The following is a 72,089-nucleotide window of genomic DNA, read 5'->3' as shown; positions in this document are numbered from 1 at the left end:
TCCCTTGTTTCCATTGTCCCGTTCTGTCAGCGTCTCTCTTATGGCTTTATTATTCTTATCCTGGGCAATATGAAATTATCACATGTCACTACTTAGTGATATTCTTGTATTGCTTATTTGTACTGTGGTCAAATAAGAATCGTACTTGGTGCCTTGATCACAGGTCTCAAAACATTAATACAGGCCCTGTGCAAATATCCCAAGATGATTCCTACTCCAAGGAATGTAAAAGTGTAAGAAAAGAGACAACATCAGAAAGTAGGACAAAGAGGGAAGGAAAGAAGGAAGAAGGGAAAGAGGGAAGGAGGGAAGAAAGAATGAACGAGAGCACAAGAACTGTAGTGCCATATTGCTTTATTCACTTTCACTGTCTCTCCATATTAAAGGATTGCTAGCATCTTAAATAATGGAATCTGAGTTCCTTAATTTTCCTACATAACTTTTTGCTTGTAGTGTCTCACAACTTCTGAAAATCCCAAACTACAGCAATCAACTTTAACATGTTACTTTCTTCAAAAAGCCAAACGATGATCAGATTGTCCCTATATAAAATTTGTGGCCAAATTCTTATGCTTCCAGCATGCTAAAACTAAAGATAGTGTAATTCATATAATTACTCTTTGTTACATACTCCAAACATCACCTGAGAATAGACATGATATCTCTGAAATCTCACATATCCTTACTTAAAATAATTTTCCCTGTAGAAACATGTCCACTTTCAGAGTATGAATTATTCCTAACACCTAAAAACTTATAAGAAAACTACTGAAAGTTTTCCTGCAGTTTTGGCTGAGAAATTTGGTTTTCATAAATGTGGACATGGCAAATAGGAATTCCAGAGATTTCTGACAACAAAATTTGAGATTTGAATGAGAGATGGTTTGTGCATTAATGCAAAGACGTGGGCTGAACTGAGCAGCATGTATACTTTTTTGATTAAACTGGAATATCAACAGCTGTAGGATACATTCCTGGGTTTGCTTTGGGAAAAGAAGGTTATCTTCTTCTTTTAATTAGCAGTGACAGCATGTAGAGAGCACTGAAGAGATTTGCTCTGTGCCAAAAATCTTTATAGGGCACGTGGGGTCTGCACTGTGAGAAATTTGAACAGAAATGGATAGCATTAGTTTACTAAAGGAACAAGACTATAGATTCATGAGATGGTTGCTACAGCTGCAAAACCAGCATGGGAAGTTCCCACCCCTCATGTACTGCCTTTGGTCGTTAATTCCTCTCCTGTGCTATGTCCTCAGTTGTAGAGTTACAACTGGCCATAATGTTAAGCTGTCAAATATCACACTGAAACTGCCTCAAATAGATTTTCAGAAAAGACAATACGTTTTTAGTCTTCACTCTGATTACATCAGTGGTCTCCGGGGTGCAGAGAAGTGAATGCAGGGGACGTTCACACTGGTTTTCCTGTCGTGGGCAGCACCCTATTTGACTATATATATAAAAAGTGCAGCAGGCAACATGCGAAGTTGCTTAGGTACCTCAAAATGTGCTTTGTGAAAAGCACAAATTTTACTTTTGCACAAATTTTACTTCTGCATATAGTTTTGAAAGACTTTAGAAGGTTTTTGTCTTGGCATTTTTTCTTCTACCCTACTGCTTACAAAGATAATTTGAAGTGCATTTTAAAATGTAATTATTTAAATATCATTAAATAGTGTAAACAGTGTGCCTGGATACCTGTGGCTATGTAGTCACACAGCTGCATAAGGGGGAAAAAAGAAACCATGGTAACAATGTTATTGAGAAATAACACAGATTGGAATAATCTGTTTAGGATGGAAGAATATTGCAGAAATTATACAATTTATAGATAGGCTAGTATACTATCTACCAGCAGGCAGCTATGGGCCGTTACTATCTTGATGACTAGTAAAACTCTGACAAGAAGCATTAAAAGAAGAAAAGAAAAAGTCTAGTATTTTATTAATTACAGTAAGAATAATGTCCTCATATTTGCTTCACTTAATCTTTATACAAAAATTCATTTTTGGATACTTGGAAATAAATTTCAAAATTCTCTTCTGATAGAAAGGCAGTACAACTAGACTGAACGTTTTTTTCAGACATTGGCATTTTAAAGCAATATTTGAAGACTAAACTGGTGATTTGAGAGAACTGTTTGTGATAGAATATGTTAAGAAAATAATCAAAGAAGTTAGTAAACACAAGAAGACTGAATACTCTTGAGTTAACTAATGCCCCACTCCTTCAATCCATTTAGCAAGAATGACACTTCTAGCTGACAGGGGAGCAAATGGTACTTGGTTGTATAATAAATTGTAAATTAATTAAAAATACAATAAATAAATTAATAATGAATATGTGACTGTCTGCCTGTTTGTGAATCTTGTCCTCATTTTCTCTCCTCTGTTTTTATCAGTTCTCATACACTCCCCAGCACTATTGTTTGGAAACTTTTTAATGTGATTTTAAAGACAGAATAAAGATTCCTGACACTGAAATGCAACATTCTTCACATGACAAATGTTCTTCAAGCACATCTCTGGTAATTGTTTTCATACTGATATGTGTGAAAAAGGGCAGTAGGTATGATTCCTCTTATGTTCCTGGATTGTCAATGATCTATTTCTATGTCACTGATTTGCTTCTTTCTGGCACCAATATCCTTTCTTACATAGACCAAGGGCTTTAATATAGTGAAATTCTGGCCTGAGAAGGATAAATTTTGCTAGTTTGAGACCGAGGAAATAGGAATTCCTCAGTTATCAGTTTCTGCCTTTATACCAATTTTTTTTCTTATTCTCTTTTCATATGGTATCCTTACCTTTATTTTTCAATGGTTTTCCATCAAAAACCTCCTTCTTTTTCAGAACTTGCAGTTCAGCAACTGTATATAAGCAAACAGTAGATGAGAGGGAGTTACTAAAAACAGCAGTAAACACCTCCCTCTTTGTCTTCAGTATAAAAAACCCTGCAAACTCATCTGTCTTTTATGATAGTGCAGCATCTGAACCACAGTACTATTTAGCTTTTTAAGAGCTGAAATGCTGTGTAAGTAGTGAGAACAGTATATTTTCCATTTGGCTTCGGATAATACCAGGTTTACAAAGAACTTGTACCTATGCTGCTCTCTTTACTGGACTTTCTGCCTTCATGTCTACTGACTGGCTTGAGATCTGACTACTAATACGCAGGAATCAGCTGAAGGTTTCATTTGAAACAACCTTTTTGTCTAAAGATATCATGTTACTCCTTAGAGAGTGTTTTCCCATATGCTCATCAAATTACAGCTGCTTAGACAATCCTCCGACATCTAAGTCATCCAAAACAATGAATATTGTACTCATGCTATTGAGGCACAAAATGTCTTTATACTTCATCAGGAAATATTTTAAACCAATAAACAGACAGGCAGAACATTCATAATTAAGTCTGCCAATTTTTCCTCAGTTCACATATTTTTTAAACAAAATATTATGTTGTTTTTCTGAAAAAAAAAAGAAAAGGCTTTGCAATTAGATGTGAAGCCTGAGATAGCTGCAAAGGAAACTGAAGCCGACTGTCTTCTGGAATGGCAGGTTAGGGGGCTTATACACCGGTTATCACTGCTTCTGGCATTCCCATCCTCCCACAGACTCAGAAATGCCCGTGGCCTTACTCTGAAAGAAGCAATTTTTCTGTCACAAAAGCTTTTTTAATAACTTTTGTTTTGTGCCACAGGAATGAAACTTCAGTCTCCTTTCGAGCAGCAAACTCAAGTCTCTCAGGTTTGGGTAGCAGTGCTCTTATCTTGACTGCTCTTGATAAGGAATAAATTAAACCTCTGATCATTATACTTGCATGGAACATAGCACCAACCCAAGAACCGTTTCACTACATTAACTGTTAATGCTCTTCCTCACCTGACATAAAGAAAAGAAAATTGGCCTTAAAGGAGCAGTATTTATTTGAAGTCTACTCAACTTCAAGAAGTCAAGGAAAGTTTCAGTCCTCTTCCATTTTTGTTAGCTTTGCAATTTTTAATTTCTTGTTTGTCTTTTCTTATAGTTGAAAAATGGCATTATCCCATTTTCCATAGCAACACAAAACAGTGGAAAGCTGCATACATTGGAAAAGGTGAAATTATAAAATTTTTCGTTTAGTGACAGAGAACTCTGAATCACTAATCAGTATCAAAAGTGTTTGGCACAAATGACGAAATAGGTCACTTCGTGTGGCACCAGGCCTAAGAATGACAAAATGGGGCAGAGTCTTACACCCATGGAGAGGCCAAGGTCCCCTGCTGATATCTGCATATGCAAAACAACCCCCCACTGGAAAAGAGGACAATGGAACATTTCCATACTTCTGGCTTCAATTTAAATTCAGGGTTTTTTTCTTTTTGTACAAGTTGAACTATAATTTCCTGACTGCAGTTATATTTATACTTATACTCTTATTGCATTATTCTGCTAAATATTTAAGCAACTATCACAGCACTAGTCATGTTTTATGACTCTCAATAATAGAGGGAAGTAAAAGTGCCTTTCATTTGCCCTCTGTTAATAGTTACAATTTTTTTGGCTTTATTTTTAGCTTTGTCAGTGGTCTGTTCTCTAATTATTTTTAAGGGAGCATACAGCATGCTAATATAATTTTAGTTAGTAAAACCAAACACTGTTTAATAAACTAAAAAATTTTCCTTTCGTGTCTATTTACAAATGATGTTCATGCAGGTTCATAAGGATTAGCAGCAAAACATTGCCAAAGGAAGTTTATAAAGCATATTTGCAGTGCTAAAGGTGCTAAGCCAGGTATCTTACTGTCTGCAAGATTTATCAGCAGAATTTATGTAGGCATATAATATATCTCAGGAAATCATGACTGGTTTGCAGCTTTGCATTTGGCTTTCCACATTCTTCCGATTTTAATTTTTCGGATGGCCTATGGAAGTAGGCTATGATTCTGAAATAGCTGTAAAAAAGCAGCTGGCACCTAATAAAAATGAATACAAAAACTTCCAAATTGCTTGTTTCTAACTGCCCAGAAAGTGTGAATTAGGCTCTAATCCTCTGGGTACTTATCTTGCACTTTACTGCACAGGCGAGGGGATGGAAGAGAGTGCCCGATGGCGGCTCAGGCCCCCGGCTGTGCCCTGTGCCACAAGTGACCACCCGCCATCACAGCCGCGGGTGCAGCAGCCTCACGTTTTCCGCCATTTGCAGATGCAGCCTTGGTTCAGGCAGCCCCAGGCAGCCTCACGTGCCCTGCGGGTGACTGCACCCCGGCACGCGCTGCCGCGGGGTGCCCCGGCATAGGGCATCGGCGCTGCTCCCAGGAGCAGCCCCCAGCTGCTCTGGCCTTGGGCCAGACTTCTCAGTTTTGGGCCCCTCACTACAAGAAGGACGTGGAGTTGGCTGGAGTGTGTCCAGAGGAGAGCAACGAAGCTGGTGAGGGGTCTGGAGCACAAGTCTTATGAGGAGCGGCTGAGGGAACTGGGGTTGTTTAGTCTGGAGAAGAGGAGGCTGAGACCTTATCGCTCTCTACAACTACCTGAAAGGGGGTTGTGGTGAGGTGGGTGTTGATCTCTTCTCCCAAGTAACTAGTGATAGGACAAGAGGAAATGGCCTCAAGTTGCGCCAGGGGAGGTTTAGACTGGATATTAGGAAAAATTTCTTTACTGAGAGAGTACAGGAACAGGCTGCCCAGGGAGGTAGTGGAGTCACCATCACTGGAAGTATTGGAAAAACACGTGGATGTGCCACTTCACGACATGGTTTAGTGGGCATGGTGGTGTTGTGTTGATGGTTGGACTTGATGATCTTAAAGGTCTTTTCCAACCTTAATGATTCTGTGATTCTTCACTCATTCATTTTCACAGCCAGGAAATCCCATCTTTTGGGAGACCCCTGGCTCTTACATGTTCAACTTTCATCATTTTACCAAGACTTTGAAACAAACTGGGGGAAAAAATCGTGACTGGCCAAAATTTGTCAAAAATAAAATGCCTGTAGGAGTAAGATATAACTTGACAGTTCATATCTGTACCAGCAGTACACAGCTGGAATATTTATATATTAAAGACCTGGATGTAAATTCAATTCATTACTCAAAGCACCTTTTTTAAACAAACAGTCATGTGCTCACAGTATTCTGAAGAACAATTCACTATATTTTAGGTGAAATAAAGGCAAACCATCTATTTAATGGTCTACTCAACTGTTAGGAAATCATCAGAAAAATTCCCTAATTATCATATTCAAACAGGTTTCCATTGTGTGAAATAGTCCAGACTTACACAGGACTAACAACAGCACAAACACAAGGTAGAGGGCACATGGCTCAATACTAATTCTGCAGAAAATAATCGTGGCATGAGTCAGCTATGTCATGCAATAGGAGAAAAGGCGAAAAAAAAAAAAAGACAAGTCTGTGATATGTATATATGTATACATGACACATATATATGATACAGGAATATTGCCTGTGAGATATACAAAATAATTTTTATAACCTACAGATATAGTCAGCATTGGGAGAGCATCAATAGGAGTCCAGTTTTGGGTTCTACATTTTAGTAAAGATGTGGACCCATGGAAGAAGCCAGAAGACAATGCTGAGAAAGATCAGAGGACAAGAAAGCATGGTATGTGAGGAAACACTGCCAGAACTGAGGGATAGAAAAGAAAGAAATGCACAGATAAAGACCTACAAACTACTGAGATTACCAAATGGAATATCTTGCCTCGTTTTCAGTGGTGGTAGAAGAGGACATGACGGACTTTGCTGCAGCAAGAAAGCTTCAGGGTGGACTGTGGGAAAAATCCTTTCCAGCTGCTGGGAAAGGTCACCCCACTGCTGCTGGTGGCACCTGCCTGGAGAGCTGTAGGACCTCTGTCCCTGAGTGCCCTGGGCTGGGCGAGGCCGTCTCAGGAAGGACGTGGCTGCAGCTCACCCTGTCCTCCAGCTCCAGGTTGGGAATGGGTGTCTGCATCCCTCCCAGATGCAGGTCTCTTCATAAAAGAAGAAATTGCAGTTCTTACCCATAAGCCAAGAATCATTGCACAAAAGACAATAGAAGGTTAGCAAGTGATGATGCTTATATGTTTAGAAAATAACATCAAACAGCCAAGTATAAAGAAGATTTTCCTATTTTTTTTTTATAATTGGAAGTTCTGGGATATGTTTTGATGCCTGAAACAGAAAGCTTTTATAAGGTTGTTACAGGCCCCTCCTCATTGTTTTCTGTTGGCTATTGTGCTCAAGAAGCAGACTTCAAGAGTTTGGTCCAACGGGTTTGTTTAGTAATGAGCAAAACAGTACTGAGTTCAGACAATAAATCTAATAAAAGGTGTTTTATGTCTTTATATCTTCTATTGGAGAAGAAAATTATTCCCTGATAACAATTTCAATCCCATATTACATCCACACTTCTTGGATATATCTACAACATATCAAGAAATATGAATGTGTATGTCGAGACTAGTATGTTACCCAATATTTACAGTTAGTGGGTTGACTAGTATTTATGACCATGTTAAAAGGTATCATTTTAACCCAGAATAATGCAAGCAATAATTTATCTGTAGGATCCTAGAGATTACTTGTCTCCATGAATCATATCCAAAATCTCAAACAGCTGTAAGAATATTTAGAAAATGTAAAGTTGTTCCTAAGAGTCAGCACCTTGTCTATAGAAATCTCTGTATGAAAATGTGTGAGTTGGAAATTTCACACACTTACTGTAAGTAAAAATTATTTAAACTAGATTGAGCTTGGAGTTATCACCACACTTGGGGGGTATGAGGGTAAAATATTTTCAAATATTTATGTTAAAAAGTTGTAAATTATTTTCCTCTTGGTTTCTGTATTTGTTTTTATTAATTTATGTACATGTGGCTGTTTGTTTAAATGAATATCTGAATGTTATCCCCAATAATTTCACAGCCCTTTGCTCAGCAGATATTACAACAAACTTCAATATATTTTAAAATCACTGACATTGAACAATTCAAAGGCAGAAATGATCTCTTTTTGAAAGACAAATTATTTGCCAAGAATAACTTATTCAAGCTCAGTAATTTTTGTTGTTTTCTAGTTGCTGCTTTTGTCAACATCCCTGTACTTCCATGAGTGCTGCAAAGTGCAAACTAATGGCATATTTCAAAAAGATCATGTGGATGTAACATAAAAATCAGTCTTTCAAATGTCACTTAAATAATATCATTTTAATATTCAGATTTCTACCATAGCTCCTAGAGACCTGAAATGACAGATAAGACTTATTTTCTAGTTACTAGATAAATACCTGATAAGAAACACTTCTAAGTCAAATAAGCAAAAGCTTTGCAACCTCAAACTTCCTGTTGTTTCAACTTTTCAGGTGGCAGAAATACATTTTCTGACATATAAACCTATTCTACTTGATATTTAGAAGTACCCCTAGTACACTACAAAACAATAAGTGATATTACCAGCAAAGAGGAATGTTGCCAAGAAGCATGTGCATTCTGTCTAATACACTGAATGTTAATTCACTGGCAGTGCCTGGTACTCTGCCTACTCTGATACTCTGCATGTATGGTAATAAAATAAAACAAAACTCAGCAGCAACTAACACACAGCCGTACATTCCATGCTATTTCCCAAATATTCTCTACATGAAGAATGTCAGACCAATTCCATGCCAAGGAAAGATAAAGTATTAGATACTGGAGTCGGGAAATGCTAAATGGTTTCTTACCATTTTCTTACCATGGAAAAATGCAGTCTAGAGAAAGTCTATGTTAGTGAAATTAGTGGTCCTTTTAAATGTGTTCTGCAGGAATAAAGATTTCAGCAGCCCAGCTGAAATACTCAGAAGCACTTCCTTCTCCTTTAGAGTGCACATCACTTTTTAACTGGACAAGATGACAATACACACTTAAACATTTGAAAGTGAAATTTGGTGAAAAAAAAAAGAAGGTAAAACACTTTTTCAGTACGTGAAATCTGTAGTTACTCCTCCCATCATGTTTTATTCATACATGATTTCACATTAACTTAAATTTTCTAATACAGTTCCCAAAATACATACTTGAATCCAGATATGTGGTCTCATTTTAGAAGTGCTGGATTCCCACATCTCCCACTGAGCAAACACAACTAGGTTGATGCATAAAATTCATCTATTTATTTATGGTCATATCCAACATCCTCTGAATTAAGTAAAAAAAATAATTCCCTTGTGTGCAGTAAGATGAAGGAGTTTGCTAAGTCCTTTAACTTTAGGCACCCACTCAAACTAAAGTTTGTCAAAAGAGTCTTTAAAATGCAAAGAGCAGAATTTGGTAAAAAAGTTTGGTTTTGGAGGAAAATATTTATTTCTGATCATTGACACTTACTTTGGAAAATGTGTTTCTAAGTCTTTTCTACTGTAATGGTTGTTGATAACAGTTACAAAACAAACTATATATTAAAATGTTTCTTATTCAGAATATCACACAGAATTTTCCTTCCAATCTATTTGGGAGAAAAAAAAATCTTGTTTTTCAACATTCTACCATAAGGCAAAAGAGGTGTATCTGGAGAATAATGAAAATACCCTTGAGTAGATGCACTATAATAATACTATTCAAACTATTTTCGTATCTCAGCCTATTAGTGCAGGCAGTTTTCTCACGGCCTCTCATATAATCTATTTAAACTATGTCTGTCTGAACAATATGTGACTGAGAATGGTATTTATTTTACTTTTACATCGTACTGGGAAACGTTCATTGCCCTCTTTTAAGTAAGCATTTAGAACTTCCTGCTTCATGTGAAAAAAAGATTTCTTTTAAATTATGTGCAAAGTTGAATGAATTTGGAGGAAAAAACTTCACTTGTTGGATATCTTGCTCCAAAAAGCAGCATTATTTTTTAAATAAAGCAAATAAAAATTTGTTAAATAAAGCAAATAAATATGAGTAACAAACCCTATGAAAAAAACCGTGCAGTACTTATCTAGTAAACAGATTTGCCTGCTAATTTAGGAATGCCTTGTGCTTCCCTCTGGGCCCACCCTAGATAAGCTACATAAGCCTTCCAAAATGCCTGTGACAACCTTTACTCTTCTGCCCTTACCGTACTCTGCACAACCCTAGAACTACACCAGCGCAGCCCAGCTGAAATACTCGGGTAAAGCCCCGTCTGGCAGCAGGCAGTGAGCAGAACTGAAAGGCTCCCAGTGGCCTCTGTTCAACATAGAAGCTTGAAAGGGGTCTGGTGCTAATGATATTATCCCAGTGTTCCATCCACTCTACCTGTCATTTAGAAATTTTTAAAAAGCCCAACTTTTAAGTTAAGAAACTTTGTACATAAGATTTGCCTTGTAACAGTACAGGTTCTTTTTTTCTAGAAGTGACTGAAGAAATTTCTCAGCATGAGAGAAGGTAGAAAGTGTAACCCTGTGGGAGTGTTCAAGCGTACATATTTCTTAAGTCTCGTTGGTGAATAATGGGAAAAAATGTCAGAAAAATATATGTGCTAGGGGAGGAAAACCTTAAGTGATTCAGTCTGGTGAGCAATAGGCGTAGCTTGAATTTTAATCTTTCTCCATCTAGCACTTTCTTTCCCCCTTTTTCTCTCTTATTTTTTTGTTTTTCCTCTTTGATTTATTTAATACTTCTATTTATTCACATTCAATCTTATATGAAGGGTGTACTTTTTTCACAGGAGATGGTCATTCACAGATACCACTCATTATTTATAGCACTATGTGCTAGAGCATAAACTTTTCAGATATTCAAGGGATACACATTTTTGCATACTGGAATGTCTTACATTTAGTGGCATTTAATACAAAATATAATGAATACAACTACTTTCCCTTTTCCATATCCACCTCCAAGAGTGGCTTTCACAAGAAAATATCTGGATTGCGAACAATCTCTTCAGTGCCAGAAAAAACTCTGCTGTCTCTGTATGACTCTACAGTCCTGTTGAACTGCAATTTTAGAGTTGCCTGGCTATTCTTTCATGTCTACAAGTCACATCATTGTATGTCACAGTGTTAGTATGTTCTCTCAGTAACTGATTCATGTGAAATAGGTTGCTGTAAAATTTGCATCCACATTTTTATTGTGCCAGTGAAGGAGAAAACCCAGTCTCAATGGCATTGCAAATTTACTCCATGATTTCTTACCTCAGACACATATGAAAAGATAGGAATCTTTTTTTTGGCCCAAATTAAAAAAACCACAAGTTTTCTCTGAAATAATATGTACTTCCCAAGAAGTAGTTGCAAATTATCTCTGCAAGGATAAAAAGAACTGAATCAGTCCAATTTAAATGATTGCTGTAAACCCTGTTATAATAGGTTGAACATAGCCTTATATTAAATTTTAATCTGCAATATTTACACCAGACAAACTGAAGAAATCCAACTCTGAAATCCATCAAGGAAAACAGTAATTTTTGTTCACAACTTTTTTTTACGCAGTCTCAGAAAGATCTGCTACTCCAGACATTTGACGTCGATGTCCCGTTTCATTCATTTTCTATTAAATGCAGAACAGTGTTTGGAAATAATGTCCTGATTATACATATGTTTTGTTGCTGATCTCTTACTCTGCCTCCAAGACACAATGGAGTTTGGCTTCAGTCTGGTCAGAGCTGCTTTTGCTTGCGTTGATTGATGTGCCCACACAAGCAGTACACAAAAACAGACGAAAGCAACTGAAATGAAATGTTACTACCTCTAGTTTTAGGATAGTTTTCAGAGCTTTGGCATTGGTATTCACTGTCAACCCTGAAGAGGGTATTTAGACATTAACCATTCACAGCTGAACTCGTTTGCTGGTTCAGCTAATCCTGAAGCCTACAGAAAAGCCAGGAGATCAGGATGGTCACATTTTACACTGTTTTAACCAGAAGATGATGTGTCAACTCTCCCTTCTGTAATCATCTTTGTTTTTAGAAAAGCTGTTCTTTTTGATTTGTGAACTATTTTGTTGGATTTTGAAGTAGAAAAATTATTCACTGGATGTAGATCTTGTTTGTTTACTCTTATGTCAGGTAGTTAAAGACTGTGAGGGAAGGCCTGGCATTCAAAAAATACACCTCACAACTCTTTAAAATGTGATTATAATGCCACCAAGGTGTAGAAATCCTTAGCAAGCTCAAGAATACTTTTCATAGAAAGTCAGTCTCATCATTCTTCCACAAAAGGGGAAACCAAGCTACAAGACATGATAAAGTCATCCGAGATAATTTGTAATTTTCACATGGTAGGTGGAATGGTGCCTTTGTATTGGATGTAAAGGTGGAGGTTTGATCTTTTTTATATATTTTGAAGACACATAAGAGAACATAACACAGAGATAAAGATCCATTGAAAAAAAGGGTTGTTTGTCCAAAACCAGGTTTTCCTTTCAATTTGTTAAGGCTAAAAATAAGAGATTTAATCACTGACAAGGAAAAGGTAACTAGACCTAGAGTCAATCCTTTTGAAAATTCTTTACTCTCAATAAATATCTCCACAGAGATAAAAGCACAAGACTTTCTAGTGTAGCAGACAAGGCACAGAAGATGACTACTTCACTCTTCTAGGCTCTGGTGTACCTCATATAAATTGTTAGATACACCATTTTAAGATTAAATTAAGAGAATCTTTTGGAGAATCAGAGATTCATCAGAGGATTGAGGAAAAGAGTAACTTAAGAGAAATGGTTAAAAGGATCAGCAGTTGTTTAGAGCAGTCTTAGGAAGGAAATGTTGACACTCTTCAAGCGTGCAAAAGGTTGCTATGAAGACGACTGTGATGAGCTGTCCCACAAGAAGTAGAACAAAGGGTAATTGGCTTAACTTGCAGCAGAGACTCAGGTTTGATATTGGCAAAGCTTTGATAACCATCAGTAGAGCTGAGTAACAGGACACAGTGCTGGGGAGTGGAGCCCTCCTGGATCTGCTCTGACAGAGGGAACGGGAACAGCCAGGAGGGAGAATCGGCATCTTGGAGAGGTGTTTTTCTTGATGCTGTCTCACAGCAGGAAGATGGACTAAATGGTCTCCTTTGTTTTCTCTCCTACATCGCTATTATTAGTGTAATTTTCATGCTGCACTTTGTCACAAGTTTGCAGTAGAATACCACGACTGAGGAAATCTGTGCTGGAGCTTCTGCTTCACAGATGTAACATGCCGTTTATATACTATAAAGTGCTGCTGGGTTATCAGATCAAAAGCGTATTTTGAGCTGACAAACACTCAAAAGAGTGTTTGTCACACTTGTGTCTACAGGTTTTACAGACCCACAGTCCATGATACTTGTGTCAAATTAATTGTGTTAGCTTACCTTAGATAGAATATACTTTTTTAATGGAAATTAATGAAGGAAACCACTCCATTATGCTTGGCAACCCTGTAAACGTCATGTCATGTAGCTGGTTAATCATTAATGTACATTAAAATAAAAAAAGATGTGGGATGCCATCTTACAGGCACTCTTATTGAAAAATCTTATTGAGTTGAATAGGAATAAAATAAATGTACTTTTATAGAAATGACTCAAACCCCAAGAGAACCAAATAATGAATGAGATTCTTTCAACAGAATTTTCACATGGAACAGGATGTAGAACAGAGCTCTATAGAAAGAATATAATTTTCCATTAATTTTTCCATTTGATTGTTTGGCTGTTTTAAAAATACTGTACAAACCCAATTTTGTTTCCTCTTAAATACTTTTTGGACTTTTTCATACACACAATGCAGACAATCAGATTTCCTATCTGATGATTTTGGGTTTTTTTCCCTTCAGAGAACTGGTTTATTATAAAGACAATATATTCTGATAAAATTATTTAATTCTTAAACTTCTAAATAAAGATACATGTGGATATAAAGCCATTGCTCATAGTGATAGAGAATATCCTTGAGTCCACTTACTGCCTGTATTGAGTACACTGTTCTCCAAAAGCAAAGAGACTGGAAGGATTATGAAACTGATGCAGTTTTCTGTGCCTTATGTAAACATGAGTTGATGGGTCTTGGACTACATCTTGGACTTCAGAAAAACTAACACAGAAATCCCAAATTCAGTGAGCAGTAGATAAAGACAAAGTAAAAATAGTAAAGATAAAGTAATAAACCAAAATCAAGCTTTTACACTAAGATAAACCTGGGAAGTCTTTACACAAACAAAATGAAACTAGGAAAAAGAGAAGGTAAAGTAGTCTGGATATCTAGAAATGTCATACTTAATTAAGTCAAATTTTGCACTGATTTGCTGTATAATTGCTAGCTGCCCTGACTCTAGAGTTGATAGTCACAGGAATCATCACAATATTTTTTATAGTGCCACTTAGCACCCAGCACAAGGCTTACCTCTACTCAGTATCAAACAGGCACTTCCTTCTCCTTTAGAGTGGACATCACTTTTTAACTGGACAAGATAACAATACACACTTAAACATTTGTTTTGGTGAAAAACGGGAATATAAAAAAGACAAAATTCATATTTTTTTTCAGAACAGGTCAAGCAATTCTCAGACTGGTAAGGAAATTAATTCAAGATACAATAAATATTGTACAAACTTTCATTTAAAAACAGTAATTTGACTCTGTTTTTCCTTGATGAAAGATATCTGACATTATTTTTAAAAGCTTCAGACCTGAAATACAAGAATGTGAATTTTCATCTTCTACAGCCACCGATCTTTTATTATAAACAGAAGGTCATATTATGATTTCATTTTTAAAAAATAAAATATCCTGAGGTATAATCTTGTAAAAGAAGCCATAAAAAAATAATAATTTCAGACAGGTTGAACCTTCTTTCAAGATTCAAAGAATACTTTAAAAAACTACAAAAAACATTTTGCTGTCTCCAGGATATTTGGCAGTTACATTTCATACATTTTGTACTTTTTTAGTGCCACCAATTTTGTTCTCCTTTAATCTGAAACATACTGTAATAAATTATCAATTCACTATTTGAAAAAGAAACTATATGACGAAGCTCGTTGCTTTGGAAAATAGCACTAAACTTTCTCAATGAACACAAAATCTGAGAGGTCGTGGAGAGACTTGCAGGAAAGGAGGTGGAATTTCAGTAGATGGTGGTTGCTCCGTAACTCTGTACTAAATTCATGTAAAATGGCTGGCCAGTATTATTTGTAGAGTGGAGTCAGAACATACTGAGAAATCAACCTACATAAAGTGTAGTCAAGGGATGAAATAGAGATTTGTTGTTGTGTTTTGTTGTCATTATAGTTGAATACTTGAGCTCATCAGAGTGGTCAGATCATTGAGCCTCTCAGCCTGGCAATGCCATCTCCTGCGTGTCCTGGTAATGCTTATAATGAAGCGTATAAGAGATTGCAGTGACTTCAGCTGACTTCAAGTTTAACACTTCAAGGACATGGAACAAAGTAAAAATGTACTAAAGTAATCTTAACTCTAAGTAACCCTAATATGCCCCTGCAAGCCTGCTGTAATCCGTAATCTAGAGGTTTATTCTGCTGGAGCTGAGGAAATGCAGTATCTTTGGGACCTGGAAGGAGAAGTGAGTTGCAAAATGGACTCTTTGTAAACCATATAGGTTTCCGTCCTGGTTGTGTACTTGACAAATAGATTATTATTCTTATTAGACAGACACTTCAGACTAAATAGCAGATATCCCTTAGGCTAAAATAGAACGTAAATTATAGCCATAGTTGGATAGGTGAAAAAACAACAATAAAGCCACACAAGTAAGGTTTTTCTGAGGCCTGAAAGATTCTACAAAGTCCCCTAAATTATTAGGATTTTCTTGGATATATTTTTAAAACATCTTTTACTGTCTTCTATCCTATAATTTAGAAAATAATTGTTTATTTTTGTGACTTAATTCCATTCCTTCTATTGCCAAATGTTTCCCATTTTTGATTGACATAAAAATGGCATTGCAGGCTGTGAACAGGTTACATACAGCATGAACTCCTTCTCGGAGAGCTGAATTTTCTAATTGTGACTGAAAAATAGGGAAGTCCTCTTGTGGAGCTGATTTAAACAATTTGGAGGAGACACAGGGTGCAGGAACACAGTTGAAGACCATTAACAACATGACAAATGACTGTTCCAACCTGTCCAAGTCTCAAGATCCAATCTGCAGTGGTTTTGGTTTTATAAATGAAGAATAGATTTTTGCTTACAAGCATATGTGTGGCTTCTTCATAGGCAAGCTTTCCATCTTGTTATAAAAAGCTGGTACATTCATTTTGAAACACCCTATTTAATATTTACTTGTAAGGCAAAGGAACTCTATCCATAAATTTAGTTGGTAGATTCAAACTGGTTCAATACACTGAGATTTTCGAAAGTGATGAGTTGATGTGGCGTGGTTGTTTTCTGTGTCCATCTTGCAGTGCGTTATGCAACACCCGGTTTTCAAAAACTGCTCTTTGAAAGTCTCTTTGAAAATCAGACTTATTAGAGATATTTTGGAAAACTGTTAGTCCCTTTTCCAAATCTTGACACACAATGGACATATGTGTTATCCTCTAAATTAAAATGTAGCTGGTCTTTTTGGAACAGAAGGTTGCTCCAGGAACATGGTATGTAACGAAGAAATAACTGAGAAACATGTTATAAAGAAGGAAATAAAACAATGAATAATGTAGAAAAAGGATAGCCTTCTTTTTTTCTGATTACCAGTAGAGTAAACATTCCATTGTAATTCCATAGGTTGAAGGAATTGCCATCACATTAAGAGTTTTTTGGTGTAGAATTAAACAGTTTTGTTTAGAAAACCTCACTATGTTTTATCCAGGTTGACTACAGAAAATTACCATTGAGGAACATCCGTACAATTACTTGATCAGAGCAATCCTTTGAAGAGCTTGTTTATGAGAATAATAGTAGGATATGCTTTAAATTATAGTCAAAAGAAAGCCCATATCTGGTTAATAGTAAGTTAAAGTGAATGACTCTTCAAATGCTTAATGAAATGCAATGTTCCCTGAACAATACTGTAACCTGGAAGATTTATTGGCTGATGACCCTAACTTCAAGTGATCTTGGAAGTGGAAAAAATCTGATTCTGTATCGATAGAAAAAGGTTTTTAAAATATTCAAGACTTTTTTTTTTTTTAATTCTAAGCCATGATAGTGTAAAAGTGGTTTTAAAAACTTCCCACGGCCATTTTTTATGAAATATCATTTCACCCTTCTTGAAGAGGCTTGTATTCTACTTTTCCATGTCTTCAAATCAGGAAAAATTTGGATAAAGTGTATAGTGTTCTCATGATCACTTTTCCATCCTGAATGCTAGATATCGTCTGCACTATTTGGACTGGGCTCCCACATCATTATTTTTCTTTATTATGCTTTTAAATTATCTCAAAGGCAATGAGTTACTTCAAAGGTTCAAGAGTTATGAAAAGCACGTCCTTTTCATTTGAACCTCACAGGGCACACCCTGTTTAAACAGGGTTGGTTCTCATGTAAGTCGTCACCATCCACCTTAAGATTGGTAACAGTTCCTCTCTGTAGTTAGGTCACACAGTCCAAACAAAATTCGTAAGTTTTGTGATGTCGTTTTTTATATCTTCAAAGTCACCATTTGTAGGTTTAGCTGAAGTTAGAAATTATTTATTTCCTCATCAGATTGCCAACATCCAAAAATGAGCATTTTAATACAGAGACACAGACACAAACCCTGTTATAAAGGGCCTTTTTTCTATTCCACTCCTGTTTTCAGGACTTTCCTCAGTAATACAGTCACTAGCTCCCTCTGAAAAAGTGTACTCTCCGTGATGACTAAACTGGAAATCAAGGATGACCTGGCTATTCACATGTTTTTCATAATGTGGGAATAGGCTGTTCAGAGCTGCACAGGATGTGTCTCATTTTGAACGCTGGTTCATAACCCCTGACTAACAGAGGACATGCAAGGAGTATAGTTCCAACATTTTCATGAATTACTGTCATCCTTTTCTAGGGCATTGTGTAATCCAGCTGGGATGATGAGGCTTGTCCAGAGCATGATCTAAGGGCCATCAAAATGAGAATTAAGGTTTGGATTTTTCATCTGAACCTTGAAAATGGTTGGACTCCAACTCGAGATACTGCAAAATACAAAGAAAGGCCAAAATCTGATGAAACAGCTGCTCACTTGAAATTTCGTCTCCTCTTACCAAAACTAATCCTTTCTCCTCTCGTCATCACTCCCTCTTTCATGACCCACTCTCCCAGGGTGACACTCTTTCCTGGGAAGGTCTCTTCCACATGGAGTTGTAGCCTCCTGATACCTTTGCTAAGGGGCATCTGCCAGCACACTCTTTCATTCCTGTAAGAGATTTTCTGGAGGGCAGGAGACCTGCTGACACTCGCACAGAAGCCAGGCAGGGACAAAATGTAATGCTGTCTATCATTGAAACACAGCAAATCAAGCACCTGAGTACTAATGCAGAGGTATGTCAGTGTATATGATAGCAAATGTTTTTGCAAATATTTTCTTCACTATTAATTAAAGGTGAAGAGGTAAAGTCAAAATGAGGTTCTAGAGTCTTTGGTCCACAATCGCGTTTACTTTTCTCTCACTCTCTGTTTCTAGGATGGCTAGGAACTGGGAGGACTCATAAAGTCTAGTTTTACCTATTTGCTGCATTTTTGAGGGAGAGAGGTAACAATGATCTCCAAAAGTACGTCTACACCACAAAAGACTGAGGAATAGTTAGGACAGGCTTCCTCTTCAAGGGTAGAAGTTACGTTCAGAGCATTTGAAATCATAGTGCGTAGTAAGGCTACATTGGTATGTGGTTAGCTCCTGCAGCTGCTGGATACACCTGGACAAAATTATTTGATCCAGGAGAGAATAGAAATGTCAGGAGAAAGAAAAGCCAGTGTCGAGTACAGACTGGTCTTTCCAAAAAAAAGGGCCCAAAGTCAAGGACATGATCACACGTTGGATACTTTAGCTGAGAACAATTTGAATTTGTTTCCTTGAGTGACCTGTAGATCCCACAGACTCCCTTCAGAGGAGATTAGGGAGATGACCGTGAGGGGAACGCAGTATATGCTCTTGCAGAATGGGAAAGGGAGAGACGGGAAGACAGACAGTGACAGAAGAGACTATTCCTCCAAAGAGAGGGCCCTCTCTTTGGAACTTTGGTTGCATTTTGTTCAAACAGTTATACAAGAAGTTCTTTCACAGCCACAGGAAAATAATGCTACGGGTAGCACACATCCAAAATCTGATACATTGGTCCTTTTGATCTGTAGAAATGTCAAGAAGTTCAGGACTGTAATTTCTAAGGTCACAGAGCACTGAAGGAAACTTTGATACTCAGAATATCCAAAAATTACATTTCTGTCTCTTTAGCTACCTTGTCAGGCCGTGCCTGGGTCAATGTTTACTTGGATCAATGTTTACTAAGCTTGGGTCAATATTTACTCTCATTTTTACCATTGCTATGGTAAAGAACAGTTTACTACAGGTGATTGGAAGAAATTATTATGCGTAGTGTAGAAAGGAGAGGAAGGACAGGCAGTAGCATGTTAGAGAACGTGGAGGATGCCATGCTAGGGAGCTAGTAAAGCCCAGTCTTGAGATACAGAGGAGGAGGAGAGGGCCCCTGAGAGGCAGCCAAACAGGGAATCTGGTTTCATCCTTTCCTGATGGGAACTGGCACTTGCCTAGCTAGTCCATGAAGACTTTGAGGCAGATTTGCCTGCCCCTCTTCCTTACGACAACAACCACAACAACGCTAAGCAGTCTTTGATCATCAAAGCTGAGATCTATTAGAAGGCAGCCCAAGAAAAATGCCTTTTTCTGTAGTGGAAACTTAGAATGAGGAAGAACCTGAATCTCTGGGCCACCGTGTTCCTGCAGGACAGATCCTGTCCTTCTGCTTTGGTTTTATTCCAGTAACATTCTGGGCTGCAATAAATACTACCCTTTTTTTCCAGGCTACCTAAAAAAAAGCCTTTCTTTCCACCCCAGGGGCAGATTATGTCAGCTCCCCATTCTTCTGAGGCATCTGCAACCTGTGCTGGCAGCACTGGGTGCCTGTTGGATGTGATTCTCTCCCAGCCCAGCTCCATGCTCCAGGAGCTCTTCCCCCAGGGTATGTTTGCTCCTTACAGGGCACCTGCTCATCTCCTTCCTGCAGAGACTTCCACCGGACCCAGGCAGAGCAGGCAACAGCAGGCAAGCAGGCTTCCTGTCTTCTCTTCCACCACTGCCCTTTGAAAGGTCCACAAAATAAGCTGTGAGCAAATGAAGCAGATGCTATCCATCAAAATTTAATAAAAAGACTGTTATATAAATAACATTAACATGCAGTTGCCTGTAACTTTCTGGGAATCAGTATTTGGAGCAGCATGTAGACCTATAAATTTGTTAAATTGGAGTAATAAAATTGTATAGAAACCAAGATTGTTCTAATCAGGGTTTTTTTATATTGACTAAGCTGTAATCAAAGTAGGTCAGACTGGGAAGGATAGCTTATTGATGCTAGGCCCTGTGTATGGTCATGGGCCTTAAAATTGCATAATGACTTAATATTGTCATTGGGTTGTTTTTTTAAAAAGTTGTTTATCTTCTGAGTGACATAGCAGGGGGCAAAGAGTGGGGTTAAAGGAATACTTGTCTCAGAAAGGATCCATTCTCTCCCATTCACTTGCTCTGTCCCCCACATACTCCACTTTGCATTTCAGGAGGTCTTGAACACCTAACGCATACCCCTTCTACCTCTGGGTATCAACAGACAGCATAAGTGTTTTCAGAATTCCTAAAGGTGGTAACAACTTTTCCCCTCTGAGCTTCTTGGGATGGATTTTACAGAAAAAGTAGTCAAGTTCTCCCTCTACACGCAGTAGGTGCTCTGCAGGCAGACTGGGACCCCCAGCCCACCCGGCAGGCGCCCTGTGCCCCGCCTGTTCCCACCTTGATCTTCATGTTTTTGACTCTCCCTAATGCCCAAGACAAAAAAGAAGGAGAGGTGGCTGCCCATCTCCTCCTGTGATTCCAAAGACATGACTAAGTCATTAAAGTATAAAACCTTTCAACCCCATAACAGATATCAGAACAAATGTATTACAATTTACTGGGAAAGGATATGAATGGGTTTTGTGAAGCAAACTGACAACAAGTTTACCCTGACCTGTTCCTCATCAAAATCTTGCTTTGAAATGTTTCTAAACACCAGATGCAGCTGGTGACCAAGGTTCAAATAACTGACATTACTAAGATGCAGCCAAGATTTCAGCAAGCCTCATGGCAACACTTCTGGACAAAGATAAGGCTTTGTTGTAAGCATGAAAGCTTGGAACACCACTAATCACATGTAGAAAAATGTCACAACAAAAATCATTAGCAATCTTGAATCCAGTGGAGAGACAGGGGACAGAAGTTAGCTCAAGGACTAGGGGTGAATAAATGATCTTTAACTTTTAGAGTGAACTGTATAAAGAAGCTGTAATGTAAAATGACTGATTACACCTTTGCGCTACACCGACCCAAACCAGCAGTGAATTATTCTACCATGTTTTCTTCCATGAAAGGAGAACAATTATAAGGGCTGTTTTAATGGCTCTTCTTGAAATTACACAAAGAGAATAGGTAAAATTTCCAGTGTTTATTGTGTTTCTAAAAATTCAGACTTCTTTTAAACATCATTTCACTTTACAGGCTTTAATTTCAGATTTGCACCTGGTCTTAGCCTAGGGGCAGAAATAAAAGGATACAAGTCAAAACACAGAGACACAAGCTTCCAGTATTTAGACAGGACAGCTAACAGCACAGGAAAGACACACATGTTCACAATGTGTTTGGATTACTAAATAAATAGTAATTATTGTATTTGCTCTCCTTTCAGTTTGCTAGGCTTTCAAAATTGTGCAGGAATAGAGAAACTGCATTTTAGCTTCTATTGATATTTGTATCAAAACAGAACTTACTAAAATAAAATGTAAATCTGAACAATGAGTCAGATACATTTTTCCTTTCATGCTTTAAAAAACTCCACTGTCTTTTAAAAAAAAAACAACAACAAAAAAACCAAACCCACCCCCAAACCCTAATTTCCCCTCTGCTTTGCTGTCCTGGTGAGAAAACAGTAAAAAAAAGCCAAGTTTATATAAAGCAGTTCTAACCACGAATGTTAGAATCATTCTACTAATGAAAACATGATTTTCATATATATCAAAAACATGCTGTAGTTTGAAGAAAAACATAAAAACTCTGTTATTAGACAGGATAATAGTATATTACACCATATACTACTTGGTTTGACAATGATTATAGCATAAGAAAAGGCAGGTTGATATCTGTTTAAATAGTTTTACCTAAAGCTACCCCTTTTTCTGATATTAATCTCCACTTTGACTAACTCTAAAATTAATTTTACATCATTTCCTTGAATTACAAATACCATAAACAAGAGGAACAGCCAAACGTTTTTCTCAGTAACGAGTCAGAAAAAAAAACATAGTTAAAACCAAGAAAACTTTCCTAAATATATGTTTCAGGGACATAAATAAAATAAGTAAAGTGAATTAGAACTAAGCATCTGTCTTATAGCGTAGTCTGGGATTCTAAACAGACGAAAAAGAAATAAAACAAAGGAAAAAGAAAAAGGAGGAAAAGAAAGCAAAAGAGCTGATAAAGTTTCTGGCTACAATACAGGAGACATATCATTACCATATGATCTAATGTGGGTGTCAGCCTGGATTGTGTTCATTGAGAGAAACCTTATTTTTTAACTGTGCTATGGAATAGAAGCAGGAGGGTTTTCCACCAAGTGACAGTCACTGAGCTGAACTTACCCCCTCCTCCTTTCCACACCTGCAAAGCCTTTTGCCTGGGTTGAATATTTAGTTTAATTACATCTCAGCTTTGAGAGCTCCTGTTGCAAATCCCTGGATTAAAAGGTATGGTTTTCAGTAATTCTCCTGAACTATGCTGCACTAATAAAACTTCAGGCAAGTCTACGGCAAGAACTAGTTGAATTTTAAGAGAAGCAAGGAAAAAATCCTACTAAATGTTTAGCAATGTTAAGTTTTGTATCCAGCACTTTTGTTTCTTGGGAACATGAGAATGCGTTCTCAAGGACCGTGCAGATTTCCTACTGTTTATTTGACTGTTCTGTCTCTTGTTTTGATTTGTATAAGCCCTGCTATAGTCCTTTCTTTTTCCTTACTGTAAACTTTTGCAGCAGTATATTCTCTGTTTGCAATCCAGTGTTTAGAATCGGTGATGTAGTGAGTGTAAAAAAATGTGTGAGTTCTTACATTTCGGTTTTAAACTGCACTCTGTGATTTCTTTTTCATTTAGATTTCTTCATATATATTCCAAACATTAATGAATATAATTGCAATTTCAGAGGAAAAAATATGTAGTAGTTAGTTAAATGGGCTCAGTGTATGCCTTTGTAACGTTAGAAAGTGCTATGTTACAGTGTACAAACAAGGGACTCACATTTAAAGAAGGTTCCTATGAATGAAATAGTAGAAAAGAAAATTCCTGGAGTTGAAACTCCTGTTAACAGAGTTTTAATCTCTTTAAAACTTCCAACTCCTATGTTTGCACATCTAGACTTTATTACACAAAATGGGTAAAACAGATATCGTAGAGGATTTTTTTTTTAAACTGCACATACTGTTTAACTTGTCTTCTGTGGCATTTTGAGAGATTTCTGACAGTAAGTGAACTAATATTTAAAACTTAATATTAAGGTAAATTGACCAGAAGACCACCAATACAGTGGTGACGTGAACTGATGAAGCACATTTCCAGTGGTATTTTAAACTGAAATGTGGCCAAGTCCACGGTATAGTTTCCTCTGTTTGTGGAAAAGTCTTCCTCATTGTAAACACATAATTAAAGCAAAGTTAAACAGTTATGTCCTGCAGACATAAATATTGTGTCACAGACCTTTAAGAATTCAGATTTTTTCTCCCTCTCTCTTTTTTTTGTAAGTCAAATGTAAACATTTCTTACTAGTACAGTTTTGTATATATTTTTTCTCAGTTTATGTTCATTTACACATGCAAACAATAAGAACAGATACATGTGCCTGCCGTGTGAATATATACAAATAAAGATATGCAGACACACATCTATTCCTGTTTCCTGACTAATATGTAGCTTGTGTCTGCTATTTTCTCTGCTGTGTCCTCAGATTATGTCCTTGGTATCCTTTGTTGTCCTACAGCCCTTACTGATTTTATTATAGTTTTGATAAAACAGGGACCAAAGGGAAAGGCCTACTACAGGATTTAACTGAGATAAGTGAAGTTGTCAATATTAATGTGAACAAGAAGTAAAGTGTGAAGACAATTCCAAAGTGCTTCTGCATTGTTTTGGTTTGGTTTTTTTTTAGGGGTAGTAATTTAACCCCAGGATAAGATCCTGATTGTGCATTCTTGGGATGGACGGTGCTTCAGCAGTGACCCTGGGAGGGAATACGAGTAGTTTTAAATATTTAAAAATATTTAAAAAATACACAAATATGTAAAAAAGAGCTGGGGAAAACAGTAGTGACTGCCAGTGCCATGCCAGGGTTGGTGTGCAGCATTCCTAATGTTTATTGATGTTAATGTGCGTTCTGAAAAAGAATTTGTACTGGGATAATGTTTTATTGATCTTTTTCACAAGGCCATTTATTAGGGTCAGTGGTGATGATTTAGCAAATTTGTCTTCCTGTTTCAGACTGTTAGTAAATTGCATTGTGATTTTACAATAATTCATACGTAATAATGATTATTTCAAAAAACTTAGTTTAGATTAAACCGTGGTAAGAACTCACCACCACGTATTAACACCGCTTTGCTGTGACATACTCACTCGTCCACGTGTGCTCTGCGTGCACCACGGGGGTGTTGCTGGGGAAGTGACACAGCCCCAGGGCAGGAGGATGGCCCGCGCGGGGACACCGCCTGCCCCTGCTCCGTGCCACGAGTTTGCACAGCGCTGAGTTGGGCTAACGGGACGTGCTAAAGTGCTTTGACCCCCCAGCTGGCACTGGGGTCTGCGAAACCCCTCAGTGCATGCAGTAGGGAATGTACCTGCTCCAGGAATAGAACGTACTTTCAGGTCCTACTAGGAAACCAACTGTGTCACTTAAAGAGGCAACAGAAATGGTGTTTTACTCCACGTGAAGTCACTTTGAAGTCTTTGCGACATCTGAAGACCTTAGATACCTGTCTTCCTGTTAGGTAGGTGACAGCAAAGTAAGCTATGATTTTAAAACACTAGCGTATTTTATGAGGTAACCTTGTCACCCTCTCAAGGCTGAGCCCTAAATGTTTCTGCAGGATTGCGTTATTGGCTTCTGTAGATAGATAGAAATTCATAAAGGAAATTGAACTCAGGCACAATATAGATTGTACCTAATTCCAGGCCTGTGGTTTTTATTTCTTTAGCTTTTTTAATTCTAAGCACTCCTGTTAGAGTACCTGCATGCATATTCTAGAAAGAGAGGCCTCAGTATACCACTCTGGCTTAACATCAGCTGCCTACGTTAGTCATCTACCTGCTAGGTTCCATATCTCAATGTAGAGAGGGAGACAGTCCTCCTCTGCTTCTCCCCCAGTCTTTTTATCTTTCCATTAGTCCATATGGAGCTGAGAAACGCTATACCACGCCTCTAACTGTTAAATAACTGCTGCTAGACAAAAATTAATCCAGGCTGGCATCCAGACAAGGCATTTTGGAAGCTATTGACTTGAAGAAGCAAGTGGACATTTTTGCTTTCATTAGAAAAAGCATCAGCAGTGTTCAGGACTATGCCATCCATTTTAAGAAAAAGCTCCTAAAGAAATGACAGGTTTGCCTTTCTGTCACTTGGCAACTTGAAGGCAAGTTTCTTCTTTTTTTCTTCTTTTTGTGGGTTGTTTTTAGACCCATTAAGGTTAGCAAAAGATAAGATTCCTTATATAAAATAACTAGTAAAAGAAAATTAGCTGATCTATACAGCCAATTAGCTGATCTATACAGCTTTGATACAAAACCTGCAAACAACTGTTTTGTAATTTCTCCTTAGCACACAGGAACCCAGGTAGCACAACATACAGTGTGTTGAAATGCATTTAGGCCTAGGTCCTGAGAACATGTATTTGAGCAGTTTTCCTTGGTAATACCTATGTAATACACACTTGCATAAAGTTGCTCCTGAGCATGAAAGTCTGCAGAATGAGGCCCTGAAGTCCTATTAGAAACTGTGCTGACAATGCTACAAGCATCAATTCAAATGCTTATGCAGTGCAAACCAGAGGATTTTCACGGTGCATTGTTTGTATCATAAAATCCCCTAGCCAAAAATTTAGAAAGAAAGCCAAGAATATCCAATATAACACAACATAGTATTCCATTTTATTGTGCTGTTTAAAATGGGAAAGAACTATCGCTCATTTAAAAAAGTAGAGATCTTCCCCTCTATCTCCACCCCATCACTAGATCCTACTTTTTCTCAGTCATTTTTACTAGATTATAATTTAAAACACACAGCAACCTGGCACTTAGAAAAATATTTCTCAAGACGTGAAATACTGCATTACAGTGAGTTTGGGAACCTCAGGTTCATTCCCAGGGGACAAAATTATTGCTATGAAACAAATGTTAATGAAATCAAATAGACTGTTACGTTGGCAGAACACAGACACATGGAAAATGTGGCTTATTGTTTTGACTGTTTTGCATAACAAAGTTGACAGCGCTGCCTGTTCCTAATAAATATTACTCTAAATATGCAAACAGATGTGTTTACAGTTGCCTTTAAACTGCTCTGCAAAAAAAAAAGTCTATTGACAAGCAGTTACCAGACTCCTATCACATAACTGCCCTATTTTCATAATTCAGTTTTCATTTAGTGAAAGGAACAGTTATGCAATTGGTGGATATGCTGGACCTCCTTCAGCAGGAACTGTGCAGCTATGGGAAACCGCTACTTTTGTTGTAAATCTCCCACTTTGATCCCTAGGTTCTGCCCGGAGTCGATGAACTAAGCCATGAGGCTGGCTCTTCTCTTCGTCCTACTGCTGCCAGCATGCTTGGCCAAGCCGTTCCACCAGCAGGGCCTCTTTGACTTTATGCTGGAGGATGAAGGGTCGGCCGATATGCCTCCAACGGAGGATCACGTCATGTCTGGATTTGGACCAGTGTGCCCCTTCCGCTGCCAGTGCCATCTTCGCGTGGTGCAGTGCTCTGACCTAGGTAAGCCCAAGGGTAACTTCATAGGGTATGTACTGACGTTCTAGCCACAGGTTTGCAGCTGAGGCAGTTGGGCTGCTGCACACTGCCACCCCGTAACTGTGTTTTTGCTAAAGAAATGTGCTACAGATACTGTTAACCAGAAGGTACTATAAGAAGTAGGCCATAAAGCTCTGACAAGACGGGCGTTTGTTGTGACCACGAAGCATGTCTGATTTTTTTAATGCATATTTTGTGTATGTACATTTAATTTGTTCTTTGGAAGACCACCGATTTCTGTTGCAGAGAAAATAACTTTGCAAGGCTATTCCTTCAAATGCATATGAAATAAATTCAGTGAGGTCAGATGTGAGGATGGAAACATTTTAAAAGGTTCTAAATTGCATGGCCCAAGCTCCAACACCCTTAATCATACTGTCTAGTACCTCAACATAGAAGTCATCCCATTTCCCTTGGAATACATGAGCATGGAATAACCAACCCTGAATCATATATGCTGGAACCAGATCTTTGGAGGGAAGAGCTTGGAAAGACTCCAAAACAATGAGCACATTTTGTAGCTCCTTATTAAATAACCTTCTTAGACACTTTTGAAGCTGAAACCATGAGAACCTTTCTCACAAGTTCCCCTTACTCGCTCACGTACAAGGGCTTGTCTGCACAGTCCGACCATCAGGATGTGAAGCCATGCCTGCCGTCGCTGTATTTGACTTCCCCATGCAGAAATATTAAGTAATGAAGTTGACTTCAGTGAGACTTCTCTCGGTTTAAGCCAGTATTATTCAGTCTAAGTCAGTGTGCAGTGCAGAAAATCAATTAAAGCTGGTTGTGCTCACAAGGAAATTAGGCAATTTATTAAGTGAACAGACAAATAACTTCTTTTATGATTTTATAGAGTTTATTTTTTTAGAAGTCTTCTCTCAGCTGTTGAAATGTGTAGCTGAGTGTTTCTATTTTGCTATTTTATAGAATTTGCTTTGATAGTTACTGTAAATCATGGCACAAATCCACCAGTTAGGACCTGGGTCTCATTGTAGTGGGTGTCGTATAATTATAGAAAGGAGGGGGAAACATTAGTTACATCCCTAGAAACTTCTGTGAATTTATTAAAGCAAGCCACATAATTACGCAACAGATACGTTTGGCAAAGACCCAGCGAACAATGCAAGCGAAGTTGCACAAATGAGCACGGAGTAACCTAGCCATGCATTCATAAAGCTTCCACAGCACTGTCCCTGTTGAAAGATATTTTATTTTTTTACCATTTAGGTGTCAGATAGTAGCAAACACAAGGTGGGGAGTGGGGAGGAGAATGCCCCACATGCCATGAAGGGCTTAGGTTTTATTTTTGTTACACTGGCTAATGCTGATGGAATTTAAGTTATTTTGGGAACTTGTCCCCGTCTGCTTCAATTCTGCAGAACGTAAGGAGCTTTCACTTGGTAAAAAAGTAGAGATATTCACACAGGCACCTTTTGTTGCTGTGCTTGCTCCCATGTTCATTCAGTTTTCCTTCACACACACATGGTTTCCAAAGGGTTGCACTACAGTCCACTGCCTACAGATGCTTCTGGGTTCATAAAGCCTCATAGTGACAAGCAGACTCAGAAATACAGCAATTAAAGCCCCAGGTCTGTGTTTCCCAGATAATTTCGAGAGGGTTGATAAGAAAGAGATATATTTTGAGCTTGTTTTAAACCCACATGCTGCAGATACTGAAACTAAAAGATTGTGCTTTTGAAGCAGCTGGGCTGATAACATCCAGCCTCTGGGCATGAAAGAAGAGAGATCTCCCTGGGCTTAGAATATGCAGCTCTGAAAAATAAATAATATTTCCCTGGCAGAGCTCAGTGAAGTAAGAATCATTCAGAGTTCCCCAGCCTTGGCATTAAGTTTCATCCATCCTTGTCACGTGTGGCTACAACAGCTCCTAATGGGTCATGGCCCAAGTGGGAGGCTCACCAGGTCGCAGGTCCGATGGCTGCCCCTGCGAGCAGGGAGAAGACAGCTATGTGTGCTGCCTGCTCGCAGGCAAATCTGCCCTCCGCTTTCCTCTCTTCTGGCCTTGAATCCGTTTCTGTGTGACTCGGTCTCAGACAAGGTCAGATTTACCTACTGACTTGAGGAAAGATGGGAGCTGGTCCCAGGAGCTCAAAATTTCATTGCAAACTGCGGAGGTTCTGCCAGGACGACTAGCATGCTCTTGGGCTGTGGGATGAAGGATGCTTGAGGCGCAGCGATCAGGAAAGCCAATGTGCACGAGAGCCATGAAACCAGCAATGACAGTTCCACCTCCCTGCTAACCACCACTCCTGGCCTGCCTCTCCCTTCAGCTCAAGGCGTTTCCGACCCAACCAAATTAGCTACCTCCCTCCCCCAAAATTATCAAATTTAGTCATCTAGTCCCATGGGCACTAATTGAAGAAAAACTGCAGGCAATAACAAGACTCCTCCTAGGGATATATTAAGAGCTTACTAAATTAAGTCCCACAAAGGAAAGTTGGAATCTGGATTAGGATCCTTTCTTCCATGCACTCTCTGACGTGGAAGGAGGGATCTTTGCAGCCACAAGCCCTTGGGTGCAGAGGGCATGTCAGAGCAAAGCAGCTGGAGGACCCTAATGTGGGATACTTAGGGAGAGGTCCCCTCTTCCTCAGCATGCTGCTTTGTGTGCCCAAAGGGGCATTTGCTATTTGTAAACTCTTGCTTCACAAGGAAAAAGCCAAGTATCTGACACAGAGCTATGTGAATAAACCGCAGGAAAACTATCACACCCAGGGTCCAGAGATCAGGTTTGCCCCTTGCCTCATGAGCACTGGATGGGAATAATAATAATAATAAAAAATAATCCAAATTCAATAAAAACAGTGAAAAAAATGCCCAGTGGTCCAATTACACTATTGTCAGCTGAATTTTTGCATTCCTGTATTTTTAAGCTTCAGTCACATCTTTCTAAACACATACCTCTGAATTAATTTATTTTGCCTCCAAGCCAAGAGCTGAGTTAGCAGGAAGGAGAACGCTGTCTTCTCACACTCCAAAGAATTCTCTCTGATCTGTGCTTACTGACAGATCGAGAACAGAGCCACAGGTGCCTACCTTATATGAGAGGTATTGCCTTTGTGGAACAGGCTTCATCAATGAAGGCCACCACGGTATCTTTATAAAAGAGCTGCCTTTTCTGAATCTAACCCCTGTGGCTAAAAGTGAGACACAAATTCACTTTTTAATCATGCCTCAGCATAAAGCATTACTATGCTATATCCAGACTTTCCATAGGAATCACAAACATCTTTCTTATTAGCACACACTATAGGTGGGGAGTAGTTGATATAACTGGTTGGAGGCAGATCTTCATGTTTTAAAATAATAAATACAAGGAAGGTGTGCAGCCAGTTGGCCAGGCAAACATGCCTCGTAAAAGTCCTAGCAAGGATTAACTGTTCCATTTAAAGTCTCATCCTCCCAAAGGGAGTCTCATGAAAAGGTTCCTCCCAGAGCACCCTGGTAGGCAGGAGGACACGTGTGACTACCCAGCCCTGCAGTGGATGCAGAATGCTCTATAACTGTGTCTGGAGGTGGTGGTCAGAGCTTTATTTCACCTACAGATAAGTCTGGCAGCCCCTTACGAAGTGAGCAGTGTCTATGTTCTGCAGGATGCAATGAGATCGTCTTCCTTGGAGACTTCACAGGATGGAGAGGGGTCCCTCCAGCCCTCTGGCCATAAGCATCCATGGAGGTTTTGTGGTCTCCAAAAGGTGTGCGAGAGATGGATGTCAGTAATCAAAGTTCAAGCAGTATCACAGCTTAAATTGGAATTTTAGTCACAGCTCAGAATGCAGGACTTCTCCAGCTGTAAAGTAAAGAAGGATATATTAAAGCTCAGCATGAGTGCTGGAGTGTGTGTTTGAAAAGCACTTTGAGATCAGTGGGTGAAAAGCTCACAGATATTCCAGGGATCCAGTAACATAAGGCAGTTTATCTGAACACATACAGTGTCTAAACTGTATTAACTGATGGCTTTCAACACCTTTTTCAACAATGTTTGAGAACATTTACCATTAAAATAAGGATAAACTTTAGGATGGCTTAGAGATTTTCTCCTAACAGATGCGCTGTTATCCCTCATTTCAAACACTTATGATGTTATATGGGGATCTAGCGTTCATTGTTTTGGAAAGAAGAGTATGTGCATTAGATATTGTAGAAAGTTTAAAATGAAATGAAAACTCTCATGGTAATGTGACCACAGCTAATTTATTTGTTGACAAAAGATGATTTATGTCATTGTACAAAAACTTACAGAAAAATCTGAACACCCATTTTCTGATCATGACTCCATTTGGGAACCTCATCTCTCATTATAAATTAAATTATCTCCTTTGGGATATACCTTGGTTTGAACTTGTGTTGTTGACATAAAATCTTTTAAAAGGAAAATAATAGGTACCTATTGGTGATCAGTCTCAGTCATTTTATGAGTCCAAGAGAAGAAATGGGATTGGTTACTATTATGTACTTAGCTTTAGAATCCCTGCCATTATTTGAATTTTTACCAACCTTTCAAAAACATAAATTTAAAGCTAAATGTTTAGCTCAAAATCTTACAGATGTCTAAAGATGTAATAAGAGAAAGCATGGTTCCTTAAATGGCCAGACATTATAAATATAATTATTAAATAAAAAAAGTTTTTGTTAATTTCCATTGGAATTGATGACCCTTCAGGACAATTTATTCCATGTTTTATGCATTTTTTCCTTCTAACAATAAGGACTACAGACTTATTCCTTTTACGTTTAATAGAAGCTGAGATTCTCATGAAATCCCTTGACTTCATGGAACTGGATCATTTAACAAAAATATTATCAATAAAAATGGAACCATGAAATCTGGGAAAGTACATTGTCATTTCTACTGAGAGTAGCCTCTGCATCACAATACCAAAGCCTTAAAACTGAAAACTAAATGCTTTTTTGGACAATGTTCTTTAACCAAACATAACTTATGCTGTCATCAAACACAAGTCATCAGGATTTCCACATGCTAACTGGGTGAACTGTAGTACTCTAACGTGTTGGAGACCAGACTGGAGGATCTGTATGAAGCATTAGAGGTATTATCTGTAATATAGGAGTGACCTCATGTGACGTTAGCTATCTAAGAGTCACCTGGGCTCCTTTCACAGCCATGGGGAGAGTTAGGCAGCTGCCCCATGGGGCAGTTCATCCTGTCTAAGGATACATCACTCTTGGAGAATTAAACTGCCAACACAGGACTTCAATGACCATTCGAGGTTATACAACTTACTTTCAGATTAATGAAGTTATGTGTGATAAAATTAAAGTATGGAAGAAATAAACTCAGTCACCAGCATTATTTTGTAATAAATTTGCCATGGATTATTGTCATTTTTGTATATATTCTGCTTAGATATAATTTTTTGGGGATGCCTTGGAAGTTAAAGAAAACATGAATTAAAGCCCTGTACTCAGTACATCCTGAAAAATTATTAATTCAAGAACCCAATAATTAGAAAACACTCTTGAAAAGCTGTCAAGAAAACAAATATATATATTGGCCTGGATGTAGACTGCTTTATATTAACAAAAAGTCATTATCTTTTGCCAGTGTAACAGTAAAAGACAGGCCTTGTTGCATTGCAGCCTGAATAGCTGATGTTCCAATTCCAGTTGATAAACATGATTCTAGGTGAAAATTCATCTACTCTAAATACATCCCTTCTTTATTAGCTACTTACTCCAAGGTAACAGTTACCAACTCTGTGTGTTCTCTTTTTTTTCTTTCTTTCTTTTTTTTTTTAATTTGTTTGCTTCCTTCAGACTAGGAAATGCCAGTTCAGAAACCTTAGTGGCAGGAATGGAAATTCTGACTGCTAAGTCCAAGTGATACAAGAAGTGACTGTTTTCTGGTTTGCACTGTTACAAGGGTTCATTTCTAAAATTTCCCAACGCACAAATAAATAGCTAATAGATAGCTAGTAAAATGTGAGTCAATTATTATAATTCATAGCAGGTGATTACAGTGCATAAAACATACTAAATAGTGACTGCTGACACCTACCAGTGTTATGGGACATCTATAGTATGTGTATTATGTTCTTAACACATTTATAGGGTGCATTACTTGATAAGACATGTAGCTATTTAAAAATTATCCATGTTTTCACAACATAAAGCCTGTGCTATTCAAAAGCAAAAGGTTCCCAGAGAAGTCTTAGGACGAGCTAAAGAGTCCAAACGCTCCTTCTCAATGTTCACTGAGAACCCACTGCCAACTGGGAGGAAACCTAGGAATTTGGATCCTATGTGAAGCCACCAATGATAACAGCAAAGAACTGCCAATGCTAGCCTCCAGCTACTCAGCAAAACTCTGCTCACAGAGTCCGGTTACCATGGTATTTAGAAAAGATTCTACTTTTAATCAGATTTTTAAAATACTGCTTTCTTTGAGAGTGCCTGCTCCTCATCAACTTTGGACTCACTTTGGTCTGTATTTTGCTTTACCCATATCCTGGATCTGTCATGTGGTTAAAAGGAAGTGGGACAAAAGAAAAAAATCAGGTTACAGAATGGAAGAGTATTTTTCTGAATAAACTTTTATTTTTTCCTAAAGTTCAAATCTAAGAATATACTCTTCAAAGTACATTGTAATTTTTTAAAACCTATTTCTCCTGTTTTACATGCCTGCCCTGACAAACAATATTGACAAATACCGGAGTTCTAGGTCTCTTTGGTTGTGTTATATTACAGGCTCATTCACTCAGAGCATTATTGTCCTTTACACTATGAAAGCAAAGTAGATAGATGGAGTAGAACTTGCTCATTGCCTTCTCTGCAAGGAAAGCGATGGAAATAATGAACACAGACACGAAGGGACTTTAGGACCAAGGACTACACCTGTATGATTTTTTTTTTTTGAGGGATAGTGGGGTTGAGTTGCAGTTTTCAACTTATAGGGCCAATTATGGGACTCAAATATCTCTGTACAAAGGACCTTGTTGTTAGCAGGGTTACGTTTGCTATATAGGCAACCCTACTGCAAACTTCTTAAGCAGTCAGTAGGGAATGAAAAAGATGAAAAGCAGTATTTAAAGAATTTGTGTGCTTTCTGCATGCATGCTCTTAAGTGAGAGGGCATCCCATACTAGATTTGTGTTTGTTTCCTGGGATCTGTTTGGAGTGCTTTGAGTTGCTATAAAAATCTGTTACAGAGACGAAGCTTGCAGTTTTAATTTCAAAAAGAAAAGGAATGCAATAAATATTTATTTATTTAAATATTTTAAAAAACAGTAAAAACAAGAAACCTTTTCTCTCACATAATTTCATGGCAACTTTAGGGATTTAATGGCAAAACAATGAAAGGACAGATTATTTATAGAAATGCTACAGCATTTAAAACATGTGCAAGTGTAAACGGGGCAGCAGTCTGGTTCTGTAACACACCACCACCACAGCAGAAATGTGCAAAAGGTCATCCCAGAACCAGTTTCTGCCCTGCATCTCCTGAACCATTTAAAATGTGGTTCATAAAAGACGAGGACAACCTCAGTTTCCGTGCTGGAGTTTTCCTTTCTACTGCTCCAGTGTGGGCCTCAGAAACTAAAGAGGCTTTCAATGAATTCCTGTTTTACGGGGACATGGAAGAAGAGTGTTTGTAGTGGTGCAATAATCAAACTCTTTGCTAGCTCTACCTAAGAGGTGTAGGAGCAAAGGCATAAGCAAGTTAGCCAAAGAGCACTAAAAAGCTATGTTGTCATTCAGCTCTGATGCCACTTCTTTCCATAGGTTCAATTAGGTCTTCAGCTTTCACTTCCACACATCCAGAACTGATCCTTTAGCACTGGGAAGTAAGAATGGGAAAGGAAAGGCAAACAGTGCTAATAAAGTTTGTATAGTAGCAGCAGCCCAGAAAAGAAAAAGGAAAGAAGGGATAGTATAAACATGAAAGGGAAGATCTTGCTTTTTCAAGGGAAGCTATAATGGAAATGACAAAAAAAGGAAATGTATAGAAAGTTTCAGATTCAGGCAAGGAAAAAGGAAGAAGGAACTTAAGAATTGAGTGAGAATCTTACTTTTTCAGGGCTAAGGGGCAAAATTAATTTTCTTTTCTTTATTCTTTCACTCTATGGCAGAGAGTTTATATCCTCTGCTGGAGATGATACAGTTACAGTGATAGTTGACTTGGGGAAGGTCTATTACTAAATGACTAACAAAATAAATAAGTAACAGAGCAAAAATATCTAAGAGTTACAAGGTTATATGCAATATCATCTAGTAAACAGAGGGAACTAGCAGGTCTGCAGGCTCCCCGATTCAGTCAGGAAATTCTCTCCCAATATTTATTTAAATGTTATTCAGTATGTCCAGACATAGTCACAGCAGCCCCTTCCATTGTTTGCTTTCATGAAAGTAGGTTGAAAACAATCCTACAACATTTATGAAAATGGCCATGTTATGTTTAGAAGTACCCAAAATAACCAGGAACATATCTCTGCCCTCAGGTCAAAATAAAACCAGGGCTGTGCAATGACCATGTGGTCAGAACAGGAAGGGGTAAGTTTACTTGAAACCGGAGAAGATCCCCCTGCCAAATGACTCTTTCTGGCTACTCTATTATGTTAGTGCTAATTCTGGTAAATCCCAACGTAAAAATTGAGGGAGCTATCCTTAAACTGTCATCTGTTGCCTGCTGCTTAAACTGTGAACCAGGCAAACATCAAATTATATTACTCCAAAGGATCATTCAAAATGTAATTTGTTAGATAATGCTCACTTTTCTGAGTCACTGAAATGCTCTCTTCTGACTACTGTAAAATACATGCAAGAAATAAATGTTTCAACTTAATGCATGAGTACTCTTAGATAATACATCTGTATTGCATCCACTTTGACTAAAGCCATTATGCACATGGTACTGGCAGATTGCATGAATCGCACAGGACAGTTGCTGTTCTCTGATGGGATGTTTTATGTCTGTAACCATGACAGTGGGAAATGTAAAGCTGGCAATTCTAGGAGTTCAGAAAACTCATAATATTTGAGGTTTTTTACTTAATGTCTTAATCCCTGAAGTTTCATGATTATTTCAGAATATTTTTCTGCCTTTCTAAAATACTTCAGTGCTTCTTGAGAACGCACATACCTTCCAGACCTCTGAAATTTAAAGTCAGTTAGAAAGAACACAGAAATAGAAGTTGCTTGACTTTTAGTTTCACGAACATATCGTTACTCTTAGGTATTAGCTTTTGGAGCCAGGAGGTTCAATTTATCTGTACCAAGAATGTGTCTAGCACTGGAAAATAATTCATAACATCTGTAGCTTGCAATATCCGTTATACTTTGAAATATGTGTTCACTACAGAGTGGGTGGAAATGGAAAATAGTTAAAGCAATGCATTCATTTTTAAACCTTTTCTAGGGCCTTTATAATTATTACTACCATAATAACAGAGAATTGTGCATTTGATCATGATGCGTGAATTTGTTTCTATTTTTCTGTGTTCCTCATGCTCTTCTGGGAAGCAATGTTGTAAATGTTTGGAAAAAAAATGGACTAGTAACATATCAGTAGGTCTACCTTTGTGAGAGGCCTCCTTAGCAGGGGATGGAGTTAAATTTCTTGTTCTTTCCTATGGGAAGGATCAGAGGTATACAAAAATAATAATCTGTGATAAAAATAAGTCCAAAGTGGATCTTAATGGCAGATGAGTCTTATAGGTTGAAGAGCAAAAAAAAGTCTGAAAAATGGTTGTGAATTACCTTTAAGAAGATGTATTTTAAGTCTCATGCATTCCAATGGACACTGCTTTTTTATATCTCTTAGAAAAAAAATATTACTGCTGACTTCATAGAAAGTGAGGGGAAGGTGGAGAACAAACTTTTCCTTTGAAAGTGGGAGAGAGGAGGAGGCTGCAGATACTTCTCTGTAGAGAAAGAAAATAGTTTCTTCTTTTATGAATGGTAGGATGCCAATAACAGTATTACTCCTATTTGCAAACCCCACACAACAGAGAACGAATTTCCAGTGAATACTGAAACACATAGACTGGGAAAACATCAGTGGACTTTTCCAAGTCGAATCATTCAAAGCTGCGTTAAGCTCCTCGCCACCCTTCCAGGAAGCACTCCTCGAGTCCTGTTACCCTCCGTGACTAAGTTACTAAGGGCGTTCGCCCCGGGAGGGCTGCTGCCCGCCCGCGGGATGCTGCGGAGCTGGGCTTGGGCAGGGACGTCCCCCGGCAGCGGGCGCGGGCAGCGCAGGCAGCTGCTGGCGAGGCCGCCTCCGCCGGCAGAGCAGCCGCTGATGGTGGCGGTTGGGAATTACACGTAGCTCAGCCCAGATTCCTCAGCTGGCAGCAGCTGTTTGTGGAAACTGAAGGAGTCTTAAAAAGAGCCCCATTTTATGGCCCCTGTGATAATAGTGTTGCAACGTAATAACACATGTATCTGAACTTCAGCGTTCAGATGTCTCTCTGCCTTTTGACCCCTTCTCTCTGGCTGGGAGAGGGAAAGTTTATTCAGAGGAATAAGCCCCACCCCTGCTTGTTGTAAAATGGATAGGTAGAGGGGAAAAAAACCCCACAAAATACCCCAAACAAACAAACAAAAAAATCAAACCACAAACTCTCTTGCGTTCTTAAAGTTGTTTATAATTGGCACTGTTCACATATTGGTTATTTTGACTATGTGTTGCAAGGATGCAATTCTCAGGGAAATGTCCTCATCTCTGGGCTACGGACTCAGACTTCCATTTGCTTAGTCTCCCTTGCTGGCCCCATAAATCTTGCATTCCTTTTCTGCATAGTCGTATGGCTTCAGCAGAAACGTGGCTCCATGCCAAATTGCAGACTAACTTGTGGCTCTCACTTCTTAGAAACTGGAGCAGTGGACTGAAATCCCTTCGTAGCGAGGAGGGTTCAAGTCACCCTTCTGCTTTTGTGGGTCAGACAATTCCACCTGATCACAGCTCCTGTAGCTCAGCAAGTTATTCCCTCAGCTGTAAAAGTAAAAAAGCCTGTCGTGTATACCCAGCCCCTAACCTCCCTTAGTCCTCACACTATTCCCAAATCCTTGCTGTATCTCCTACACCTGTTTGGCTGGCTAAATGGCGGCATATGCTAGTTGGACTGGTGCAGTGCTACACAGGAGATGGCTAGCCACTGATTGCTGCTCTCTCAGGGACTGGATAAGGGCTGAATTATACCAGCCTTGGCTCTTCTCTGCCTAATTTCTGGTCTCATAAAATCTCCAGACTCATCAGCCTTCTGTCCTCTCCAGGAGGTGAGGCAATCACTTAAGAAATCATGAGAAAAAGTGACACCCTACACAGAGAAGATCCCATGGAGACAAGCCTGATTTCTGCAGTCGTCTCCTTCTCCATCTTCCCACTAAGGAAGGATTCCTAGTCCTGTTAACCTCTCCCTGCCAAACATCTTCTAGGTGACTGTAGATGAGCTTTTCAGTGCTTCCAAAAGTGAGCGTGGGCCCTTGTTGTCTGCATGAAAGAAATCTGTTGATGATCCAGCTCTGCTGGATTTTGATGAATGCATTTTGATTGTGTTTGTTATTCCAAAAATCTGTGGCGTAGCGACTAATATAAGAAAAAGTTAGGAAAACTTCTGCCAGGTATAATAAAAGTTCAGCTGATCCTGACCAACAAAAGGAAATATTTCAAGCTTACTTACAGACTTTTTTTTTTTCCCCCCACTTTGTAGTTCTATGGAATATTCTGTTCTTTATGTGTTTTTATATGCATGCATTTTTACACAGATGCATTTACATGTACACTGGTGGGAATGGTTGTGTGCTACAGGTTAATAAGGTAGAACAGAAGAAAATTTCTACTCATAGAAATCTGCAGAGAATAATACAGATCTGACCTGTGCTACAGGAACTGATGGCAGTTCAGCTTCTATAAGTCATGATTTCTCCCAAAGAAGTATTTTAGTGCAAATCGAAATGGTCTTTATGACTAAGGGTAACTGGTTTATTAAATCCTGTATATTTCCAGAATCTTTAGGCTCTTAATTTCAGTGGGAAGGAAATCCTTCAAGGATTTTGAAGGGTGGAGCTATACCATTTCTACTCATTTGTGAGTAAGTATAATTTTTTTAAAATGTATTTATCAACTTAAATAATAACTGACTTAGTTTTATTCAACCAAAATAACTAAAGACATATGTATTTTCAATTTAACATACAGTGGGAAAAGTAGAAGAACATAAATCTTTAATTAGTTATAAGTTAATCTTAGTAACCAGAGGCCTGAAATATTTCCAAGGAACTGAATACCAAACTGTGTAGCAGTGATTATTCACATAGAAAGTCAGACTGCTATGAGAGATTTTCATATGGCTTTTTAAGAAGCAAGTTTTAATGTATAAAAAATCACAGCCAAAAGCTGGGATACTTGTGTAAACTGTTCTTAAAGTGATTGAGAGGTGACTCAATTGACATTTTCCAACACCAGTTCCCCTTTCAGCTGGTATTACATAAATTTCACTGGAGGGTATTTGTGGGTGGACATGCAGTCGTACTGTACAACATGGATTCAGAAGTATATCGGCATCACTTGAGTTTCTCAGAAATGAGTAGCAAAGACAGCCTACAGCTCCCCTCTAAACTGCTCAGTCTCCCAGACACAGGAATAAAAAAAATCCTCCTGGGAAATGGTAATTCTATCCCAGGAGCCATTTCAGCTTCTAGTGGCATTACAATTTTCTTGATTCAGTTCAAATTCTGTCATGCTGTCGTGTTAATCCAGGCTTCCCCATTCATCTGAACTGGCTGTCTATTAACCTGTCCTGACCAGAAAGGTTTGAAGGTTTGCTCTCCAGGCAGGGAATTTCCAGCACAGGGACTAGTTTGCACTACACCGATGCTCCTCCTACATGTATCTGTGTGGAGATACATCTACCTATATACAGACCTGGACCTGCAAGCTGAGGCACAGCTCATGAAGCCATTGTAGATGTGACAAGTGGTGAAGCCCTTGGACGGAGTCCACACCTCAAACACAGTTTAGTCCTGAATTATTTATCTGCTGATTTTACAAGGCAGTGTCCAGATCGACCCATTGATAGACTCAATCTCCACTGGAGAGCTCTAGTTGATGGAAGCTCCAGCTTCAGGATGTACTAAACTTCTTAATGATAATGCAATGTCTCTCCAGCACTCAGGGTGCATCCTGTACTCCTCTATGCTTTGTTCTTCAAAACTCAAATGAATCAAGACAAAAATCAAATATAATTTATATAGCTGTTTTCTGAAACATTTTTTAAAAAGCTTCAGGAAATGCATAACAGAATATACATGAGATACAGGTAATAAAATATGTTTAACACTTTAAGGGATGACAATTATATTCTTTGCATGCAAAGCTAATCATTGTATTTTACATCCTCCTAGTTTCTAGTACAAGATAGGAAGCCTTTATAAATCACTTTTCACAAATGGATAACTGATTATTAGGTTTGTCTTATTGTTGTAATAGGAAACATTTAAAGTTTAACTTCACTGCTCTGAGAAATTGTCATTTCTACCTTATTCATGGATAACACTTGGGCTTTTAGAAGCTGACATGTGAAGCTTGAAATGTACAGGTGGAAATTTAATTTAAAGTTTAGTCTCTGGCAAATTATCCCTTCAGTAGCAATGCAAGTGTTCTTACAAAATATGTTCCAAGGCCATCACATAAAGGACAGCTATATAGCTCTCATGTCCCCTAGTTTCTGCCATAAGCACTTATTTACAGATACCAGTCTACTAATAGAAATATACTGACAACCAGAACATAGTCATATTATTCTGAATACAAATAATTAACCTTTTTTTTTGTGAAAAATTCTATAAAAGTTGCTAGAGTGTAATATCTTCTTATAACAAAATTATGATCTTGAAAAAGTAGTGTTTTTTGGGAAAGAATTTTTAGTTGCTGACATCATTCCTGTCCGCTGAGGACAGAAACTGTCCAAAGACAACCAACATACAAATTATATGGTATCACATTTTTATATATTTGGAACTTTAGTCCTACAGTTCTGAAAGTAATGAGGGTTTTGCAACAGTCTTCAGTAAAAATGAAGTCCACGCCTGAATGAGGAAAGGTTATTTTGGTAATGTGAAGAATCTTAATCTGTATTATATGTGCATGCACTGAGTATCAGTAAGGTAAACAGGATGAGATGTGAGCTTTGGCTCTTGTCATTTTATGTACGGCAGAAGCTTTTACTAATTCATCCCAGGATGGTATGATTGTGCTGCTAAAATTTTTGGATGATGGTGTGATCAGAACTCAGCCAGGTTAATATTGTACTCAGTTTTAAATAAGTATCAGATCAAAATATTTTCATAATTTTTTAGCTAATGTTAGAGAACTTACGAGTGGGAAAATAAATCTGAAAAAGTGGCTGTGATGTTTTCTAAATTCAGAACCCAAATTTTTGTAATGGTAGGAAAATAGAATATGTTCTATATGGACTAATATACGGCCAAATCTTTAGTGAAAAAACACTAATTGTAGTAAAAAGCTCCAGCACACGTCACTGTGGCCTCTGTAGAGTTTATGGTAGTTTTATAGTAGTAACTTTAGAATAGTGCTCTTCATGTAGGTTAAAAAGATTAAATATAATACCAAGCTTATACTTATTTTCATGGTTTGCCATAATCCTTCCAAATGAGAGCCAACGATTTTTTTTTGTTTTATTTTACATATATATACATATTCTAAAAAGGATTGAAAGAGAAGGGGTTTTGCTTAACATTGGATTTTGACAGAGAAACCTACATTCCAGGTGTGAAAACACATTTGTGATGAACGTTAAACATCACAGAATCACAGAACTGCTGAGTTTGGAGGTCACCTCTTGAGATTGTCTAGTCTACCCACCTGCTAAAGCAAGGTCAGCTAGATCAGGTTGCTTAGGGCTGTCTCCAATCAACTTTTGCATATCTCCAAGGATGGAGACTCCACAACCTTTGTGGACAAAACATACCTTATCTCTGGGCAAGCATATCTCACTGTTTGCAATGCCATGCTGGAAATTAAAATACGTACTTTAAGAAGATAATATATATAGGTATGTATCTTTCAGCTGAGAACAACATCATGCAGTCTGCTATCAGGTGATACCTGCAGAGAGATCTTTCCCAGAAGAGTTCAAATATAGCTTCAGAAATACTTGTTAAAAACCTTACTGGTAAAAAGATTGTTCTACCCAGAGAAGTCCACTTCTGTTAGATGCCCATATAGAGACTTCATTAGTGTCTATAAAATTTTCCTACCAACCATTCAATTAGCATTTCACATTCTGTTAAAAAAAACCCAAAAACACTAGCTAGGAAAGAACATTTTAATTTTGTGGTAAATCAGAATGACTAGAAAAGATTTGCTTTATTCCAAGTCACAGTATGAAAGGAAAGCTGGGTAAAGCAAGTGTTATTTAACACTAAATAATTTCATTTCCATGACTTCATCGGACTTACATATCAGCTATTCAGAAAATAGTCCCAAAGAGAGTCTTTAATTTAAACTGTCTGATGTTCTTTTGGCAGTTGTAGTGAAACCAAGAGATTTGTTCTCCAGAAAACTTGGACATAGTTACAGATGAAAGAAAAGGGGGGAGGTGGATTGGTTTTTTTTAAGGTGGACTTTACTGCAAGTTATTCAGTTACTGTCAAACAAACAGTATTTTTTCTGGAAATGATTATAATTAACTATTGTACTTCTTTCAAAAAAGCCTACTACCTTTTAAATAGCAGGAAATGTTCTCTGTCCACAAAAGCTAACACACAGTGGAATTAATAAATACCATACCTCTTTCTGAAAGCAATTTTTATTCATACAATTCAGTGGAATTAAACGTGTTAGAAATAATTTTCCCAAACTCAATCCTTTGCTTCAAGCTGTAACTCAGCTATTTTCTCAGAAAAATGGAAATGTGAATAAATAAATTTTGATTTGACATAACAAAATAAAGCTCCTTTTGACCAGCTGGAGACAGAAATACTTTCAGATAAGTCTTCATAAGTTTCTTCAGGAAATGAGTTCTAGAAATGGTGTTTACTGAAAGGTAAATGATGCTAAGAAAAGTGCTAACACCTATTTAAAGTTTCTTTCAAAGTCAGTTGTTTATTTTTTTCACTGTCCCTAGGTCTGGAAAAAGTGCCAAGAGACCTTCCTCCTGACACAACTCTGCTGGACTTACAGAACAACAAAATCACTGAAATTAAAGAAGGAGATTTCAAGAACTTGAAGAATCTTCATGTAAGTATATAAATGAACCAACATTTGCAAAAAAAAAAGGGGGAGAAAATGTGGTTTTGGCCTGGTACTCAGGTTTTTAAGGAAAACTGATGAAATACTCTGATCCTCCACCAGCCCAGCCAATTTATTTCCTTTCCCATTCCTCTTCTGCAAACTCTCTTCTCATACCACAGAAGTTTCTCATCTCTTTTCAGCTCTTCATACCTGTTTCCTGTCCATTCAGTCTCCTGATCTCCACCATAACTTCTCTCACCTCTTTATTTATTTTTACAGTCCCTTTCGCACACTGACTTCGTTATTTCTATTTAAAAGGCAGATCCACCTCAACGCTGCCAACTCACTCCCTTTTTGCTGTATTCCTTCCCCTCCCATCTCTGAGCTCACAGAAACTTGTGTACACCATGTTTGTCAGCAGTTTTTCTGTACTAATTTTAGGTCAGGAATCTTCAAATCAATCTTCTGCCCCCTGCACTACAATGGAATTTTGTTTTTGCAATAACCTTCTCCTAACAAAACTCCATCTTCATCCTCCTTTGCCTGCCATTCTCTTCCAACACTGCTGTCTGTTTTCCTCTTTGCTGAAATATTTTCCTTCCCTGGTTTCTGTGACTGCCCTTTTTTCTGGCTCACCTCTTCTTTTCCAAGTTTCCATCAGACAACTACCTTCCTCTGTTTCCAAATTTTTGTTTCTCTGTCTGAGGTCCTCCTCCTTTATTTCTATGCTTTTAATCAACATCTTAAAATTCATACCTCATAGTCTTGCCTCACTTTTGTTGAAACATCTCTTTCTCTCCAGATCAGAAAAGGCTATTACTCCTCTGCCTTTGAAAGTAATACCCCAACTCAGGCATATTTCTGAAAATATTATTTTTCTAGCCTTTCACCAACTCAATTTATTCTGCGTGTTATTCCATTTGATGCTTTTTGATTATAACCAATATAAACTACTTGGCTTTTCTTTCCTGGCTCTTCACAGTCTCTTTCTGTTCTGTGTTTTCATTCACAACCAAGAAGCCAACTCCCATTTATTATCCATTCATGATGCCAATGCCATCACCCAAACAAGAACTGTTTTAAAAAATAAAATGCATTCATCCACTCATACGAGGAGAAAATAAAAACCCTATAAAGCATTTATCTCCTTAATTACTTATAAACTCCCTCTTAAATTTTTGTTTTAATGCAACATCAAGAAGAAAAGTTTTAAAAAATTTCTAGGAATAGGCACAATGCCAATCTGTCCGTAGTGGAGGGAGCCGCATGAGTAAATCATGAGATTCGTGTCATCTAATTTTAACAAAGGTGTCTATACTTGAGCTAGTTACATAGATAACCTCTACAGTCAACAAAGAGAAGTAGGTGCTTCTACATCACATTTCATCTGACTTGGTTTTAGAAGGAGATGACTTGTGCCCCAGAATTGTTTTTCAATTCCTCTCCTTGGCCACTGAACAGATTAAACACCCTAACTCCTGCCCACTTCTTTTGGTTTTCTTCCACCTTGGAGAGAAGTCCTGTGTTTTCAATGAAGATCATCGGCAAGGTGCTAAAAATGTCTTGTCAGTGAAATTAATCTTTTCACAATCCTTCTTCATGACACTGCATGAAATGAGTCAGAGCGTGGCATTGCAGATGAAAAGCAGTGCCCCCAGTGACTTCTGCCTACTTGGCACTCAGCTCAGGTCTCTGTTACACATCCTGCTGTGAGTCAAGCTCTTGTGAACTATGTCATCTCATTGAGGTTAACTCTATGGGGTTTTTTCTTTCCTTTATTACAGCAGATATAATTTTATAGTGAACTAAATAGGTAACTCTTCAGTGAAGAGATTATTTATTTGTCTTACTCCCAAAAGTACCCAGTACATGCTTAGGAACCACTGCAAATCATACGAAAGAGTGAAAACAGTAATATAAGTTTTAACAAATAACCTTCAAAACAAGGCAGTTTTCCTGGATTTACTCAAGAACAAAAAAACGATCCTCTAATCTCCTCCCCAAAATATTAATTTAGTCATGCACTATATTTATGTAACTAGTCACCATCTTTAGTCTCAGCAGGCATCATTCTTCTTGTGTAATATCTGGGAATGATTCCCATTCCCCAACTTGCAATTAAATATTCTTCAGAGTCATAGTGAAAGGGGAATATTGTTTTTAGATAAATATGACTCCAAAGCTTTGCTGTTGACAGAGCTCGATTGTCACTTTTGTTTTAAGGAGATATGTGTGTGTGTGTGAGATATATAAATGTGTATCATGTATATGCTTTTTAATCATAATCCCTGATAAACATGTCTTGTGTTATTACATTTGACAGTGTGGTGTTCAACAGTTCCTAGACTTCTTAGACTTTCCTAAACCTTCTTATACTCTTCTAAATCAGGAAGATTTACATAAGTTATCAGTATTATTGTTCCAAAATCTAAAATTATCAGCAACTGCAGTTAAGTTCTTGCATAAAGTGATCACTTTAGGGAACTATTCCTTAAATCCCATTTTTCATAGCTCTTGAAAAAAAATGAACAGTATATTCAGTTTATTCCTTTTGAATATTCCTTTTAAATTCCTTCCTAATTCCTATAGATATCACCAACCACAGATGTAATAGATTTAGAAGAGATTTTCATGAACAAGTTGGGTTGAACCTAGAGTTCAACTTGTACTAAAAACCAGATGCAGTAAGAAGAAAAATCATCTACCTGTAACTTGCCTGTGGCTTCTCTTTCAGCACAAATATAACTGCTTATGTTCTGAATGCAAAATACATGGAAATAAAAATGGAAGAGAAATTAGTACCTACAAAAATATTCTTTGTATCAGAAAATTTTCCTGAGTAAGTAAAAGAGCAGTTAAAATTTGCAGTTGTGGAAATATGACAAGCAATTAGAAAAGGATGCAACTAAGGGAATATTTATCTGTAAATAGTAGATGCCTGCCAGAAAACACCAGAGTCAACAGTTTTGTTGCACTTGATATTTTTATTATTTTTAAATTTATCCAGGAAAAAGTGGCTAAACTATTAATGTTGTACTAAAGAACTCAGTGAAACTTCACGCTATTTAAAAATGAAAGCTAAGATATATTTTTTTACCAGAGGGCTTGGGAGAATAGGGAAAAAATAGATGACAGTCTTTTTTTAGGGCCAAGGATGGAGTTTTGTGGTTTCAGAAACCTGTCTGATATTATGTGAAATCCTTGCTTATGATTTAGACCTGTGGCAGAACAATCAGAGAGGCGCTATTGGAAAAGCCAGGAAAAAAGTCTTCTATGAAACTGTCAGAATTTTCCAGGCAGACTGACACTCTGGATAGAGTACAGTACTTTGACCCCATGGACACAATAAAAAATCCAAAATACTACATGAGTAAGCCCTCATGCAGAGTGAAGGAGGAGTCTCCATGCACATGGAGTTGCATGCTGTGTGCCAAGGCCAAAATAAACCAACATAACGCCTGGCACTTGGAAAAAGAGGTAAAAGAAACTACTGTGTGTTAGATCACTATAAGAACAGCACAGACAACAGAATAGTAACTGCATGCTTTTCCAACAGGAATTTTTTAATGGCACAGTGTTAGAACAGCAAAAGAAGATGAATGCACTATTGGCCTGAAATCAAATGGAACATTGCTTACTTTAAGCTGGCAGAACTATGCAAAGCCATGGTTGTGCATTTAACAGTGCTAGAACCAGTTGTATTTATACTGAAAGAAAAGACCTGCATGAAAGAGATAAAAGATTTAAACTTGGGACTTAAGGTTATGACCACATCCACACTAAGGGATTATCAACACTAAATGTGTGGGCAAATAAATTGAAACACTCTTTGTAGTAATACCAAGTCAAAAAATAATATATTGCATTTAGAAAACTTTCATGCACTCCTCTTTTTTTTTTGTAATCAAGAGAAGACTCCTTATGGAAGGACAAGAGCCCAGATTAACTGAAGAAAAATATAAGAACATCTTCCAGGGATACAGAAAAGCTCCTAATAGATCAAAAAATATTAATGAAAGAACGTGGTCTTCTGATGACTCATTACAGCTTCAGTTCCTTTTTCCCAGGCATAATTAAAAGAGAAGTTAAGTAAACATAATGCTCTGCAAATCACAGAAGAATCAGTAACCACTGACATACCGTAAAAAAACAAAGACAAAAAAGTCTGTCCAGTTTCTCTCTCTGAACTCAATACCCACTATCATAAATGGCAAACATTCTTAACAGGACTGAGAGATATCTTTTTTTAATTTATTTTTTGCTTGGTGCAGATGTAGGTTTCTAACAAATATTCTGAAAAGAAAAAAAAATTCTGAAATGCAGAACTCCCTTAGAGAGCTCTCATTACTTCAGGTTCTCCTTTGCATTATACTTAACACACAATGAGATTTTTCACTGAAACAAGCGTGCAACACACCGCATACATGCAAAACATTTTAATGTGCAGAGGGTACAGGTCTTTACATGTGAGGAAAACGTCAGAAGAAAATATTTTGAGGTCTTGAAAATTCTGGAGAGAGTCAGTGCACTAAGCTAATGAAAAAAGGAAAGGTTACAGAACACAACAATAAAATAAACAAGTAAATTGTGATAAAATGAATGTCCCAAATGCTTGCCTCAGTAGACAGGGACAGGGTTGAAAGATTCTCTAGAACTCCAGAGCATTAGTTTTACTTTTTGCTGGAGCAGGAGAACGTAGAGCCAGCTGCTCCCTGGTCATCTGTGCAGGTCAGGTTGCACAAGACTTGCTGGTGAGAGCTCAAACGCCATCCACACACATCTGCAGCGGGCTCCTTGGCTTTGCGAGATTCTTCACCAAGGTACTGTGGGTGTCATCAAACTGCTTTCCACAGTCTCCTTTCATTTATACTGACAGGCTGTCATTTCAATACCTTGCCATTCCTCCCCTCACAGTTCATTCATCTCTTCCCTATTGTTTCCATGTCATCCCTTTTGCCTTGCCTTTCTTAGCTATATCCACCTGACCCTAGAATTTACCTTACCAAAGAATTTAAGTAACAACAAACAAAGAATAATTGCACCGTCATGTTTTTTTATACTTTTATCCTTTTCCTGCCTTAACTGTAGATCATGGGCCCTTCAGGAGACATAACATCTGGAATTCTGTTCAGGTCCCCATGGATTCAGGGGCTCTTTGTTCCTTCAAGTTTACTAATGTTTATGACTTTTACAATGAGTTTTTAAATGAATACTTATTTTGTAGATTTCTGTCTCCTGGTGTAACACAATTAGAGAAGAAAGTCAAGTTCCATTTTATATTTTTTGTGTTCTTGTTTGCTGTTTTTTTTTTTTCCCCCCTAAGTGTACATCCACTCCTATTAATTTGGCAGAAAAACTTGACTATATGTCCAGGTTATGAGTATATCTTAACAACTAAATACATAAGGCAAACAAAAAGGATGAAATTTATTATGATTTTTATTTGGATTCCTGACTCCTGAGCTTAAGGCATTACTGTTCCTAGCAGAACTGTAATAAAACCCAGGTAATAATCTAATACATAACCCAGGAAATTAAAGAAATTCCGTTGGGTCAGCGGATTGACTTTTCAGTTTAAACCCTGAAGGACACATGCATCATTAAAGATTTGATGTTAGGTAAGAGTACCATCCCCAGCTGGCAAAACAGATGTTTCACCATGTATTATGGCTGATAACAATTTGCTGATCATTTTACAGTTCACTTTTGATTTTGGCAGGGCTCTTGCTTCAAAGTATTCTAAATTAAGAAGAACAAAAGTAGGGATGAAAACCCCTCAGAACAATCCCCTGAGATTCTCACGTAATGAAATTACATGAAAAGGTACAATCCCCTGCTCCCCACCCACAGACAATGCAAAAATTGTAAGCTTTGGTAACCCCAAGAAGAGCAACCCTATGCTAGTTCCTACACGATTGCCAGACGCTCCCTCTGCAGTTTGTCAGGGTGTATTTTGACAAAAGCCTGCCAACAAGTGTTCCAAAAATTTCCTGAATTGTGAATCCTCCTTTTTGTTTTGGGAATAAATATTTGAGGTAGAAACCAGACCAGAGGGAGCTAAATGGCCAGACTCCCACTGACTTCAGTGGAGCCAGCATCTATTCCTGTCATACAGTGATTTTTTTTTTCTGACTATGCTAATACCAGAGGTGTTTTAGTAAAAAGTAGGCCACCTTTGGAGCCAAGCTTGGATTTTTTTCCTCTCTAAACACTGCTTAAACTGCTGGTCATGATAAGGCGGTCCACAGTTCTTACCACAGTGCAATATTACAACCAAGTCAATGTTTACTGTGCAATGTTTACATGCTATACATAACAAAGGAAAAAGGTTTTATCTCAGGAAAATGAGGATGGAAGAGAATTTTTCTCTTATCCATAGGAAATTGCTATGAACCCTTAAAGCATGACTAATGATGCCTTTAATACTTGATATATTTGTCCCTCTTTATTTTCTCTTTCTTTCTTGCCTCTTTTCTTACCTATGGCTAAATATCTTTGCGGGTCATGTTGAAAGCTCTACATTTCTGTGCTCAGCCTTTTGTATTGTGTATTGGTGATATGCTTCAATTCTTTTTTTTGGGGGGAGGGAAGGGAGTACATTTATTTTAAACTAAATACTTTTCCCTCCACTAAAAATGGAAGCATGGAAGAAGACTGATTTTTGAATAAAAGTTTCAGTTCCTGTGATTTTGTTCTAGGCTGTCTGATTTCTGCCAAATGATTTCATGCTAGCAAGTGTTATCTGTGACTAAGGACTCCAGCACTTTCAGCAGTTTCAAACTGACTCTTACTTTTCCCTCTGAGTACTTCTTGCCCTGTTCGAAATACTTTTATGTCCTTTAACAAGATGAATATAATGCCCTATCGTGCCATCTGGGCTTTATTTGGGATAGCTAGTCCATGTGGCATGTTTTTGCCTGACATCCCTTCCTCAATAGCACTGCCTGCAGATGTTTTCCCTAGGTTTTTCTCCTCTAGTTCCTGTTTTCATTGACCTCCAAATTCCCCTGAGTTTTTCATTTTACTTTATTTTGTTTTGTTTTAACTTTTGTTACATGCAAACCATACGGAGCACATTCTGAGGAAAGTAAACAGCATTGCTCCAAGGCTAATAACTTAGTTATTTAAGTCTTGCATATAATAGAGTTATTGTGAAGTGGGAAAGGAACCCAAGGGTATGGCTTGCCAGGTGCTGTGCTCGTGTGTTATCCTCATCATTTGCTGTTGCTCTGGGAGACAGTAAAACTTCTCTTGCAAATTCTGATGTGTGGGTTTATTTTTCTTCTTTACAGATGAACAACAGTGTGGAAAAAATAGTGCGGGTTTAAAATATGGGAGCAGGGACTTGCAGAGCAGGGTGTAAGTGGGAAATTATATTCTAGTACAAAAAAGTTAAAAACTACAGGCTTGTGATACCTTCCCACCTTATACACCACACATATGTTCCCGCTGTGAAATCAGTATTTTTAAACATACCTTTGATAGATACTATCATTTCTAAGTGAAAGACTTTCTGAAGGTTTGAATAAAACAGCAGTTCTGTGTGTTTCCCCAAGATAACATGTTCATATTCAGGAGAAAGCATTGGCAAAGCAGAACGGATTAATCCTAGATACGTAGGTAATTTCTGGTTTTGGTCAGGACTATCAGTTCTGCTCTGAAGAGCTGTAACAATCCTGTTAACATCAACTACTCAGAGAATATTTACACTTCAGTGTCTAGCTGAATGCATACCTATCTGTTTCCAGCAAGAAATATTTCACATCAGATCATCAGCTGTGATAATCATAGCCCAAACATTTTTTTTATCAAAAAGGCAACAAGGTTAAAATGAATCAAATAAGAAAGAAAAAAGATAAGGCAGATTTTTAGCTGAAGTAAATCACCAAGCAGCACAAAGCAGGATGCAGGATAAAAATTTCAAGTGCTCATAAGATGAGTCTGAACATACTGAATTTGACTAAGACTTCTATGGAGAAGAAATCCATGGTAAAATTAAGAAAAAAAAAAAGAATGTAATTAGCAGTGGCACATTCAGTTATTCAGTTATTATGATAAAAACAGTGAAAGAAACTCATCTGCATAATTCAAGCTGTACCCCTCAAAGTATCTGGATTGTTTCCCATGTCCTAACATTGTGCAGGTAGCTGTATTACACTATGGGCAGAATGTACATCTGTATCATGATTCTGGCAATGATGACTTGGGAAACCACACCCCGTGTGTACCCCATGTGTTCTCATGGCAGTTCTTATAGCTCAGGCTCAAATAAAAAAGAGTTGGGGCCATGGCTTCCCCTGACCGATATATTTATTTTGGGAGAGACTTATTATTAGGGAAATACTCTGTTGAACTGTGAGTGACCTTTTCTACCTCCTCTTTCAAATGTGTTATTGCTAGCTAAAACACAAAATTAAAACCAGATATGCCCAGCTTTACATGTAGTCAGTGAAACCATGTACAGAACACACTGCTTGCTTTGCTCAGGATGATATGCAAGAGGAATCCATTAGGGAAAAAACACACATCAAATACCATTTTAAACTATCTTCTCACCTCTCAGTTTTCACGATGGAGAGGTGCTGTCACAGATGTTGATACATTTCTTGACACTGTTTTAATACTTAACTGACTGTGGAAAGAGTTGAATGGTCTACAGCCGGCTGAACATAGGCCAGCAGTGTACCCCGGGTGGCCAAGAAGGCCAACAGCGTCCTGGCTTGTATCAGCAATGGTGTGGCCAGCAGGAGTAGGGAAGTGATTGTGCCCCTGTACTCAGCACTGGTGAGGCCGCAGCTTGAATACTGTGTTCAGTTTTGGGCCCCTCACTACAAGAAGGATGTTGAGGTTCTGGAGCGTGTCCAGAGAAGGGCAACGAAGCTGGTGAGGGGTCTGGAGCACAAGTCTTATGAGGAGCGGCTGAGGGAACTGGGGTTGTTCAGTCTGGAGAAGAGGAGGCTGAGGGGAGACCTTATCACTCTCTACAACTACCTGAAATGGGGTTGGGGTGAGGAGAGTGTTGGTCTCTTCTCCCAAGTAACCAGTGACAGGATAAGAGGAAAAGGCCTCAGGTTGCACCAGGGGTGGTTTAGACTTGATATTAGGAAAAATGTCTTTACAGAGAGAGTGGTCAAGCATTGGAACAGGCTGCCCAGGGAGGTGGTGGAGTCACCATCTCTGGAAGTATTCAAAAAATGTGTGGACGTGGCTCTTCAGGACATGGTTTAGTGGGCATGGTGGTGTTGGGTTACCAGTTGGACTTGATGATCTTGAAGGTCTTTTCCAACCTTAATGATTCTGTGATTCTGTGATTGTGTGAATGCTCCGTTTTCCTCCAAGAAACAAACTAAACTGTAGTTCTGAAAATATGAAAAGTGTATTAAAATGCACATAATATTAACTATAGTATATGCAATATAAAAGGTTGTGGTGTAACAGCAACTGTTGTCTTCTGTTTCTGAAAATATCGTAATGGAGTTAGTGAACAAAGACTGTCTATAGCTATTCTCTAGCAATAAATACAACTAGATACTATATCGATGTTGATATAGCCCATTCTACCTAATTCACTGCACAAACATGACACACTATAAGTCTGATATGTAGATAGGAAACAGATGGAATGATAAGATTTATTCTGATATGTATCATATCTGAAATTCTTTCCATTAGTATTACTGTTCTGACAGTAATTCGACTTTCTTCTCCCTTTTTATGTCATGGTTGGTTAATCAATAAGAGAATTAGCAGTAACATAAAATTTCAGAGGCATACGGAGACCACCTATTGCAGGTACAGAGCTTTCATGTAGATCTTTCTCACCTGACTGTATAGAGACCTAATTTGCTTAGAGTTACCCTGAGTCTAGATATCACAATTGTTGTGAGAACTGGATTAGGCACCTACATAATAGGCAGAATAAATATAGTCCATGATCCCTAATTGCAGGACTTAGAGTATGATGCTTCAAATTGCTCCCCTTCCATACTAAGTTATGCTTACCAAAAAAATAGCTGATATCTCCGCAAAAATGAGATTATTATCAGACAGAAATCTAATAAGTGCAGTCTATAAGACTAACAGGATAGAGGTGATGATATGTATATTTTTCATTAAGCTGGGCTGTGCCCTCACTATATTGAGTCATAGAATTTTCTGTTCAGGAAAAACTGTTTAGCAAGGATGTGTAATCATGGGTAAGGTATAAAAGTATCCTCAGAATAAACAAAATCAGATAAAAACCCAAAACTGATTATGTTAGTTTTATGTGAATGTTTTGTTCTTTACAGGATTCAAATGGAAGGGTTGAACTTATTCTTGGGTATAAATTATGGATGTTTAACAGAATCTGCATATACCTCAAAAATGAAATAACACTTGTATTTGTTATGTAGGCCTTGTTTACCTTTTACTGTTTCAGAAGTTCTTGATTTATTTGTTTTAGTATTGCATTGCATTTTCTTAAACTCACTAGATTTGCCATTAAAAGACATCAAAACATGCTAGAAAAGAATAGTAATTTTTAAATGTTTCATTCCTAAAATAATTTCCCTAGTGATCATCTGAGATCTCCTTCATTATTACTCCACAGGCATTGATCCTTGTTAACAACAAAATCAGCAAAATAAGCCCGTTAGCTTTTGCTCCTCTGAAGAAACTGGAAAGACTTTACCTGTCCAAGAACAACCTGAAGGAACTCCCGGAAAACATGCCGAAGTCTCTTCAGGAGATACGGGCTCATGAGAATGACATCTCCAAGTTGAGGAAAGCTGTCTTTAACGGACTGAATCAAGTGATTGTCTTAGGTACGAGCATAAGAAATTATAAAAAAATCAACTCAGTGTTTTTTCAAGATGTTGTTTTAGTTCAATCAGTGATTTTATGTAGAAAGCCAAGAAATGCTCCAATAAATTATGCCTCCAAATTAGCTTTGACCTGAAGGATATAGGTACCTACACTGCAGCACAGCTCACGACCATGTTTTGTTGGCAGAACTAGGCACCAATCCAATCAAGAGTTCAGGCATTGAAAACGGAGCTTTTCAGGGGATGAAGAGGCTCTCCTACATCCGTATTGCGGACACCAACATTACTAGCATCCCAAAAGGTAAGAAATTCAACTAATATTTCAGAGATTTGCACAGGTACAATGTACTGACTTCTAGTCAGCTGGAAAAAAATTATTAAGGAAGTCTTTTGAGTCAGTCCTTAGCATATCCATTACTTGACTATTTCATTTTTTGGTCAGTTGACTTTTATTGGTTTGGAAAATTATGTTTTTCTACTGTGAGAAGCGCCACAAGAGGTGCACTGTCAAAAGTAAGCCATTTTATGTTATTTTGCTTTTCTTGTCTCATAGCTGAAATATAAAGTGGAAGAATGTTTTCACCCTCCAACCCTGGTCGTTGAGCCTGATCAACATTACAAAGATGTAAACTCCGTAGAATTAACTGAAGTTTTACAGGCATAAAATCAGCCCTCCACAAGTCTGTGGGTTTATAGCCAAAAATGTTGTTCCTATACAAAAGGGAAACATTTGCTATTTTTAAAAGTACTTAATTGCAAATTGTTACAAAATAAGAACAACTTCAATATAACCTATTAAAAAATACAAACCAAACCAAACCAGAATGGTTCCAGTCCAGAGGAAATTATATTCTGTTTATTCAGACTTCAGCCAACAGATTGTTTTGAAATAGCTGAAAAATTTTGAAAGTTAATACTAGTTGTTTTTCCTTTCTTCCCACATTTCCTGTTTTGGATGTTCCTTTGAGGGACCTCAGATAGTTAAAATATTTGGTTCCAATTTTTTTTCCTGATAAACATAATTTGCAAACTAGTATAAGCCCTACCCAAAATAACTTTAAAATTATTTTACCTTATCTTTAAAATCTCATTTTCTGCTGCTGTTATTTGTTAAATATTTATGCATGTGGATAGTCTGGCTAAAATGAAGGCTCTTTCACTATTATATATGTCCCATTTACATAATCATGAAAGCTAGAATTCATATCTGAGAAGAATTTAATTTAGTATTTTTTAAGAATTACCTGTTCTATAATGACCTTAGGAGCTTGGTCTTATTTCATGGCAAATAAATTGTTACTAGCTGTTTTCAGTTTCCATGATTGTGAAAGTTCCTTGTTTCATTCAATGACTTGTTCTTGGCTATGTTTAGATAAAATATTTTTGTTACTGTAAAAGAGCCTCAGTATAACACAAGTCCTTTAAAAAAAGATAATCTGTTTTATCAAAAGTAATTTGATGGTATTCTCTCTTTCAGGCCTTCCCCCCTCTCTTACTGAACTTCACCTTGATGGCAACAAAATCAGCAAAATTGACGCTGAAAGTCTGTCTGGCCTCACCAACTTGGCAAAGTAGGAATTCATTTCTTGTTTTCATATAAAATATTAGTTGAAATTGTAACCACCACACATACAATTAGAAAACATAATTCTGGCCTTCATGAACATTATCATAATTGAAGCGGTACATGACTTAGTAGGAAAAGCTTCTAAGGACTTGGGTACTGACTTAAAGACAACAAAACACTTTTTTTTTTTTTCTAACAATGCTTTCCAGCTGTTTTTAATTATGAGTGATGTGTGCCCAGGCCAACTGTTTCTTTGATAAAAAGAAAAAAAAAGATAAAGAGAGCAATTAGATTTTTTAATTATGTCATGCTTCTTTTATTGTATTTCCATCTTTGGTTTATGCAGTTTTCTTGGGACATGGCATTGCTCATGTAATTTTCCCTTGAAACTGAGGAAAAAAGCGCATGGGAACCAAAACTGCTTGCAACAGTGTTTCCCTTGTTTCTTAAGAAAGACAAATCTGCAATGAGTCCAGGAACATGACCAAAAAAAAAATCATACAATATCCATGAAAAAGTGTAGTTTTTTTGGAGTGATTGTACCTTGCTAATCTGTGAATATGTAGTTGAGTAAGTTTCTCTAACTGTAGGAAAATGTGAGGAGAATTCCAAAAAGCAGTTATAGACATACAGAATTATTTGTGAATTACTTCACATTAGATAACATGCTAAAGTAGTAAAATGGGCCTTTACTACAAGGTATTTTAATACTATGATACTTTAAAAGTTTTGTATGAAATAGAAGTGTAATTGATCTAAAACACAGTTAATCAGATTATTGGATATAATTCCTGGATCTTCATCTAAATCATTCTGCTTGTCATGATGAAGAAAACAGAAATCAAAGAAAGATTGCTGAACAACAGGAGTTAAGTTTACCACTGTTTATAGTAGCTTGGGCAGTAATCTAGTGCCATGAAATATAAAGTAACTTAACGTATTTCAAATCTGGCAATTCCAAGTGATAAGGCTTAAAACAGCTTTCTAGAGCTTGTAAAATAAGACATCTCAACTTATGTTTAATGTTCATATTTGATTCACTCTTGCTCAAAAAAAATCTGCTCTTGGATTTTAACAAAAAAATAAAAATACCAAAATTAGGGGTTAGGTGACTATGAAGCAGTTATTGTTTATGATAGAGACTTAGTATAAAATGTAACATCCTCCAGATAAATGATAAAGAAAACTTCCAAACCCAAAACAAGATGATAACTACTCAGGTAGAGAGTAATTTACTGTACGGGAGGAGGGGGGTGTTGGGTATGTCTGCTCTCCTGTAGATGACAGGGTTTTTCTGCTTTTTCATATTCACACTTGGAAAACACTACAGGCAATGTCACATGGACAATATTGTTGGAAGTCCTTCTTAAGACATAAAGTTTTATGCAGCAAGTGCTGATGGACTACTAAAAATATCTAACCTTGTGATATTGTGACTGTACTGTAACAGAGAGGCAAGATATTCAGCTGGTCATGGTGTGGAAATCTGGAGCTGCTCAGAGCAGGCACCAAGTTTTAAACTGCTCTCTGGCCTGTACTTAAGCAGGCAACCTATGCATAGTCAGAAATCCTCTTTGCAAAGTTGAAAAGTAAGGCAGAATAGAGATTGGTGAAAAATGAGCACATTGTACATAACAGAGCAGACAGACGAGGAAAGGAAGGAGCTACGGGAGAGTTCCAGGACAGCATATCAGATAAATCTAAGGGGCAGCATGCGCTATATACCACAGGAACAAGCTATTTTATTTACACAGGAACTTCAGTATGGGATCAGACCACTCTCCTCCTGGATCATGTCAACTCACGCTCAACAGTCTAATAGCTACCCTAAAGCACAGTTAGACACTGAGAAACAGGACTGATCTACTGACCATTCCCTTTTAAATTCTTGAGTTCTAGCAGACCACCAATATTATTCCTTTTTGTTTGTTTGTTTGTTTTCCTTGTAAAATTACTCTTGAGTCTTTCAAAACTCTTCATATAGTGCTGTGGTGGAAAAAAAAATCTCATGAATGTACACCGAACAAAGACTTTCCTGGTTACATGCAAGAATGAGGTCCACAGGATATACACATTACACCACTGACGTGACTATTGTTTATATCCTATTTTTTAGGATACAAACTTAAGTTTACTGGAAAGATCTAGCTCCATACAGTGGAAGTTGCATCAAGCCCAGAATAACAATGATGTTGAGCATTGTGAAGTTTGTTAAAAAATGTGGAAATGGGCCAGCAGGGATGTTGGAAACAAAAGAAGTTGAAAAAAATATTTGAGAATTTCTTCAGATTTTAGATATGCTTTTGTTTATGATCTTCAATGATTTAGAACACTGTGACTAGAGCAGATAAAGCACTGGAAAAAATGTTTATATTAGTGAATACTAATATAAAAGGAAGTAATATTTCAATATATTAAGAAACAGTTTTTCAAATTCTTCTCTTATTTTTCCCATGGGAAAAAGAAGAGAAATGAAGACCATATTCTTTCCTAACTCTCTTAATCACCCTGTATTTTACACACTCATATTGACCTATTTCATTTGTAAACACAGGCCCAAGTGCCTGAGAGTTTGTTTGTAACACATTTAGATGAGATGTAATTACATATAATTTCACTGCTTGTGGGAGTTAGATCCACTTTTCTACACACTCCAATTTTATTCTTTCCCTAAAAGAATTTCCCTGCATGAGCCAATGCAGAGTTGGATCTTGTCCATCTCTATGGTGTGTTAACAGGTTACTTTTGCTTCAACAGACCAATATGAAAGTCAGACCTGCTTTTTTCATGCTGGTCTCCCCAGGTGTGACACATCTGCTTGTAGACCTGCATATGTAGCACATATGTTTAGATAGGTGTCAACCAAGAATTTATAGCCTTCTGCCAAATGTTTTTTTTTTCCCCAGTCCTTTCAAAGACATTCACTATGAGCACCAATCACTGACGTCCTTCGTACACATCCTATGGATCTTCAGACCAAATGGCTCTGCAGGATCAAATCCACCAAGCTTTCCTAAATCTTGATGTTCTCTAATCAAAAGGAATTTTGTTCTAACAACTTTTAAATGAAAATTCTTCCTGACCAAATTCTAGGAAAGATATGGGATACTGTGAACTGATTCTGAGTGAAATAAACCCCTGATGATGTCAGTGGGAGATCTCATTAAAATCCTCTTTGTCATTTAATAGTTTGACAACATTGTAATGTTTAAATGAGTATGATATGACTATTTGTATTATATATGTACTAGTTAACAAGATCTTTCTTCCACTGCTTATTTTTAAAAGGAAAACTATAAAATGTGCTTCCATTCTTGGACAGCATTTTTTCTGGAAACATCTCTGCCATAAAGATCAAACAAGAACTTTTAGTTCTGTAACTTTATACTAGGTCCAGATACTGACTTTTGAAGCTGGCACAAACCATAAAGGCACAAGCTACAGGTAATAGATTACTGTGAATAAGACTTTCTTTAAAAGTACTCATCCATAGCAAATTATTTTGCTATGATTCTGATGATTCTGAATCATTCAAATGATTCTGATTATCTATATTAAATTCTTTAATTGACTCTGTTACTAATAAATCTCAGAGCATTATTTCCCTCAAAATTAAAAAAGATTGGTTAAAGAAAAAAGAAATAGCAAACTAGATGAAGTAAGTTTAGCCTTTATAGAAATACTTTTCTCAAAGGAAAACATTCTTGATATTCATAGAATTGTAGAATAATAGAATCTTTGGGTTGGAAGGAACCTTTAAAAACCATCTAGTCCAACCCCCCTGCAGTGAGCAGGGACATCTTCAACTAGATCTGGTTGCTCAGAGCCCCGTCCAACCTGACCTGGAATGTTTCCAAGAATGGGGCATCTACCACCTCTCTGGGCAACCTGTGCCACTGTTTCACCACACTCATTTGGAAAAATGTCTTCCTTATATCTAGTTAAAATGTACCCTCTTTTAACTTAAAACCATTACCCCTTGTCCTATCACAACAAGCCCTGCTAAAAAGTCTGTCCCCATCTTTCTTAGAAGCCCCCTTTAAGTACTGGAAGGCTGCAATAAGGTCTCCCTGGAGCCTTCTTTCTCTAAGCTGAACAACCCCAACTCTCTCAGCCTTTCCTCATAGGAGAGGTGTTCCATCCCTCAGATCATTTTTGTGGCCCTCCTCTGGACCCTCTCCAGCAGGTCCATGTCTTTCTTGTATTGACAACTCCTGGAAAATTACCGCGGAATTCCTTACTGCAGCACAGACCATTGTAACTTATGAGAGGCTCTTGAAAAAAATTCTTTAGTAATTACAAACTAATAGTATTAACCCAGAAATACACAGATAGGACCAGATTTTCCAAATTGGACCTAAATAGTGCTAGTAAACCCAGAATGTGGATGTACAAAGCAGGAAGGATTGTTTTGTGATGAAAGCTCTGGACTGGAATGTAGGAGAAATGTGTATGTGCTGCTTCTGTGTCCTGCTGAACAGGACATGTATGTCTCATGTATGGACATACGTATGACTCAGGTCCTGTTTCCAACCTGTAACATGGCTCTAACTACATAAATATCTTAGAAGGATGTGGTGAAGATTTAAACTATACAGTTCTGGTTACCCTGGGTTACGTAGTTTAACAAAGAAAGTTACAGCCAGTGGTCCTAAAGTCTTGCAAGAAACTCTTACTCAACTTTTAAAGAAAGACAAGTGACGATGGAGGTGCACAGTACACATTTTCAGTGGGATTAGTCATATAGCTCATGAAAGTATGCAGTGCCACGAGCACAAGTTGAATATCATGATAATTATGATAGTTCACATCAGATCTCAAACTTCTTTAAATATCTTTATCTAAACTACTTCTCTGTGGTGACTCTGTACCTCATGCATAATTCTGAAAATTAGCCTGATCTGTTCTACAACAGTAGTGTAGAGCAGTAATCAACCCAAGAAAGAGAGTTATGTGGGCAAGTTTAACATATTTTTTTATTTGGGTTTTTTTGTTTTTCAGATTGGGTCTCAGCTTCAACACTATTTCTTCAGTTGAAAATGGCTCTCTTAACAATGTACCTCATCTGAGAGAGCTCCATCTGAACAACAATGAACTTGTCAGAGTACCTGGTGGGCTGGGTGAACACAAATATATCCAGGTAAAGTTTATCATACTGCCTCAGAGAGCTATAGATGAAAGATTCCAAATGGTATTTGTGTGGTTTTTCAGTCTTGAACAGAAACACATACAGCATTTGTGCAAAAAGTAACTTGATCCGAGTTTCATAAACTGTTGCATGGGAATGGAAAAATTGTATAGGAAAAGAAGACTCCTACTCTTATTTTTGTGTGGATGTGGCTATGGAGGTGTATAGATCGAGAGGTGTGCATTCATTATCTCTGTGTCTGAGGGGACACAACAAATATGGGATTGTTTGTGTACGTTGGCCTCCTCTTTACTCAAAAAATGCTTTCAAAGAACATTTTTTCTGTTGATTTTTTTTCAACTCTACTCAATGACATTTTGCAATGTTTCCCAAGAATGTTTTCTTTGGTATCTCACAAAGCCGTGCCTTCAGGAGGAAAAAGAGAAACAATTTGCATTTGACGTCATCAGTATTTCTGAGGTCTATGTGGCTGGATAGCTAGAAATATGGCCTCTTGGAACGAATTAAAATATGTCTTTTCTTGGACTAACATTTTATGGGACAGAAAGCTCCCAAAGAATGAAGACTCCTGAATGTAAACCACCACTTGCACGTAGCTTGGGAAAATTCATTGGAAATCGTGACTCTTGAGCAAAGTAATATTCATCAGTTATTATAAATCATCACTAGTATAGGATTACATTGGCTCCGAGTCCTGTACAGTTGAACTCATGAGAATAAAAACATTCGAGCTGGAGAGAAACTAATTAACACGAAATACATCTTTTATATACAGCACATGCTTCTGAACCACTGTATTAATTAATAATTAATAATTAATAATTAACATGTATGACTCCTGTTTTTGTTACAGTATGGTCAAACGAGAATCATGTTATTAGATTGCCTTGCACAGTTTCTGCTCTTTCTGTAGAAATTATTTATAATTGGGTATACGCTAGATGTTTCAGGAGGTAAGCAGAATCAAGCATTTGTTTGGAAAAAGGGTTATATTGTCACTCTGTATAACATTGCACAACACATACTAAGTACTTGATATCAAATTATCTTATCTGCCCCAGTAGCTCTATTTCTGACTTCTGTACCTCTATGCTTTTCAGGTGGTCTATCTTCATAACAACAAAATTGCTTCAGTTGGTATCAACGACTTCTGCCCTCTTGGCTACAACACCAAAAAGGCTAGCTATTCCGGTGTGAGTCTCTTCAGTAACCCCGTGCAGTACTGGGAAATCCAGCCCTCTGCTTTCCGATGTATCCATGAACGCTCTGCAGTACAGATTGGAAATTACAAATAGATGTCTAAAGATGGGGTTCGGTTCTGTTTCAGCTAAAGTACCTGTTGTAATAGGCCTGTTCAAAAAATTGTTGCTAACAATTAATGCCAAATACCAGAAACTTCACTTTAAAGTGGAGATGATCCATTGATGTAGAATAAATGAATCATTACAGATGTACAAGATCAAGCATACCATCAAAAAGAATTGCCAACTGTGCTTTAAACTGACTTACTTCAGCCTTCTTTTCCAGCATGCTTTCTGTGGTATTTTTCAGTTTGCTAAATGCTACAGGTTTTCAGATTCCACTGTATATGAGATTTGGAGTAAATATTTGTCAAGCTATGAGATAAAAGAAAAAAAAAAAAGATAGTGATTGAGGTTATTTTTATAGCCACACAAACAAAAAATAGTAGAGGGGAAGAAAGACTCTCAAATCATCTTGAGACTTGAGAATGTGAGAGTTACCTCCTTTAAATTTATTTCAAGCCCTGGAGGTTTAAAACTACCCACTATAACACTAAGCTAATTCTGAATGTATCTATTTAGCAGAGGCAAATGAAGTTGTTGCTAATGTCATTATTTTGGAAAAATTAAATAAATTCATATTATACACATAATTCTTTAACGTTTGCCATTCTTCTAGAGCAATGCTATTCAGGATTAGCCTAACATAATCCTATTGAACAAAATAATGAGTAGTCTGCAGTACAAAACCTGTAACCTATGTCTGGAGCTCAGTGACTATATTTCTCTAGGGCAAATCCCTCACACCTTAGTCACAAGAGCAGTTCTAATGACTGCAGTGAGACTGCTTTGCAGAGTATGGTATTAGGGTTTAGTCATTGGTATCAATCCATGTGTATATCTAAATCAAAATAATAGCAGTTCACTGTTCACTTGTTCTGTATTGTACATTTGTCAGCATCCTTCACTCTTTCGTTTTTTTTTTTAAATAATGTTTTAAATTGTCAAGTAGAGATATGCAGGCTCCCCATCTGATGAATTTGTGGAATTTATAGATTATAAGCAAAATCATAACTATAGCAAAATACAAGGTGAAATAACTGCAAGGCCTAGCTGGACATTGCTGGGACATCATTTGTAGAAGTATCTTCTTAGAGTGACTTGAAGCCCTCTGCAAATTGGGATTCTTCAACCCATACCAATGCGTAGGAAGCACATCAAAGGTAGGCTGCACATTTCTACTGTCAATCTACAAAGCTAAACATATACTCAATAAAAATGTCACCTTAAAAGAATCTTCTGCAGCCTTTTAATACTCCAAGGTCAATCTCTCTAATTTGTAAAACTTATATGTCATTTATATTAAAGAATAATGTAATACAGGCAAAGTCCAAAGTGTTTGTCTTTATTTTCGGTTTTGATAGCATAGCATAGTGTGTCAGAACTTCAAGCATGATTAAGTCTTGAAAATTGAACATCTTTGGCATGGTGATATGTAAAGGAAGAGCAAGTTGTATGAAATTCTCTTGCCTCAAGAAACTTTTTCATGCCTAACACTCATAGGTATATTTTCTAGAAAATTAATGTATTCTTTTTATAGCTGTCATTTATTTGAATAGTAAATAATTGGAAATGATTATGAATCACTAATGCCGTTACAGAGAAAAAGCGTGTTTGCACTCTTGTTAGCTTTGTTCATATAGTAGTCAATGACTTCCCCCATTTGCATCTGTTTTTTCTTCTTTCACGTTTCTGAGTCTTATTTTTAAACAAAACTAACAGTACATGATATCCTTCTGTCACTGGAGGGAAAACCCTCCAGAAAATCAGCAGTTAGATTTTTTCCTTTTGTTTTTTGATTGGATATCTGCTATTACTGAGAGAGAGACTTCATCCAGAAAGCTAAGCACTGGCATTTCAATAGCGAACAAACACATTGTCTTGAGCTTGAACAGTTCCTCAGGGTTTGTACGTACATGATTCAAATATGCAGATACAGGTGCAACTTACAGGAAGGGAGTTATACAATAAATAATAACAATTACTTATTACATAAAACTTCATATAAACATATACACAAGCTTCCCATTTCTCCCTCCATGGCTTTAAACTCTCCCCATACTAAGGCTCTTCTTTCAAATCAGAAGCAACTTTAACTCCAGAAGAAAATGTTTGAGTCTGGTCCTCCTGTGTAGTACCCATGGTATGTCCCATACCAAGCTTGTTGCTCTCTGTGCTAAAGCACAAGGTATTCCTAATACATTCCCCACTAAAAGCCAAGGGCTGCAAAGATAACAGGACTTTCCTGATTCCCATTCCTGTGCAATAAAACAGAATAAGCAAATTCTATAATGTGAAACCTCAGCAAGATCATGACAAATTCAAAAGGTAACACCCTATCCACACACAGCATCTGCAAAGACTTCAATGCAGCAGGAAGCCAAATACTTTTAAAAATGTTTTTCATATAAATACAGAACACATGGTGCTTCCACTTAAAAAACAAAACAAAAAAAAGAGGGAAGAAGGAAGGAAGGAAGGAAGGAAGGAAGGAAGGAAGGAAGGAAGGAAGGAAGGAAGGAAGGAAGGAAGGAAGGAAGGAAGGAAGGAAGGAAGGAAGGAAGGAAGCAAAAGAAAGAGAAAGAGAAAGAGCAAAAGAAAGAAAGAAAGCGAGAAAGCAAGCAAGCAAGCGAGATAGCAAGAAAGAAGGAAGGAAGAAAGGAAGAGACAAAGAACTTAAACTATAAAGAGTTGGGTGGAAACAAATAAGAGCGCTAAAATAGAAAGTCTTTAGGCCCAACTGCATCTCTGATCCCTCTGTAAAGCATGAAGATAGTAAACAGTCACAACTGTAGGACTCAAACACATAACGGAATAAACCCCTTGTTTCCTGATACAGCTTAGGGCATCTTACCCTTTTCTGCATCCCTGGGCCACAGAGTTGTCACTGCAGGCAAGGGTGTGACCATATCTTAGGTGTGAGAATAGACACTTCTGAAACAAACCGTATCCTAATAATTGGAAAATTCAAACTAGTGGAAACAAGAGATATGAGAATAAAAGGGTGTAGTGACAGATCCTCAGCTGCAAGAATGATGGAAGAATTTAACTGACATACAGAGGCTTCTTATTTCTTCCCCCGAATGTAAGATAATAAGAAATCCAAACTAAAATAATTGCACTTGCTTGTCTTTGCTTTCAAAACCAAATTTCTAATAATATTTTTTAAATTTATCTTTTTGTAATGAAGAAGACAGAATAATAAGATTAGAGACAACAATGTATTTTCTGCATTCTTAAATTAATAATGCCTATGATTCATCACACTACTTAGGAACATGACTGAGTAAATGTTTGGACTTCCTTTTTTCTTATAAAAAGAGCTTTTCAGAATTATGGCCAATATTTTTTGCTACTTTTTGATAGCTAAATGTATCATTTTTCCCCTAACCATGAATCTTATTAAAGTGTTAATTAAAATCCCTGTAAGAGGTTTTTAACTAAAGAAAATAGTCCTATCTGTTTTCTACTGAATTGACTAAATAAGTTGGAAATGAAAATGGTATCTTGAATCACAGAATCACTAGGTTGGAAAGGACCTTCAAGATCATCAAGTTCAACTATTAATCCAGCACCACCATGTCCCCTAAACCATGTCCTGAAGTGCCACATCCACACGTTTTTTGAACACTTCCAGAGATGGCGACTCCACCACCTCCCTGGGCAGCCTGTTCTAATGCCTGACCACTCTCTCAGTGAAGAATTTTTTCCTAATATCCAATCTAAACCTCCCCTGGCGCAACTTGAGGCCATTTCCTCTTGTCCTATCACTAGTTACTTGGGAGAAGAGACCGACATCCTCGTCTCCACAACCCCCTTTCAGGTAGTTGTAGAGAGCGATAAGGTCTCCCCTCAGCCGCCTCTTCTCCAGACTGAACAACCCCAGTTCCCTCAGCCGCTCCTCATAAGACTTGTGCTTCAGACCCCTCACCAGCTTTGTTGCCCTTCTCTGGACACGCTCCAGCACCTCAACATCCTTCTTGTAGTGAGGGGCCCAAAACTGAACACAGGATTCAAGCTGCGGCCTCACCAGTGCCGAGTACAGGGGCACAATCACTTCCCTACTCCTGCTGGCCACACTATTCCTGATACAGGCCAGGACGCTGTTGGCCTTCTTGGCCACCTGGGCACACTGCCGGCTCACGTTCAGCCGGCTGTCAACCAGCACCCCCAGGTCCCTTTCCGCCGGGCTGCTCTCCAGCCACTCCTCCCCAAGCCTGTAGCGTTGCATGGGGTTGTTGTGGCCAAAGTGCAGGACCCTGCACTTGGCCTTATTAAACCTCATACAGTTGGCCTCAGCCCATCGATCCAGCCTGTCCAGATCCCTCTGCAGAGCCCTCCTACCCTCCAGAAGATCAACACTCCCACCCAACTTGGTGTCATCTGCAAACTTACTGAGGGAGCACTCGATCCCCTCATCTAGATCATTGATAAAGATATTGAACAAGACCGGCCCCAGAACCGAGCCCTGGGGAACACCGCTTGTGACCGGCCGCCAGCCGGATTTAACGCCGTTCACCACAACTCTCTGGGCTCGGCCATCCAGCCAGTTCCTCACCCAGTGAAGAGTAAACCTGTCTAAGCCACGAGCCGCCAGTTTCTCCAGGAGAATGCTGTGGGAGACGCTGTCAAAGGTTTTACTAAAGTCCAGGTAGACAACACCCAGAGTCTTTCCCTCATCCACTAGGAGGGTCACCTGGTCGTAGAAGGAGATCAGGTTGGTCAAGCAGGACCTGCCTTTCATGAACCCATGCTGGCTGGGCCTGATCCCTTGGTTGTCCTGCAGATGCCCTGTGAGCACTCTCAAGACCAACCGTTCCATGATCTTCCCCGGTACGGAGGTCAGGCTGACAGGCCTGTAGTTCCCAGGATCCTCCTTCTGGCCTTTCTTGTAGATGGGCGTCACATTGGCAAGCCTCCAGTCTTCTGGGACCTCCCCTGTTAACCAGGACTGCTGATAAATGATGGAGAGTGGCTTGGCAAGCTCCTCCGCCAGCTCTCTCAGTACTCTCGGGTGGATGCCATCAGGCCCCATAGACTTGTGGATGTCCAGGTGGTTTAGCATGTCCTTGACTGCTTCCTCCTGGATTATGAGTACATTGTGCTCTCCATCCCCATCTTCCAGCTCAGGGGGGCTGAATACCCTGTGGATACCTGGACTGTCTATTAAAGACTGAGGCAAAGAAGGCATTAAGTGCCTCAGCCTTGTCCTCGTCCTTGGAGACAATGTTCCCTGCCATATCCAGTAGGGGATGGAGATTCTCCCTGCCTCTCTTTTTGTTGTTACTATATTTGTAAAAACATTTTTTATTATCCTTTACAACTGTGGCCAGACTGAGCTCTAGCTGGGCTTTTGCCTTTCTAATTTTGTCCCTGCTTGACCTAACAAGATCCTTGTACTCTTCGTGAGTTGCCTGCCCCTTCTTTCAGAGGTGATAAACTCTCCTCTTTTCCCTGAGTCCCAGCAAAATCTCCCTGTTCAGCCAGGCCAGTCGCCTTCCCCGCCAGCTCTTTACGGCACATGGGGACCGCCTGCTCCTGTGCCTTTAAGATTTCCTTCTTGAAGACTGACCAGCCTTCCTGGACCCCTTTGTCCTTCAGGACTGTCTCCTAAGGGACTCTCTCAACCAGTGACCTGAACAGGCCAAAGTCTGCCCTCCGCAAGTCCATGGTAGCAGTTTTGCTGACCCCTCTCCTTACTTCACTCACAACTGAGAATTCTATCATGTTGTGGTCGCTAAGCCCAAGACGGCCTCCGACCACTGCATCTCTCACCAGTCATTCTCTGTTTGTAAACAGCAGGTCCAGTAAGGCACCTCCCCTGGTGGACTCACTCACCAGCTGTGTCAGGAAGTTATCCTCCACACACTCCAGGAACCTCCCAGATTGTTTCCTCTCTGCCGTGTTATACTTCCAGCAGATGTCCGGTAGGTTGAAGTCGCCCACAAGAACAAGGGCCAGCGAATGCGAGACCTCCGCCAGTCGCTTATAGAATGTCTCATCTGTCTCTTCATCCTGGTTGGGTGGTCTGTAACAGACTCCCAGCAGGATATCTGCCTCATTGGCCTTCCCCCTCATCCTTACCCACAAGCACTCTACTTGGTCTTCACAATCTTCGATTTCTATGCAATTGAAACACTCCCTAACATACAGAGCCACCCCACCGCCTCTCCTTCCCTGCCTATCCCTTCAGAAGAGCTTATAGCCATCCATTGCAGCACTCCAGTCATGAGAAGCATCCCACCATGTTTCTGTGATGGCAACTACGTCATAGCTGTCGCGCTGCACAATGGCTTCCAGCTCCTCCTGTTTGGTGCCCATGCTGCGTGCATTGGTGTAGATGCACCTGAGCTGGGCTATCGATTTCAACTCTGGCATGTTGAATCTACCCCTAGGTTCAACTCTAGTGAGCCCGAAGAAGGGCTTAGAAGAAGGACTTGAAGAAGCAGTGCTTCTTTAAGATTTTACTTCAGTTTGATGGCAATACTCTAAACTTATTCTTTTGCTTCTGTAGTATCCTCCCACTTTTTTTTAATTAATGATATCCCTCAGGTTTAGGATTTCCAAAAATATATCTACATTTTTTGTTAGGAAAACTGTATATTACTAAAGAATGTTATTTTTCCAGACTTGACCACAAATCAATTAGCTCTTTCATATATGCTTGTCTTTTAAGGCCAGATGGGAGCTAGCTGGTTTCTCCTAACGTGCAGCAGGTTATGGACAGCCACCATATACTTGGTTGCTGATGTATAAATGACATCAAATCTAATTTAATTTCCAGGAGAGGATCGACTCTTAAATGCCTGCCCTCAACATGTTGCTCTGATTTCCAGGCCTATTGATTTTTTTCAGTTTCCTCCACAAGCTGCTTCTCAAATTCTCTAAACACAACATCTGACAACAGCTCTTTGGCCCATAATCTGTGTTTTTGACCTGCTAGCGAACCACTCTGTTATAACTTCTTTCTGCTTATGTTTGTTACTTTTTTTTAAACAGATAGTGTTACCTACCTCACAGCCATACATACAAATTAGTAGAAAGCCGAGAAATCGCTTTTGTTTGATGCAAGCTTTAATTTCATGCATCTATATCGTATGCAAAGTAACTAGAAAAGATTACAAAAGACTTTCTGACCCCACCACTACTCTGAGGTGCCATCTAGTGTCACTGAGGGACAGGAACAAAGCTACTGTTCACTGTGTAAACCAAGAGGAAAGATGTGTATGAGACTTTGTGAAAAGAGGGTACACAAATTTACATACTTTGCTATTTTTTTTTTGTGTAAGTCAGAGTGCCTACCTGTGAAATCAATAGCCTTTTTGTATATCTGCAGTCAAATATTCTTGCTTTGCACATGGATGTGTTTTTGCTCATCCCCTCTGAATGTACACATTGCTCTGAAGTCAACTGTGCTACAGGGACTGGCCTACATCTCTTATTTTTTTTTTGAAAAGAGGTGGCCTTATTTTCCGTGGTCGTGGTGGTTGGGTTTGTTTCCATTCCAAATTTTAAACCACCAAAATCAGTGCTAATTTAGTCGGAAGTAGTTTATGCAATAAAAAGAAAAAGAAATTAAGGGGCATGTTTGTGACAGGTTTGCACAACACTGCAGGGGAAACATGGGCTGTGAGTTGTTCAATATTAAATACATCATCTTCAAACTGAAATAGTGTAACGAAAAACAGTTGATAAATTTTAGCATAGAACATTGACCCTGACAGTGCTCCAGCAGCTCCAGCTGCAATAGAGCAAAGTATCTGTGCACCTCCTGAAAAGGCACAAAACCTGTGTTAGTGTTTGAATTAAACTTAACACAAACACTCTAGCATTTAAAGTGACATAAACCAGCCTTTGGTCTCTTGCCCTGCTTCCTGCTCTGGAAGTCCAGGGCTCTTAGCGTACCGTAAGTGCCTGAGAATCAGTCTGGGTGCAAGCACTACAGGGCTGCTTACCCTGCCTGTCAGACTCCACGCTTTCCTTTCTGAGATACAAAGATATGGTTTCTTCAAAACTGCTTTGTCAGGCTGTTCTGTTACTCAGTGTGTACATTATGCTGCTTGAAAGCTTTGGAGATTACCTCTATGTGGGTGTTTTAAGTCAGCAGACCAGAAGAGTGTTAATGCTCTGGTACTGCCTGCTTAAACTGGGACTTAAATCTGTGTAAGAAAGAATGGACAAAACTATGAAAAATTGTGTTGTTTTAATCATATATATATGCATGCACACATCTTTTTAGATTATAGCATAATAATAAAAAAAAGAAAAAGAATGGGAGCTAATAAAATCAGAGAATCTGCAGTGTGATGAGGAGCAGTGATGGTCGTGTTTCGGAATCCACATGTATGGCTGCAACAAGAAACACGATGAAGAAGTTTTTGGAATATAACAAACATTGTAGGCCTTGCACCTGCAAACATTTACCCACATGAATAGTGCCAATGTTTTCAGTCAGAGGAACTGAAAGCTACAGCTGGGCACTCAATTTTGAAGGGAAATTAAACAAAAGATGCCATCGACTGTTTAAGCATAAAAGGCAGTTTTTAAACAAACAAACAAAAAACTGTCTAAACCACCTCCATCCAGAAAAGTTTCACCCAAAGAATTGTGCCAGGTACTGCCTTTGGCTCACACCCAGATGGAGAGGAGATGAATACTTGCAAATTATGATTGCCAGTGATAAATGGCATGGCATTTTGCTTATACACACAAGTATCAGTTGGTAGTTTTTGTTGCTCCTACCATTTGGTAGAATGGACAGTAGAATATTTACTGCTTTACTTTGTATAAATGGTTACAATTTACAAAACTTTCTATTTTCTAACATAAGATCAAGTAAAATTCCAGGGTTTTTTCCTCATCTCTTTATGTTATTGACTCAACAGCATTGAAGAATAGAATTTATCATAAATCATACTTACAATTTTTATTCATTTTCAGCCAATATATTAAACTGCATATTATATTTGCATGAAAAAACTTTAAGGATTTTGCTACTATTTTTGCAAACTTCAGGTTTGGACAAGTTACATTATTGCTCCCAGATGAAGACTTTAATTGAGATGAATTAGGCTAGTGCTTCTCCACACAGTAACTTTTTGAAAGTGTTCAAATCCCAATATAAAGGCATGGAAAATAAGGACCATGTGTCTGCTACTAAATGCATGTTAGAAAGCCCTTTCAACAGGAAAACTCAGAACCAATTAAAGTAATCATGCAGCATTCTGCTGATGAATCCTTTTATCTTTTGATTTCAAGGTATTGAATCTTTGAAGGAATCAAAAGATTATAAAGAATAAACCAAATTCCAGAGTGCAGAAAATAAAGGAATTTCAAAATGCCTAAAATAATCTTGACATGAAAGACAAAATCATTCTAAATATTGCTTGGCTGTGTTAGAAACTCTAGACAACTGAAATGCTTCAAAAGGCTTATTCACTTCTGAGAATAATCCTTCAGAGGTTTGTCCATACACATCATCCTAATGTGGAAAGAGAAAGTGGATATGTTGCAATTAAGTCTTGAAACAAAGCACTCTCTTTGAAGTGTTGGCTAATGGAGAGCGATTGAGAGATCCTAAACCTCAGGCGATTTAATATTTCATCATGCCATCTCCAAAATTAAATAAAAAGATTAACCTTTTGGGTATTTTTCTTCTTCGCTCTCCCTTATTGCTCATTTCTAGCACCAAGTTCTTTAAAGACATACCAATCATTTTTGGTATGTAGTAGGAACTGCTGCATGTGTAGGTTACAGGGAGGTACAGAAGATTATGTGAATTTCAGTTCAGCAGATGAAGATAATCGGTTTGTTATGGAAAAAGTTAAGTAGTTAGGCTCCTTACTCCTGTCAAAGGGCTAAGGCACTGTGAAATGGTAAT

General features: G+C 38.1%; 1 protein-coding gene across 1 annotated transcript; it reads left to right on the top strand.

The window, feature by feature from the left end:
- Positions 1–26,906: 26,906 nt before the first annotated feature.
- DCN (decorin) lies at positions 26,907–62,952 on the top strand (the record flags this gene model as incomplete). The annotated part of the gene is made up of 7 exons (XM_082007554.1): positions 26,907–27,111; positions 43,281–43,393; positions 53,979–54,192; positions 54,380–54,493; positions 55,670–55,763; positions 60,761–60,899; positions 62,009–62,952. 7 exons carry the CDS (start codon positions 26,907–26,909, stop codon positions 62,201–62,203), a joined length of 1,074 nt encoding a protein of 357 aa, XP_081863680.1. The 3' UTR covers positions 62,204–62,952.
- Between the last annotated feature and the right edge of the window lie 9,137 nt (positions 62,953–72,089).

Source organism: Phaethon aethereus (genome assembly GCF_964289735.1).
Source record: "Phaethon aethereus genome assembly, chromosome: 1".
NCBI lineage: Eukaryota > Metazoa > Chordata > Aves > Phaethontiformes > Phaethontidae > Phaethon > Phaethon aethereus.
This window is presented reverse-complemented; position numbering and strand designations above follow the sequence as displayed.